Source organism: Ascaphus truei, unplaced genomic scaffold (assembly GCF_040206685.1).
Source record: "Ascaphus truei isolate aAscTru1 unplaced genomic scaffold, aAscTru1.hap1 HAP1_SCAFFOLD_714, whole genome shotgun sequence".
Classification (NCBI taxonomy): Eukaryota; Metazoa; Chordata; class Amphibia; order Anura; family Ascaphidae; genus Ascaphus; species Ascaphus truei.
In genome coordinates this window covers 122,716-192,570 of record NW_027457048.1, presented here as the reverse complement: position 1 = coordinate 192,570, position 69,855 = coordinate 122,716, and the positions used below count along the sequence as shown (strand labels likewise).

Here is a 69,855-nt window from a genome sequence, read left to right as displayed (position 1 = left end):
TGTAGGGTATGTGGCTCTGCTTATGGTGGTTTGTGTTATACATTAAATGTAATTTCATTTCTTTTGGCATTATCCTTTTCCTTTGTTCTATTATCTATAGACAGTGTGTGCTGGGCTATTGTGTTGCTTATATACTTATACTAGCTGAGAGCCCCGGCGTTGCCCGGGATGTTTGTGGTGTGGGTGTGGCATTTGGGTGGGGAGTGGTCCACACGGCCCATGTGCGGTGGTAGTGCTGCTGTGGCTGTACTGATGGTGATTGTATCGGTGTGCTGATTTGGGAGGGTTTGGTGCTGATGTGGGGGTGCGGATGTGGGTGTGCCGATGGGGGAGGTGCAAAGGTGGCGATGTGTGGGTGCTGATGGTGTTTGGGAATGGCGGGGAGCCGAGAATGCCAGTGTGCTGGGGGAGCATGGTATACCGGTGTGCTGATGTGGTGGTGCTGGGGATAGTGTGTGTGTGTATACATGTTTGTGTGTATACATTGTATGTGTGTGTGTGTGTGTATACATGTGTGTGTGTGTGTATACATGTGTGTGTGTATACATGTGTGTGTATACATGTGTGTGTGTGTGTATACATGTGTGTGTGTGTGTATACATGTGTGTGTATGTATACATTGTGTGTATACAACATGTTTGTGTGTGTATACACGTGTGTGTGTATACACGTGTGTGTGTGTGTATACACACACGTGTGTGTGTGTATACACGTGTGTGTCTATACGTGTGTGTGTATACATGTGTGTGTATACATTGTGTGTGTGTGTGTGTACGTGTGTGAGTGTATGTCTCCATGTGTGTGTGTACATGTGTGTGAGTATAGGTGTACATGTGTGTACGTGTGTACGTGTACATGTGTGTGTGTGTGTACGCCGCCTCAGGCCAATGAGAGGTGTGCGGGGGCGGGCCAAGGGACCAATGAGGTGGGAAGGGGGGGGGGAGGTGGGAAGGGGGGGGGAGGTGAGGAGGGGGGAAGGGGGGGAGGTGGTGAGGAGGGGGGAAGGGGGGGAGGGGAGGGGAAGGGGGGGAGGGGAAGGGGGGAGGGGGGGTGGAGGTGGTGGGAAGGGGGGGTGGAGGTGGTGGGAAGGTGGTGGGGGGGGGAGGTGGTGGGGAGGAGGGGAGAAGGGGGGGGAGGTGGTGGGGAGGAGGGGAGAAGGGGGGGGGAGGTGGTGGGGAGGAGGGGAGAAGGGGGGGAGGTGGTGGGGAGGAGGGGGGAAGTGGTTGGGAGGAGGTGGGGAGGAAGGGGGAAGGGGGGTAGGTGGTGGGGGGAGAGGTGGTGGGAAGGGGGGAGGAGGAGGGAGGTGGTGGGGAGGAGGGGGGAAGGGGGGGGAGGAGGGAGGGAGGTGGTGGGGAGGAGGGGGGAAGGGGGGGTTGGGGGGGAGGTGGTGGGAAGGGGGGGGAGGTGGTGGGAAGGGGGGGGGATGGTGGGAAGGGGGGGAGGTGGTGGGAAGGGGGGGCAGGTGGTGCGAAGGGGGGGAGGTGAAGGGGGGGGGGGGTGGAGGTGAAGGGGGGGGTGGAGGAGAGGTGAAGGGGAGGTGGAGGGGGGTGAAGGGGAGGTGAAGGGAGGTGAAGGCACTCACTCACCCGTCCGGCCGCTCACTCACCCGTCCGGCCGCTCACTCAGCCTCAGGTGGGGAGGCAGGGGGAAGGGGGGGAGGAGGGGGGAAGGGGAGGTGGTGGGAAGGGGGGGGGAAGAGGGGGGAGGTGGTGGGGAGGAGGGGAGAAGGGGGGGGGAGGTGGTGGGGAGGAGGGGAGAAGGGGGGGAGGTGGTGGGGAGGAGGGGGGAAGTGGTTGGGAGGAGGTGGGGAGGAAGGGGGAAGGGGGGTAGGTGGTGGGGGGAGAGGTGGTGGGAAGGGGGGAGGAGGAGGGAGGTGGTGGGGAGGAGGGGGGAAGGGGGGGGAGGAGGGAGGGAGGTGGTGGGGAGGAGGGGGGGAAGGGGGGGTTGGGGGGGAGGTGGTGGGAAGGGGGGGGAGGTGGTGGGAAGGGGGGGGGGATGGTGGGAAGGGGGGGAGGTGGTGGGAAGGGGGGGCAGGTGGTGCGAAGGGGGGGAGGTGGAGGTGAAGGGGGGGGTGGAGGAGAGGTGAAGGGGAGGTGGAGGGGGGTGAAGGGGAGGTGAAGGGAGGTGAAGGCCACTCACTCACCCGTCCGGCCGCTCACTCACCCGTCCGGCCGCTCACTCAGCCTCAGGTGGGGAGGCAGGGGGAAGGGGGGGAGGAGGGGGGAAGGGGAGGTGGTGGGAAGGGGGGGGGAAGAGGGGGGAGGTGGTGGGGAGGAGGGGAGAAGGGGGGGGGAGGTGGTGGGGAGGAGGGGAGAAGGGGGGGAGGTGGTGGGGAGGAGGGGGGAAGTGGTTGGGAGGAGGTGGGGAGGAAGGGGGAAGGGGGGTAGGTGGTGGGGGGAGAGGTGGTGGGAAGGGGGGAGGAGGAGGGAGGTGGTGGGGAGGAGGGGGGAAGGGGGGGGAGGAGGGAGGGAGGTGGTGGGGAGGAGGGGGGAAGGGGGGGTTGGGGGGGAGGTGGTGGGAAGGGGGGGAGGTGGTGGGAAGGGGGGGGGATGGTGGGAAGGGGGGGAGGTGGTGGGAAGGGGGGGCAGGTGGTGCGAAGGGGGGGAGGTGAAGGGGGGGGGGGGGGTGGAGGTGAAGGGGGGGGTGGAGGAGAGGTGAAGGGGAGGTGGAGGGGGGTGAAGGGAGGTGAAGGGAGGTGAAGGCCACTCACTCACCCGTCGGCCGCTCACTCACCCGTCCGGCCGCTCACTCAGCCTCAGGTGGGGAGGCAGGGGGAAGGGGGGGAGGAGGGGGGAAGGGGAGGTGGTGGGAAGGGGGGGGGAAGAGGGGGGAGGTGGTGGGGAGGAGGGGGGAGGTGGTGGGGAGGAGGTGGTGGGGGGGAGGGGGGAGGAGGGGGGAGGGGGGAGGTGGTGGTGGGGAGGAGGGGGGAGGTGGTGGGAAGGGGGAGGAGGGGGGAGGTGGTGGGAAGGGGGAGGTGGTGGTGGGAAGGGGGGGGAAGAGGGGGGAAGGGGGGGAAGAGGGGGGAAGGTGGTGGGAAGGGGGGGAGGTGGTGGGAAGGGGGGGCAGGTGTTGCGAAGGGGGGGAGGTGAAGGGGTGGGGGTGGAGTGGGGGGTGGAGGGGAGGGGGAGGGTGGAGGTGAGGTGGAGGGGGGGTGAAGGAGGGGGTGGAGGGGAGGTGAAGGGGGGTGAGGGGAGGTGAGGAGTGGGTGAGGGGAGGGGAGGTGAAGGCCGCTCACTCACCCGTCCGGCGCTCCCTCAGCCGTCCGGCCGCTCACTCACCCGTCCGGCAGCTCGCACGTGGATCTGAGGCGGGAGGCAGCTTGTTGTGGCCGCTCCCCCGCTGTGTCCGGGCGCTCGCTCCCCCGCTGTGTCCCGGGCGCTCGCTCCCCCGCTGACTGTAGCGGCGCCGGGGGGGGGGGGGGAGGTGAAGGTGAAGGGGGGTGAGGGGGAGGTGAAGGGGGGTGAGGGGAGGTGAAGGCCGCTCCTCAGCGTCCGGCAGCTCGCACGTGGATCTGAGGCGGGAGGCAGCTTGTTGTGGCCGCTCCCCCCGCTGTGTCCCGGGCGCTCGCTCCCCCGCTGACTGTAGCGGCGCCGGGGGGGGGAGGGGAGGTGAAGGGGAAGGTGAAGGGTGGGTGAGGGGAGGTGAAGGGGGGTGAGGGGAGGTGAAGGCCGCTCACTCACCCGTCCGGAAGCTCCCACGTGGATCTGAGGCGGGAGGCAGCTTGTTGTGGCCGCTCCCCCGCTGTGTCCCGGGCACTTGCTCCCCCGCTGACTGTAGCGGCGCGGGGGGGGGGGGGGCTGAAAGCGCGGGAGACACGGGGAGAGGAATAGGTGCTAATGTACACCCCCCCTACTGTGTGTGTGTGTCCCTGTGTGTGTGTGTCCCTGTGTGTGTGTGTCCCTGTGTGTGTGTGTGTGTCCCTGTGTGTGTGTGTGTGTGTCCCTGTGTGTGTGTGTGTGTCCCTGTGTGTGTGTGTGTCCCTGTGTGTGTGTGTGTCCCTGTGTGTGTGTGTGTGTCCCTGTGTGTGTGTGTCCCTGTGTGTGTGTGTGTCCCTGTGTGTCCTTTGGCCCGTCACTCCACCTCAGGCCAATGAGAGGTGTGCGGTGGCGGGCCAAGGGACCAATCAGATTTCCCCTAGGGACACCGGACATCCAGGCAGGCAGGCAGCCAGGCAGGCAGGCAGGCATACAGTGCTTTCACTAATATAGTATAAGATTGGAGCAATTGGGTTCTCCTTAGTCCGTTGCACCCTGCAAAAAAATTCTCTTGCTGTCCAGTGTGTGCTGTGTATCACTGTCCTGATCTCTAAAAGCATTGTCCTTCATACAGATCGGAGGCAGAGAGCGGATAAGACCGCAGCCGGAATTCAGCCAGGAGGAGCAAACAATGGCTGAAAAGGAGGAGCCGGCGGTATTCAGCCAGGAGCCGGCTCGGGGGAAGATGGTGAGTGTACAAATTGCTGTCACTGTGCAACTCTTCCAATGACCTGCAAAATAATGCAGAGAAATAGTGACACTTGTTTCTAACACGTTAAGCGCCAAAGGGGAACTCAACAGCTGTTGGAGAAGTTAAGGGAGTTACTAACACAAACTCAGTATAAATTCTAGTTATTTATTTATTCCTTTTTTTATTTTAAACACGTACAACCAACATATTTAACAGTATTCACATTAAAGGGCAGGGTGGGCGGGAATCTCATGCCCGGGTGCAGACTGACCCGTGCCCCTGCCTCTGTCTATTTCTAACCTCCCTAGCCCTTCCCCCTGCCACGTCAGCCCTGCTGCCAGAGGGGGAGAGAGGCCAGGGGGGACGCAGTACACACTCACAGGTAGGGGGAGCCTAATCCCTCTGGGCATAGCGCCCTGTCACCGAGTGCTCAAGGCTACTTTTCTGGGTTATTTTGAAGCGAGCGACACAGGGGAACATTTAGGGGTCTTCCCAGACACAAAGAGAACATTTAGGGGTCACACAAAAGAACATTTAGGAGTCTCCCCAGACACAGCAAACCCCACACACACAGATCCCAAAACCTCTGCCTTTCCCAAACTGCAGGTGGAGGGTCAAGATTCCAGGTGTTTAAATAAAACGTTGTTACCCGTGTGTGTCTGGCTTTGTGTCTGGCTTTTATTGTAACTTCTCCTGAAGTCTGTCACCGATACAGGTTATCTATATGATCACTTCTCTGTGTGTATCCGACTGTCTCTTTTCTTATTAACCCTGCGTATGTCTATCACTTGTTATACTAGATCTGTCACTTTTCATATTCCTTTTGTGTGTGTAAATAAACCCACTTTGCTGGCTATGCATCTTAACCCTGACTGTGACCATGCAGCAAGCTTAAGCCTATAGGGAACCATGTTTAAAGTGGTTTTGAAGCAAAAAGTGGCACTGTGTGCTCATTTGCATATCATTTCCCAGAATCCCTTGCTGCAGTGGAAGTACTGGGTGATAATGGTGAAAGGCGGGGTTGCAGACCTGTCTAAGACATGCAAATGAGCATACAGTAATATATCCATTTGCTATTTGCTTTTCTGTGGAGGGTTTTTGTCACCTTTTTTTATTCACCATAACTTAACATATATATATATATATATATATATATATATATATATATATATATATATATATATATCAGTGTAGCCCTCTTTCCTGCTGATATAGAGCGACTACTAGTGCTGTATGTACCTGCTTGCTCAGCGAGATCTGGGCCTCCGCTAATGGGGAGCCTGGGGTAACAATATGGTCTTGGCAGCGCCTCCACTTACCCAGGATCCCCAATAAGTAAGATTCCCCAAGGTAAGAATAATGATAACAAGCCTCAACGTTGTAACCTTTTACTAATAAGTAATCGCAAAACCTTAGCATCCACTTAGCAGGAATAACACACATAATACAGTACATGTATAGCTGATATTCAGTAATTACACACCAGTGGCCTGGCCACTCTACTCATTGAGTAATGTCGCTTCCCACCACCGCGTGCACCCCACACCGTGTCCAATGTGTAATTCAGTCCCTTGGTCACTCAACCTAGTGTCCCCAAAGAACGCTCCCCCAAGGCGGGATCAGCGCCTGAAGGTACCGTGTTGGTGCACTTATTAAATACCTTCCGGCTACTCCAGCAGCCCGTAACAGACTTCAAAAACGATCCGCCGATCCAGCGTAGTCTCTCACGAGTTGGGGATGTCCAGCAGCTTGAGCCCAAACCACTGTTCACACACCGCAGCTCCAGAAGAACACTGTGTCCCTATCTGTTGCTACAGTAAGGGAATGAATGTATCTTTCTCTATGGCTTTCCCTGACAGCACCACAAGCTAAGGGTGACTCAGGGTCTGCACAGGGCCTGAGGGGAAATCTGGCCTACGCAGGTGGGTCACTGACCCCCTGCACACACACACGACCTCTCCCCTAGCTCCTCCGGTGCCCTCTGCTAGCGTGGTCTCTCCCCCACGCTTCCCTTTCCTGCCTGCCAGCAAACCCTGCACTCCTATTCGTTCCCTGGTGTCAGGTGGCTCTGCTGAGGCTCATGGGGATTGTAGTTTAACTGCAGAGCCTCCTGGTGATTGGCCAGCCGTTCGCGCGCTTTACACTGCGCATGCGCGAACTCTCTTCGTGCCTCCGGCCGCGCAGGGGTATTGCGCAATGCTCTACCAACATGGCGGCGCCCTGTGCTATCGGGCCACCGCGGAACCTCCGGACACTCTCACAGCACACCCCTACATTAGTTTCAAAAGTATATTTGAAAAATAGCACACAATGACCAATGTTACGCATATTGTACAAGGATACTGAATGCCGTGTGAACACACACACACACACCGTGGTTTTCAACCTTTTTATGGTTAGGGAACCCCAGAATTTGATTTTGAATTTCTGGGGAACCCAACCCTCACCCCCTGTCTGTCACCCTGTCTCTCTCATCCCTCACTCCCCCTTTTATGCTCCCTCTCCCACTCACAATCTCCCCCTTACACTCCCTCTCCCACTCACAATCTCCCCCTTACACTCCTTCTCTCCCTCACACTCTCCCCCGTACGCTCCTTTTCCCCTTCACACTCTCCCCCTTACGCTCCTTCTCCCCCTCCCCTTCTCCCCCTCACACTCTCCTCCTCACTCTCCCCCTTATGCTCCTTCTCGCCCTCACACTTTCCCCCTTACGTTCCTTCTCCCCCTCACACTACACCCCTTACATTCTCCCCCTTACGCTCCTCCCCATCACACTCTCCCCTTTACGCTCCTTCTCCCCCTTACGCTCCTTGTCCCCCTCACACTCTCCCCCTTACGCTCCTTCTCCCCTTACGCTCCTTGTCCCCCTCACACTCTCCCCTTACTCTCCTTCTCCCCCCTCACACTCTCTCCCTTACGCTTCTTGTCCCCCTCAGACTCCCCCCCTTACGCTCCTTCTCCCCCTTACGCTCCTTGTCCCCCTCACACTCTCCCCTTACTCTCCTTCTCCCCCCTCACACTCTCCCCCTTACGCTCCTTCTCCCTCTGAAACTCTCCCCCTTACGGTCCTTCTCCCCCTTTCACTCCTTCTCCCCCTCACACTCTCCCCCTCACTCTCCTTCTCCCCCTCACCCTCTCCCCCTTACGCTCCTCCCCCTCCCACTCTCCCCCTTACGGTCCTTCTCCCCCACACACTCTCCCCCTTACGCTCCTCCCCCTCACGCTCTCCCCCTTACGCTCCTTCTCCCCCCTCACGCTCTCCCCCTTATGGTCCTTCTCCCCCCTCACACTCTCTCCCTTACGCTCCTTTTCCCCCTCACATTCTCACCCTTACGCTCCTTGTCCCCCTCACACACTCACCCTTACGCTCCTTTTCCCCCTCTCCCCCTTACGCTCCTTCTCCCCCTTACGCTCCTTGTCCCCTCACACTCTCCCCCTTACGGTCCTTCTCCCTCTCAAACTCTCCCCCTTATGTCCTTCTCCCCCTCACTCTCCTTCTCCCTCTCACTCTCCTTCTTCCCCTCACTCTCCTCCCCCTCACTCTCCTTCTCCCCCTCACTCTCCTTCTCCCCCTCACTCTCCTTCTCCCCCTCACTCTCCTTCTCCCCCTCACTCTCCTTCTCCCCCTCACTCTCCTTCTCCCCCTCACTCTACTTCTCCCCTCACTCTCCTTCTCCCCCTCACCCTCTCCCCCTTACGCTCCTTCTCTCCCTCACACTCTCCCCCTTACGCTCCTTTTCCCCTTCACACTCTCCCCCTTACGCTCCTTCTCCCCCTCCCCTTCTCCCCCTCACACTCTCCTCCTCACTCTCCCCCTTATGCTCCTTCTCCCCCTCACACTTTCCCCCTTGTGCTCTCGCCCCATCACGCTCCTTCTCCCCCTCACACTCTCCCCTTTACGCTCCTTCTCCCCTTACGCTCCTTGTCCCCCTCACACTCTCCCCCTTACGCTCCTTCTCCCCCCTCACACTCTCTCTCTTACGCTCCTTGTCCCCCTCAGACTCTCCCCCTTACGCTCCTTGTCCCCCTCACACTCTCCCCCTTACGGTCCTTCTCCCCCTCACACTCTCCCCCTCACTCTCCTTCTCCTCCTCACTTTCCTTCTCCCCCTCACCCTCTCCCCCTTACGCTCCTTCTCCCCCTCACACTCTCCCCCTTACGGTCCTTCTCCCCCACACACTCTCCCCCTCACACTCTCCCCCTTACGCTCCTTCTCCCCCCTCACGCTCTCCCCCTTACGGTCCTTGTCCCCCTCACACTCTCCCCCTTACGGTCCTTCTCCCTCTCACGGTCCTTCTCCTCCTTACTTTCCTTCTCCCCCTCACACTCTCCCCCTCACTCTCCTTCTCCTCCTCACTTTCCTTCTCCCCCTCACCCTCTCCCCCTTACGCTCCTTCTCCCCCTCACACTCTCCCCCTTACGGTCCTTCTCCCCCACACACTCTCCCCCTTACGGTCCTTCTCCCCCACACACTCTCCCCCTCACACTCTCCCCCTTACGCTCCTTCTCCCCCCTCACGCTCTCCCCCTAACGGTCCTTCTCCCCCCTCACGCTCTCCCCCTTATGGTCCTTCTCCCCCTCACAATCTCCCCCTTACGCTCCTTGTCCCCCTCACCCTCTCCCCCTTACTCTCCTTCTCCCCCTTACGCTCCTTGTCCCCTCACACTCTCCCCCTTACGGTCCTTCTCCCTCTCAAACTCTCCCCCTTATGTCCTTCTCCCCCTTACTCTCCTTCTCCCCCTCACTCTCCTTCTCCTCCTCACTCTCCATCTCCCCCTTACCCTCTCCCCCTTACGCTCCTTCTCCCCCTCACACTCTCCCCCTTACGCTCCTTCTCCCCCTCACGCTCCTTCTCCCCCCTCACGCTCTCCCCCTTATGGTCCTTCTCCCCCCTCACACTCTCTCCCTTACGCTCCTTCTTCCCCTCACATTCTCACCCTTACGCTCCTTGTCCCCCTCACACTCTGCCCCTTAAGCTCCTTCTCCCACCTAACACTCTCCCCTTATGGTCCTTGTCCCCCCCTCACACTCTCTCCCTTACACTCCTTCCCCTCACATTCTCACCCTTACGCTCCTTGTCCCCCTCACACTTTGCCCCTTATTCTCCTTCTCCCCCTCACACTCTCCCCCTCACACTCTCCCCCTCACTCTCCTTCTCCCCCTCACACTCTCCCCCTCCCCTTCACACTTTCCCCTTTACGCTCCTTCTCCCCCTCATGCTCTTTCTCCCCCACACTCTCCCACCTACGCTCCTTCTCCCCCCCACCCCTTATGGTCCTTCTCCCCCCCCTTATGCTCCTTCTCCCCCTCACTCTCCAAAGATGAGAATCGGTGCCAGTGTACATGAGGAATCCCTAATTCCTCCAGCAATATATACAATTAAACCAATTGTTCACAGCACTCAAACAGTAACAATATCACTGAGGCAACTAAGACCCCCGAAATAAAGTAATACTTGTATTCTAAATGAATAGAGTTTAATAAACAACACATCTAGAATAAAGCTGTACAATGATAACAGGAGGAACGTACAACACACAATCTGTGCTATCAACCTTAATGCATAATCAAGTGCCTAAAATGCATACCGATAGCCATCAGTACACAATCTATAGTACACCACTCACAGCATAGTTATAAGTGTAAGTTATACACAGAAGAACTAGCTATAATGAGCCTAACTGCTGCAAATGTAACTACCCAGATCATACTGATGAGACGGTGTAAAGGAACACTAAAATAAATCGCAGTATACTATAAGGCAGGGGTGCGAAAACTATTTGAGCTTCGCCTCCCCTGCTAGCTACCCCCGGTGCTAGCACCAACCCCCTCCCCTTATCTCGTTTTCCAGTGTCAAATGACGCCGCCAGGTCATGTGACGTCCCGTCGTGACCCCGCAGCGGTATTTGAGACCGCGTTGCCATGGCGACGGGTCATGTGACGTTACGCTGCCATGGCGACGCGTCAGACCATGCATCTGAATCCCGATAAGTGAGTTACCTTGGCCTCACGCGATCCTCGGTATTTCATTTAAATGCTTTGGGGGAGAGCGCAGGGACTCTGCAACCGCCCGCGCCCCCCAGGAAAATGTAGCGCCCCCCAGTTTGCGCACCCCTGCTATAAGGTATCTGAAAGCCATAAGATATACCAACAGAATTGCAGTGCACATCCGCCACCTAAATGCCAGAACATGAAGAGAAAGGTGCAAAGAAAAGATGTATTATACAGCAAATCACCAATAAATGGTACAGAAAAATAATGAGGAGTACAGGACTAATACAGGGAGAAAACACTATACAACTATGGAAACACAAACAGCAACCAGTGATTATAATAGGGGGCAACGCTTCGGAGTAAGAGACTCCTTCAAGGCCCGTTCCCATGTGACCTCCAGAAGGTGTGCTGTTACTGACTATAGGAGATTATGGGGCCTATGCTAGTAGCCTTCATAACCCACTTATCAAGGCTTTTTAGCTGTTATCGGCCCAAAATGCCTACAGCAATTCAGTAAGTGTCGATAAGTGGGTTGAATCGCCAATTTTTTCAGCCGTCAAAAACAAATCGCCAAGTGAGCAGCGATAAGCCACTTATCGCCAGTTTTCTAACTGGTGCAATTCTAGTAGCCCGAGGCTCATCGAGGATCTAGAATGGCGATTTACTCCCAAAATCTCCTCGCCTTTAAAAGTTGGCATGGAACTGCCAAGAAGTTTCTGAGGCGGCGGCGAGAGAGGGAGAATTTTTCTGAGGCGGTGGCGAGAGAGGGAGACCCCCGGCATCAGATTACACATTAATATCAGCACCGGAGGAGGCCCCCGGCATGAATCAGATTCATGAAAAATGCACTTTCAGGCAACTTCATTACCTTAGCGGCTAACCGATACCACCCGGTAGACCTAAACATCCATCCTTGGGGCTACTACCCCCTTCACCCAATCCCTCTACCCACAATAAAGAAAAATAAACACAAAAACCCTACTACCCCCAACAACCCCCCCCCCCCAACACATACAGTACAGTAATGGGCAAAATAACTATTATCCAGATATGGATACTGGCCAGGGTTGCCACCTTTCCTGGTTTGACCCGGAGACTCCGGGTTATGGGCACTTACCTCAGGATAAGGGTTGCCGTTGTCAATCTCCGGGTGGTGGTGTTGTGCGGTGGTGGCGACTCCGACATTCTCTGTTATTTTTCTGCAATTCCCCCTCCACATGCAGTGAAAATGGCTGCGCGGCATCATAACACCGGGTTGCCATGGCAATCGGATGCTACGTGACTTCATGACGCTAATTTTTGGTTTTAGAATGGGCAAATGCACTATTATCAATTTTCGATAATAGTAACTTTGCCCATTACTGTACTGTATGTGTTGGGGGGCGGGGGGGTGTTGTTGGGGGTAGAGGAGGTGGGTAGTAGGGTTGTTGTGTGTTTTTCTTTATTGTGAGTAGAGGGATTGGGTGAAGGGGGTAGTTGCCCCAAGGATGGATGTTTAGGCCTACCGTGTGCTAGCGGCACTGGTTAACCCCTTCATTACCATAGCGGTTCCGCAGGTTAACTCCTCCCGCAACCTTCCAGGCAGGCCTAATTACCCTCCCTGGGGCTACTACCCCCTTCATCCACCCCCTCTGCCTTCAATAAACAGGCTATTGAGGTTGAATCCCTTCATTGCCTTAGCGGCTAAACACTAAGGAAATGAAGCTGTTTTAATAAAAAATGTAATACTAGTGCGTGTGAGCAGGAGGTCTCCGGAGCAGAACCGCATTGGCTTGAGGTCCGGGAACCCATGCTTCCTGAGATACAGGCCCCGTTATGGGTTGCCAGTATCTCCTATGCATTTAAATCCCACGGTCATGTGACACAAGACATTTAAATGCATAGGAGATACATGCACCCTATAACAGGGCCGGTATCTCAGGAAGCAGGGTGTCCCGGGCCTCAAATGAACGCAGTTCTGCTCCGGCGTAATAGAACCAGCGTTATAGAACCTTTATGAAGGCTACTAGCATAGGCCCCTATATGTGACTGCAAGGGAGAGTCAAATGGACCATTCAGGTTCCTTAGATAGGATTAATTAAAAGGAAGTACCACTATCCCTTAGTGTGACGTGAAAACGGGCCTTGAAGGGGTCTATTACTCCGAAAAGTTGCTAAGATTGCGAAGCAACGTTGCGTAGATTGTTACTGTTTAATTGCTGTGGACAATTGGTTTAACCATCAAACCTCCCATACAGCACCAGGACATGCTTATCAGTGAGGAATACACGTGCTCACATTACTATCCTCTGTATCACAGGCATGGGCGGAGAATACCCCTCAACAAGAAGGTGGAAGTAGCGCTTTACAGGTAAATGGGAATCGCTGAGCTGTGAATCAGCCGCACATACATTACTTTTAGCTGTTGTACAGGACACTATTTATAGAATAGTACGTTACGGTATAACAGGGTACTTGGCCTGGGGAGGGGGTATAACGGGGTACTGGACCAGTTGAGGGGGTATTACGGGGTGCTGGGCCTGGGAAAGGGGGTATAACGGGTTACTGGGCCTGGCGAAGGGGGGTATAATGGGGTACTGGGCCTCATTTATAATAGGGTGCTTGGCCTGGGAAGGGTGGTAGCATGGGGTACTGGACCTGGGGAGGGGGTATAACGGGGTTCAGGGCCTGGGTATAATGGGGTACCGAACCAGGGGAGGGGTGTATCATGGGGTACTGGGCCAATATAGGGGGTGTAACAGGTACTGGGTCTGGGGAGGTGGGTATAACTGGGTACTGGACCTGGGGGTATTAAAGGTTATGGGTCTTGGGAGGGGGGAATAACGGGGTACTGGGCCTGGGGGAGAGGGGTATCATGGGTACTGGGGCAAGGTGTATAAGGGGGTACTGGGCTTTGGGATAGGGGTATAATGGGGAACTGGGCTTGGGGGTATGACTTGGGACTGGGTCTGGGGAGGTGGGTATAATGGGGTACTGGGTCTGGGGGTATGAAAAGGAAAGAGTGACAGTGGGAGTTTAAGAGGGGGTGAGAGCGAGGTGATGTGTGAGAAGGGGGCAGTGTAAGAGAAAACGGAGAGAGGGGGTTCTCGCAAGGTTGCCGACACGTGGGTGGGGGGCCCCGGTGGAAGCTCTAGTCCTGGGTCTCAAGAAAGCTGTCTGCAGCCCTGGTCATTCAAGCTGTGTAACATATAGAAAGGACACATGTATGTTCAGAATGAGTTACCATGGTACGTTGAGAGGCATGATAGCAGGTAATTCTGTGCGCTGCAAGGTCAGGGAGAGGAAGGGTCCGATGGAGGAGTTGGAAGGGCCCAGAATATCTCTAAAAGCATTGTCCTTCATACAGATCGGAGGCAGAGAGGGGATAAGCCCGCAGCCGCAATTCAGCCAGGAGGAGCAAACAATGGCTGAAAAGGAGGAGCCGGCGGTATTCAGCCAGGAGCCGGCTCGGGGGAAGATGGTGAGTGTACAAATTGCTGTCACTGTGCAACTCTTCCAATGACCTGCAAATGAATGCAGAGAAATAGTGACACTTGTTTCTAACACGTTAAGCGCCAAAGGGGAACTTAGCAGCTGTTGGAGAAGTTAAGGGAGTTACTAACACAAACTCAGTATAAATTCTAGTTATTTATTTATTCCTTTTTTTTATTTTAAACACGTACAACCAACATATTTAACAGTATTCACATTAAAGGGCAGGGTGGGCGGGAATCTCATGCCCGGGTGCAGACTGACCCCGTGCCCCTGCCTCTGTCTATTTCTAACCTCCCTGACCCTTCCCCCTGCCACGTCAGCCCTGCTGCCAGAGGGGGAGAGAGGCCAGGGGGGACGCAGTCCACACTCACAGGTAGGGGGAGCCTAATCCCTCTGGGTATAGCGCCCTGTCACCGAGTGCTCAAGGCTACTTTTCTGGGTTATTTTGAAGCGAGCGACACAGGGGAACATTTAGGGGTCTTCCCAGACACAAAGAGAACATTTAGGGGTCACACAAAAGAACATTTAGGAGTCTCCCCAGACTCAGCAAACCCCGCACACACAGATCCAAAAACCTCAGCCTTTCCCAAACTGCAGGTGGAGGGTCAAGATTCCAGGTGTTTAAATAAAACGTTGTTACCCGTGTGTGTCTGGCTTTTATTGTAACTTCTCCTGAAGTCTGTCACCGATACAGGTTATCTATATGATCACTTCTCTGTGTGTATCCGACTGTCTCTTTTCTTATTAACCCTGCGTATGTCTGTCACTTGTTATACTAGATCTGTCACTTTTCATATTCCTTTTGAGTGTATCTTGTGTGTTTCTTTTCATGTGTCACTGTATCTCTGTGTCTGCTCCGTCTCTCACTGCTACAGTCCTAAAAATGTAGGTGTGTATGTGTATCTGTGTGCATCACTGTGTATGTCTGTGTGTGTGTGTGTGTGTATATATTTCTGTACAGTATGTGTGTGTATGTATATCTGTGTGCATGACTGTATGTCTGTGTGTGTCTGTGTGTATTTGATTGTGCGCGTATCTGTGCATCTGTGTGCATCCGCGTGCTTCTGTATGTATGTGTGTGTAACCCTGTTTCCCCCCCCCCAGTCTCTACGGGAGTGTGAGGGGTGCATGGGGGCTGGTTACATGCGGTGTGGTGCGTACCTGTGAGGAACAGGAGGGTTGAGCTTCCCGCGATGTTGTGGGGGAGCCATGACCGGGCTTCTGGGGTAGTAGCCTCCATATTATCTTAGTGGTGCAGAGCCTCCATCTTCTATACTCCCAGGGTAATGGGATAGGACCGGTATAGAAGAACCCCTCGGGTCCCAGGGTTATACTCTCCAAATCACACACAGTCTTTACGGGTGCAGAACAGTCTCTTTATTTGACAATGCAACGATATCCCAACGATAAGGCTTCCAGAAGCCACACATCAATCGCCAGGGCCAAGTACAACCTGCTCAACTCCCACGACCTCCTCCTCTCCTTCCCTCCAAGTCACTCGGCCGACAGGATGGTCTGAGCTAGGGCAGCAATACCCCGTGGCCCATCCCAGAGGTTAGCCTCGAGGTGGGTCTTGAATTCTCTTCCCATCACCCCTGGCAGCGGGGTGAGGGCATTGGTCCACCAGTCTATGGTTCTATCAGCTCTACTTATAGACGCTGATCGGTTTGATTCCTCTCGCTCTCAACCGGCATGCTGCGCCGGGGAGCCCGTAGCCTCCTGATACTCCTCGGACCGTTCCGCAGGACTCGTGGCTTACGGCCTAATACTCAGCAGCTCTAGACTCTTGGTCTTACTGCTCACTCGAACTCTTCTCACGCTACTACTGTATCTCTATTGAAGAACCATCAATCAGAGAGGAACATGGCTCACAGCAAGGAGGAAGAACCAATTACTCGCCGGAGTGGGCTGCTAAATATAGAGCTAGCCCCTCCCATCTTGGTGTCAGCAGAACCTCCCTCTTGCTCACGCCTGCAGCAGAGTCCAGGCCAGCATCTACCATTCAGGTTAGAGCTATGAAGGGGGAAAACCCATAATGATTACTGGCACCTGATCTTAACAGGACTTACCACAGTAGAAGGAAGATAGGTATAGCCTGAGCTGTTTACAGGGGGCTACACTCTCCCTATGGTGGAATCCAATGGTCCCCACTTGGACCTATCTTTTAGCAGTACCATCCTGCGGCGAACCACCTAGGAAACAGCACACATAACAATAGAATACATGCATAATGAGGTAGTAATTGTAAGTACAATCCGGGTACTCCCAACATGGGAAACCCTAAAGATAGTGCCTCGGATCAGGCTTCCTAAGCCGTCGTCCATTGTGGTCAGTGACAGTCACTGCGAACGACTGAACCGCACCATGCTCAGGCTTGTATGTGACACCATGCATATAAATACACGTCCCGATGCTCCATATACGCACTAGCTCACTAATCTTATCTTCATTGTGATACCCCGCCCGACCGTACTTGGTCCGCAGGTACTCCTGAACTGCCTCCCTAAGCCAACTGTCCCGGTTATCCTCAACCTCTCTCATGATGGGCTCCGGCACATAGGGATATTCATAACCGTGTGACTGCCGGTACCTAGCGACTATGGCCCTGTCAGCTCGACTTAGCTTGGTAAGCGTACGCTGCCCTGCCCTGCTTGGCAGTACCCAAAACAATGGTTCCTCGGGGGCTACTTCGTCATACAGTATACTGGGGCCTTGAGGTACAATACGTTTCTGTTCTATCTCCCTCAAACAGTGATCCAACTCATCCCCCATCTCCTGCGGAGTGAAAGAACCCGCCGCCCACCAGTGGTCTACCACATCGTTCTTAATCAATAAGAATCGCGTACGATCCATACCCTCGTGGTAACCGGTGAACAAAGGCGCCCACCATTTATCGCGGTGCTCGTACTTAGCGGCCTGACTAGTGCGCTCAGCATCAGAATCTACCTGTGAGGATACCCCGGATGTACCCGCATCAGTAGATCGCGAGCAGTCTCTCCGTCCCTTGGCATTATAATACCTTGTGGGATTCATCTTGGACAATACTGGACTAGTAGACCCAGCCTCTGCAAGTGTAGGTGATCCACGGGCTTTCCCTCTAGCTGTAGGACAAAACGGTACAGGGTTAGGCACAGGTATTACGCTCGAATACGGTATCTCTCCTTCAGAGGCCCCATCACTCAACTCCCAATCCCACAAGTCATTAGCGTATTTGGGGGATTTACATAATTTATCCCTGGTAGGTCCCGGTGGCACCACTCGTGACGGGGCAGGGGCCGGGGCAGGGGGGCTAAGGGCCGGGGTAGGGGAAACGTCCAGAACATTGTCCAGCAACCGGGTAACTCCCCGCCCAATGAACTTCTTCTTAGCGGCACTCCCCCTCAGGCTTTGGGTTTCTCGAGAGGGACCTCGACTCTGTAGAATAGCCAGGGCAATGGCGCCGTCTATGCGCTGGGAGAAGAACACTCCGCCCGGGCTTTTCTTTCCCTTAGTGAAACGGGAACAGCGGTTATCCGACTTGCTTGCAGAGCTCCCATCCGCCCCGGGGTCACGCACCGGCCGTGCGTCGAGGACCGGTGGGGGCGGGGGTGACACCTCCGGTACACGATCGAACAAGTAGGCCTCAAGCCTCTCTCGTTCACCGTGAGTGCGGTCTGTGCCTGGTGGGAGTAAGGGGGTGGTGGGGTCTCCTTACCACTCTGCTGCTTTTTGATGACATCTGGTTCCGCGAGGATCGTCTCGGCCTCCGTCTTCGTTGCACTGGGAGTCACCACGGCGGTGGGACTCGTACGGGCCTCCGGCCGCACCAGTGTTCGCCGTCGGATGGTCCCTGGGCTTGTCTGCTCTCTTTTGATGTCTTTGGGGTGGTTCGCCGGTAGGCGCATCGCCACCAATGTCACACCCATCTCCTCCTCCTCTGAAGAAATCACGATCGGTTCCTCCACTGGGGAGTCACCTGGCTCTTCAGTGATACAACCAGTGGATATAGGTACAAAATGTCCTCGCTTGTGTACCTCCACTGCGGTCGTGCTTGTCTGGGTGGCCAGCTTGCTGAGTTCGATAACTAGCTGAGCCTTGGTGCCTCCCGATATTGTATACCGGGGACCCAAAGCAGTCTTTTCTTTGTCGTCCGCCACCTCCGTCAAAGTTCCTGGAGAGGCACCCCGGGGCGTGCCGAACAAATCCCGCGGCTCGGTTGGTCACAAGTAAAACGTGCCACACTTGGCGCATCGGGCCTTGGTACTCGGTACTGCGCCGGGCAATCCGCAGTGCACACACAAGCACCGGACATATTCCTGCTCCGCTACGGCCACGACCAGTAGGCCTCCCGGTACTTTGTGAATAGAGGTGTTTATTTCTGACATAGTTCGTTCGGAGGGAAGACAACACAAGTTTCTAGCTCCTTGCTCCTTGAACGCCAGACATAAGTCACGCTCCTCACTCAGGTCTCCGGTCCCTCCCTTCGCTGGGGCGGGGGTGGACCTTCCTGATTGGTTCTGGGTGGCCCCACTCCCTCTGGTGGAATCCAGAGGCGGGGTCGTTTCCTTGTCAGCATGACGTGGCCGGTCAGCTTTCGTGCCACTCAGCTCCTTCTGCAAGGAATCTGGGTTTGGCGCCAGACTCCTGCACATGTCCCGCCACAACTGTCTCACAGTCCTTTTGCAAACCTCACGTGCTTGCTCCAGGCTCGGCGGGAACCGCCATTTTAGCTCGCTTCTCTGCGAAGCACATGTAGGGGTGGCAGCCATCTTGGATATTCTCTCCAAATGTACCTGTGCCCTACTCTCCATGTCTGACGGGTATCTCGTACCTAGTCCATGCTTTCCCTTCAAATGTGAACGCTGCTTCTTCATACTGTATGTGACCCACTGAATTGAGGTGGCTGGTACCCCAGGCTCAACGGAACTCCTCTCCTACACTGTACTCCCCATATCTACTTGCAAGTGCTCGGTGGTGTGTGTGATAGTTCAGATACCTCTTGTCTAGGTACGGGCGTCTCCTGCTTTTGGCCGCTATAGCGGACCCCGGGCTATGGTCCCTAGTCTGGTTACCAGGCTGACCCCCCCAGTGACTCACGCTACCCGCCTCAAGGGACTTGATCAGCTCCAACTATCCACCCCACCGTAACGCGGCCCTGGGCCATGGTCCCCGGATTGGTTACCGCTATGACCCCCCCAGTTGCCTCACGCTACCTGCTTAATATACTTGCTGTTTCCCCCCCCCCAGTCTCTACGGGAGTGTGAGGGGTGCATGGGGGCTGGTTACATGCGGTGTGGTGCGTACCTGTGAGGAACAGGAGGGCCTGAGCTTCCCGCGATGTTGTGGGGGAGCCAGGACCGGGCTTCTGGGGTAGTAGCCTCCATATTATCTTAGTGGTGCAGCGCCTCCATCTTCTATACTCCCAGGGTAATGGGATAGGACCGGTATAGAAGAACCCCTCGGGTCCCAGGGTTATACTCTCCAAATCACACACAGTCTTTACGGGTGCAGAACAGTCTCTTTATTTGACAATGCAACGATATCCCAACGATAAGGCTTCCAGAAGCCACACATAAATCGCCAGGGCCAAGTACAACCTGCTCAACTCCCACGACCTCCTCCTCTCCTTCCCTCCAAGTCACTCGGCCGACAGGATGGTCTGAGCTAGGGCAGCAATACCCCATGGCCCACCCCCGAGGTTAGCCTCGAGGTGGGTCTTGAATTCTCTTCCCATCACCCCTGGCAGCGGGGTGAGGGCATTGGTCCACCAGTCTATGGTTCTATCAGCTCTAATTATAGACGCTGATCGGTTTGATTCCTCTCGCTCTCAACCGGCATGCTGCGCCGGGGAGCCCGTAGCCTCCTGATACTCCTCGGACCGTTCCGCAGGACTCGTGGCTTACGGCCTTATACTCCGCGCTCTAGACTCTTGGTCTCACTGCTCATTCGAACTCTTCTCACGCTACTATCTCTATTGAAGAACCATCAATCAGAGAGGAACATGGCACACAGCAAGGACGAAGAACCAACTACTCGCCGGAGTGGGCTGCTAAATATAGAGCTAGCCCCTCCCATCTTGGTGTCAGCAGAACCTCCCTCTTGCTCACGCCTGCAGCAGAGTCCAGGCCGGCATCTACCATTCAGGTTAGAGCTATGAAGGGGGAAAACCCATAATGATTACTGGCGCCTGATCTTAACAGGACTTACCACAGTAGAAGGAAGATAGGTATAACCTGAGCTGTTTACAGGGGGCTACATATATATATATATATATATATATATATATATATATATATATATATATATATATATATATATATAAATAAAAAACAAAAAGATGAAGTAGCGCCTCTAATATACCCTAATCAAAGCTGTAAATCAATTAGCCCAACTGTAAGTGCATCCAGTGGGGTGATAAGAAGATAACAAAAATAAAATTGTGGACCAGTATTTCAAAGAAATTTAAAAAAATGTATTAAAAATAAATATAAAAAAAAAATGATTTATGTGTGATGTTATTAAAACACCAACCTAATAGTTTAATAATATAACAAGGATAAAAATCAATAATAATAATAATAAAACATATTACACAAAAAAACCTTTGTAAATAACCTCTGAAAAACCCAAGTCCCGTTCCAAAAATAATGACATCCAGGTATTTGGCAACCCGTTTCAAAAGGGTTCACAACTCCCTGATTGTACCTATGAAAAAAGAAAACAAAACAGGCGCACACCTAGTGCATTAACGTAATAACAAGTGTTTATAAAACATTAAAATCGATCAAATGCCCACTCTTAAAAGCAGATATGAGATAGGCTCTCATGTGCCAGCAACACCGTCTGAAATAGGCAATGGCGTCCTCTCGTGTCTTTCCTCTGTGTTGCCGGATGGCCGGAAGTGACGTCCCTCCATCTCGGCACCCAGCCCAAGAAATCCCTCCGGAAACCAGCAACTCCAAATTCTCCGTGCTGGCAACAATGTTCCAAGGGAATAGGAACCAGCGTCTCTCTCACAGCTTACAGAGTCTCTCATACAGCAGCAGTAGAGTTCGTGGACAAGTGACAGCTTCTATCTAACCACGCCCTACGCGTTTCGTCATCTATGATGACTTCATCAGGGGGGCCTATCTCATACCTACTGCACCGACACACTTTATTCGAGCAAATACCCAGTATGTACCTGGCAGATACCTGGAATGCGCCGCTCCTCACCTCTGACAAGCCCCGTTGCGTTTGCCTTCCCAGCCTGGGTTCATGCCTGGCTGACGGGCGGCTGATCTGTTAAATGATAATGATTAGGATTTAATAGGCTGCAATGCTTCGCGTGTCTACCAGATGGCATAAATTCATGAATTGTAATGCAGTATATATATATACTGTACAGTATTGCAGCCAGCGGGAATAAAATGCTTCAATCCCTGCCTGGAAAATAACCCAATGCACTCGGGCAGAAAACAGTCACAAACCTCAATACACCCGGGTATACCCGAATTCGTGGGACTAGCCGAGCTCGAATAAAGTGTGTCGCCAGTGTATGCCAAACTAGGGGTACTTTACAGGAACAAATCCTCCCTAAGTCTCCTGGTCAGAAAGCGTATTGCACAGCAGATGCTAATGCCAATTATTGACTATGGAGACATACAGCACCGACATTGTTTATTGCACTAAATCACGACGGCACGCCGAGATCTACCCCAGCTGCCGCCAGTAACAACCGCGCGCCGCCGCGTTTCCCCCACGCACCCCCCCTCCACTTCGCGCGCAATTTACCTCCCTTCCCGACACCGTACCCGGCTCCTGCTCTGCCCCTCTGCTTCCCCGCACCCCCGCTTACCTTCATTTGATCTCCAGGGGTGTCGGGGAAGCCTGGGGAAGACGGGGAAGACGGGGAAGCCGGGCGCGCATGTTACTGTGACGTCACAGTGCGCCGCCACGCGCCGCGGCTACCCGCTTCCCAGCCGCATGGAGCCGGCGGCTTTTGCTTCAATAAGCAATGTCGCTACTGTAGTATATGGCTCGGCTCCTCAAACCCACCTTAGCAAACTTGACACCCTCTACAATTCAATTTGTCGTTTTGTTCTCCAATGCAACTACAACACACATCACTGCGAAATGCTCAAAGAACTAGATTGGTCATCACTAGAGTCTAGGCCAAAGTTCACCTTTCCTGTCTCACCCTCAAATACTTTCTGGGCAAGCTACCCAGCTACCTGAACAAGCTCCTCACCCCTACCACATGCAGTACCTATCACCTGAGATCAGACTCCAAAAGACTATTCATGGTCCCAAGACTCAACAAAGTATCCGGACGTTCCTCCTTCTCCTTCCGTGCACCCCAAAACTGGAACAACCTACCAGAGACTCTCATATCCACCACCAGCTTAAGTTCTTTCAAATCTAAGGCTGTCTCACACTTTAATCTGGTCTGTAACTGTTTCATACGCTCATAATATATATTTTCTTTAACTGTGCATGCAATGTCTTGTATATAATGTATACCTTGTTCATTTATGTAACTGTATTTGTAACCATGTATTATTTTGTTTTACTCTGTGCCCAGGACATACTTGAAAACGAGAGGTAACTCTCAATGTATTACTTCCTGGTAAAATATTGTATAAATAAATAAATAAATAAATAAATATCTGCTTTTAATTCTAGTACCTTTGTGAGTGGGCATTTGATCGATTTTAATGTTCTATAAACACTTGTTATTACGTTAATGCACTAGGTGTGCACCTGTTTTCTTTTCTTTTTTCATATATATATATATAGAGAGAGAGAGAGTGGGTCTGAGAGAGAGAGAGAGAGTCTGAGAGAGAGTGGGCCTGAGAGTCTCAGAGAGAGAGTGGGCCTGAGAGTCAGAGAGAGAGAGAGTGGGCCTGAGAGTCTGAGAGAGAGAGTGGGCCTGAGAGTCTGAGAGAGAGAGAGTGGGCCTGAAAGTCTGAGAGAGAGAGAGTGGGTCTGAGAGTCTGAGAGAGAGAGAGAGTGGGTCTGAGAGTCTGAGAGAGAGAGAGAGAGAGAGAGAGAGAGTGGGTCTGAGAGTCTGAGAGAGAGAGTGGGTCTGAGAGTCAGAGAGAGAGTGAGTCTGAGAGAGAGAATGGGTCTGAGAGTCTGAGAGAGAGAGTGGGTCTGAGAGAGAGTGGGTCTGAGAGTCTGAGAGAGAGTGGGTCTGAGAGTCTGAGGGAGAGTGGGTCTGAGAGAGAGAGTGGGTCTGAGAGTCTGAGAGAGAGAGAGTGGGTCTGAGAGTCCTATTTCCCTCCCCCCTGCCCGATTTCTGTGTGTCTGTGTGTCTGTGTGTGTGCGTGTGTGCGCGCGCACAGACACCAACTTGCAGTCAGTCATAGTCACCCACCACCCAAGAGTCAGTCAGTCACCCAAAGAGAAGCAGTTCCAGCCATTTCATTAGTGGTGAGTTCATTAAATGTTTGACCAAATATAGCAGGCTAATTTTTAAGTTGATAATTTTGTATGGCCCTCGAATGATTTTATAAATATCAAAATGGCCCTTGGCAGAAAAAAGGTTTCCCACCACTGCTTTAGACATACCCTAGAGACTTATGGGGATAAGAGTGTGTTGTTACAATGTGATTTGACCACTTAGCCATAGCCACCCCAGTTTGGCCTGTTGCCTGCTTTATTCTGTTAACCTTGTCAGGTACTTTAGAGTGCAATTGTTGTCAATTTTGATATTGGTTTTGTTCCCATTGGGATTTAACTGCTGGAGGATTTGTCAAGTTTTGCTACGTACAGGGGATCCATGCCCAATTTTATACTTTCTGTGCTTTTTTTAACTTTTGTTCTGTGACAACCTTCTAATAAAGATTATGTGAATTTGTACTTTACAGGCATACTAGAGTGCTTTTGTTTGGGGCCCTTTCCTTCTCTCACCGTATTTACTTGCCCTTATAGCACCACCGACTTATCACTGTATATTGATGAAATTTTAGTGTCGGTATTTAGTTGCATTTATTTATCTTGTGGATGCGGGGTCCTCCTTTTCTCCCACAAAAATAAATAAATATATATATATATATATATATATATATATATATATATATATACTTAGTTAAGTTATGGTGGGTAAAAAAAGTGACAAAAACCCTCCACAGCAAAGCATATAGCAAATGGATATATATATATATATATATATATATATATATATATATATATATATATATATATATATATATATATTGTTCGACAAACTTATACATTTGCACGCACCGGGCGAGTGGATTTAACATCGTGGCGAGCTCCTGTTGGCCCAAGCAACACACGTTTGGTACTAGGTGGTGAGTAGATTTTTTTATTCGGCGAGTAGATTTTTTTTGGTGATTTGTTGACCACTCTATATATATATATATATACAAGTAAACCCCGTTATAACGTGACCCGTTATAACGCGATTTTCACGTGGCTCCCGGTTTTTTTTTGCACACTGCACACACTGCTCACTGCACACACTGCACACTAATCACTGCACACACTGCACACTAATCACTGCACACACTGCACACTAATCACTGCACACACTGCACACCTCTCACTGCACACACTGCACACTAATCACTGCACACACTGCTCACTGCACACACTGTTCACTGCACACACTGCACACTAATCACTGCACACACTCACTGCACACACACTCACTGCACACACTCACTGCACACACTCTCACTGCACACACTCTCACTGCACACACTCTCACTGCACACACTCTCACTGCACACACTCTCACTGCACACACACTCTCACTGCACACACACTCTCACTGCACACACACTCTCACTGCACACTGCTCACAGCACACTGCACACACTCTACACTGCACGCACACACTCTACACTGCAGGCACACACTCTACACTGCATGCACACAGTCCCACTGCACGCACACAGTCCCACTGCACGCACACAGTCCCACTGCACGCACACAGTCGCACTGCACGCACACAGTCGCACTGCACACACTCCCACTGCACACACTCCCACTGCACACACTCCCACTGCACACACTCCCACTGCACACACTCCCACTGCACACACTCCCACTGCACACACTCCCACTGCACACACTCCCACTGCACACACTCCCACTGCACACTGCACACACCAAACACTCCCAGCACTCACTGCACACACACTCACTGCACACTGCTCACAGCACACTCTCACAGCACACACCTCTCACAATACACTCACATGTCAGCAGCCCACCCCTCCCCTCACATGTCAGCAGCCCACCCCCCCCTCACATGTCAGCAGCCCACCCCCCCTCACATGTCAGCAGCCAACTCCCCCTCACATGTCAGCAGCCCACCCCCCCCTCACATGTCAGCAGCCCACCCCCCCTCACATGTCTGCAGCCCACCCCCCCTCACATGTCAGCAGCCCACCCCCCCTCACATGTCAGCAGCCCACCCCCCCTCACATGTCAGCAGCCCACTCCCCACCAGCCTGTTTTTCACACACACACCCCCACCAGCCCGTAAGCCCCGCCCCCTCATGCTCTGACCTCTCCGGAAGAAACAAAAAACACACGGCTGCCGGGGGCTGGGAGGGAGGGGGAGGGAGGGGGAGGGAGAGGGAGGGGGCTGGGAGGGAGGGGGGAGGGATGAATCGTCGCCATTTTTTTAAACTTTTTTTTAAACTTTTTTTTTTTTAAATTATTTAATTAACTGGCGCCCGGCCTGAGTCATCGCGGGCCCCACAAAGAGGCCAGACGGGCTGCATGTTGTGCAGGCCTCTTCCTTCCTTCCCTCCTCACTCCCGATCAGGCGCGCGGCGGCCATTTTTTTTTTAAATTAGCACGACCCCGTTACTAACGCGGTGGTCTCGGGGTGGACCCCGAGGACCGCGCTATAACGGGGGTTTACCTGTATATATATATATATATATGGGTAAAGAAAACAGCAAGCACTCCAACATTGTAATCCAAATAAGCCTGGTGCTAGTCCCATAAATAATGTAAAGAGTACATTACCATCCAGCAGGGCAGCGGAACAGCAGGGAGAGGCGCACCCCAGGAAGAAAATTCTCTGTGGGATCGAAACATTGGATTTTTGTATCTGTAATACAATACAATTCTTTGTACACTTACCTCTGAGTGCTGCCTCTCTTTGCTGTTCCACTGCCCTGCTGCATGGTAATATATGTATGTATGTATGTATGTATGTATGTATGTATGTATGTATGTACTGTATGTATGTATCTATGTATGTATATTTACCAGATTGGGGTCCAGCAAAAAAAGAGACAGCACACTGTATGTAGTCTTCAGACAAAAAACTGTATTGAATCACAGGGCACTGCAACCAACGTTTCGGTCACCCAGAAGGACCTTCATCAGGGTTGCCCCTCTGGGTGACCGAAACGCTGGTTGCAGTGCCCTGTGATTCAGTACAGTTTTTTGTCAGTGGGCTGACAGTGGGCTGTCTCTTTTTGGACCCCAATCTGGTAAATATACTTTTTGTTCTATTCATATGGGATAAGCATCTGTTTTTGCGTGGCTAGTAGTGTGCCAACTGTTTTCTCTTTTCTATATATATATGCTCATTTGCATGTCATTTCCCAGAATTCCTTGCTGCGGTGGAAGCACTGTATGCTTGGTGATAATGGTTGAAAGGCAGGGGTTGCAGACCTGTCTAAGACATGTGAATGTGCTCACAAGTGATATTCTTTATACACACACACTTTGAATTTGAAATAATGGGGGACCCCAACCCTCGCCCCCTGTCTGTCGCTGAGTCTCTCTCCCCCCTCACTTTACTCCTTACGCTCCCTCTTCCCCTCACAATCTCCCTCCTTACACTCCCTCTCCCCCACACACTCTCCCCCTTACTCTCCTTCTCCCCCTCACGCTCCTTCTCCCCCTCACACTCTCCCCATCTCCATCCTTACGCTCCCTCTCCCCCACACAGTCTTCCCCTTACTCTCCTTATCCCCCTCACACTCTCCCCCTTACACTCCTTCACCCCCTTACGCTCCTTCTCCCCCTTACGCTCCTTCTCCCCCTCACGCTCCTTCTCCCCCTCACACTCTACCCCTCTCCCTCCTTACGCTCCCTCCTTACGCTCCCTCTCCCCCACACACTCTCCCCATTACGCTCCTTATCCCCCTCACACTCTCCCCCTTTCGCTCCTTCTCCCCCTCACGCTTTGCCCCTCACCCTCTCCCACTTACGCTCCTTCTACCCTCACACTCTTCCCCCCACGCTCCATCTCCCCCTCAGACTCTCCCCCTTTCGCTCCATCTCCCCCTTATGCTCCTTCTCCCCCTCACTCTCCACCTTACGCTCCTTCTCCCCCTCCCTCTCCCCCTTACGCTCCTTCTCCCCCTCACACGCTCTCCCTCACACTCTCCCCCTTACGCTCCTTCTCCCCTTCACACTCTCCCCCTTATGCTCCTTTTCACCCTCACACACTCTCCCTTATGCTCCATCTCCCCCTCATGCTCCTTCTACCCCTCACACTCTCCTCCTTGCGCGTGCACCCACACTCGCCTACTTACACATACACACACACACACACACACACACACTCTCACACTTACACACAGACAGACCCCTGCGAGAGCGCACGCTCCCAATCCGCTCTCTCCCTCTATTCAGTGGCACCGACTGGAGCAGGCAGGAAGAGGAAGTATAGCAGTGACCGGGCGGCTGCTGCTGCTGAGCTCCGGGTCACTGCTATGTGGGGGTTTCGCTGGGTCTGGGACAGCATGGGAGAGTCCAAGCTCTCCCCCCCCTGGCGGCCGCAGAACCCCGGTTGAAAAGCACTGATATATATATATATATATATAAAAAATAGATTTTACCAGATTGGAGTCCGGAAAAAACGAGACAGCACACAGTCCAGTAGTTCCAATAAAGCTGTATTCAGAGTAACATGGCACCACCTCCAACGTTTCGATCACCCAAGCGTGACCTTCCTCAGGGACGTGCAATAAGTGAATGCTATAGATCCCCCTTATATACCCATACTAATTAAACAATAAAGTGAAATCACCCGTGTAGAAACAAACTTACCCGCGAAACCGCACTGCTGTGACCCGCAGGGATGTGCTGGAACGCATCGCCATCTTGGATATGCTAAACAGACCATCTGAAATCAAGTACGGTGGCTGGTATAGCACATGTGTAACTCACAGCCAACCTAGACGCTCCGCGCATGCGCAAGCTCACCATGTCCTGCCCAAGCTGTATTTGCCTGTATCCTATAGAGCACTGTGTCCCTCTACTGGCGGTTCGCGCATGCGCGAGTCCCACAGTGTTCCCTGTTGTAATACTGCATGATGCCTATGTTTCACTATGTGTCTGATTACGTTTATGTCACAATCAATAATTGTGCACATCTGTGGCCTAAACTTACTATGGTCAGCATGACATTGGCACAATAAGTAGGGCTGGTGTAATATGGTACATCCACAAAGTGGGCTACATACCAAAGCTGCACATAAGCTATAAAACCTGTTATGTGGTGTAATGAGATTACATCACATCCAGAAGGGGCATGCTCCAACACATACCTGCATGGCACACAAGCAAAAATACAAAAATACAAAACCAACATATTCAACAAAAATATATAAATATGTAAAAATCTGTGCATCATATTATAGTGTTATGTTCTAACTGTACCACTATAATAAATACTATAATTACATTGACCAATCCAGTCTAAAATCGAAAAAAATGATACCGTGTGGTCAAACCAATCTATAACTAAATAGAGGGACCATTAAGCATACGACGTGCAAGTCCAACATACCATAATGATAAGGATAAGCCTATATCCAACTGGAGCAACGCTAAACGTCGCACTCCTTTATCTATCTTTGTCCTAAAACAGTATATCACTAACATGCTGAATCAACATATTTGACATTATGCAATATCAACTGCTTCTTGACGTACCAAAATTCTCGAAGTGGAACATAATAAACACACTTGATGCACACACCATAACCCGGGAGTGACTATGTGAGGATAACATAACAAGGGCACATAAAGCTATAACACATAAAGGAGAAAGACAAAAGGAAAAAAACTCAAGACAAATATACAGAAAACATTTTTTCATCAAACTCAAAAAATGTCCAAATCAGGATTCTATTATAGGAAACATCCCAACGAAAAATCTTCGTTTAGGCCAAAAGGTGCCACTGTCTTTAGCTCAAAGATATGCCTCGCTTCACTTTGCAGTAGGAGTCTGTTTCTATCGCCCCCTCTCGCGGGTGCTGGAATCTGCATAATGGGCATGCACCTAAATGTTGCCAAAGAGTGTTTGAAGTCCCTGAAATGTTTGGCAACAGGGAGACATTTAAACTCCAAATCCTTGGCGTCTACAGACAAGGCCTTTTGAATTGTGGATCGATGAATGGCTATACGCTCTTTAAGCATCCGCACTGTTTTCCCAATATAGAATAAACCACATGGGCATTTGATCAAATATATGACAAATTTTGATTCACAATTCAGATGTTGGTGAATCTTGATTTTAGTCCCACTATGTGGATGGCAATAGGTAGGCCCCACCTGCATGTATTGGCAGTTTGTGCACCCCTTGCACCTGTACGACCCAGGTTTTTGAATGAGCCATGTTTTGTCCTTGCTATATTTGTCAGTTGGATCTGCTTGCGTGATCATGTCTCCAATGGACGGACCACGGCGAAAACAAAACAAGGGGGGTTCACGAAAGTGTTTGCCTATCTTGTCATCGTTAGTTAACACATGCCAATTATCTCTAATACTGCGTTGTATGCATGGGGATGCAGTGCTGAATGTGCTGATAACATTAAATCTTGTTTGATTAGTTCGCTCTTCCAAATTGGTGTTTATACGATCTACATTGTCTGTTAGGATCACACGGTCAAGGGCATCTTTGACATCGACAGGGCTGTATCCTCGCTCAAGGAACCTGTTTGCCATATTGATGAGAGCTTGTTCCATCTCGTCAGGATCACTGGTGATTCGCTTCACTCTTAATAATTGTGAATACGGAAGACCCTTTTTCAACGGGGCCGGGTGGTGGCTTGTGGCATAAAGCAGTGTATTTTTGTCAGTGATTTTTTGATATAACCTCGTGGCCAATTTATCACCTGCTTTGTACACCATCGTATCCAAAAATGGTATCTCAAGTTCACTATAACACAACGTGAAACGTATTTTTGATGGGATATTGTTCAGATGGTTCACAAAATTCTGTAGTTCCATAATGGACCCACTCCAAACAATGAAAATATCGTCAATATAGCGTAAAAAACTTTCTGATGTAGTGTGCATTGGGCGCATCGCATAGAATGTGGGTTTGCTCATACATGTCCATGTATAAGTTGGCATATGATGGAGCCATGTTTGAGCCCATGGCTGTCCCACTGAGTTGTAGATAGTATGATTTTTCAAACCTGAAGAAGTTTTTGTTCAAAATAACTTCTATCAGGAGTAGTAAGAATTCCGACGGTGGGCCGGTCCGTGAAGTACTTGTTATCAACTTACTCCTGATAGCCTCCAGGCCCTCTTTATGCGGGATATTCGTATAAAGGCTTGCTACATCCAGGGTAGCCAATATGCACCCAGATGGATCAAATGCTAGATTGTTGATATGCTCCATGAAATTAGTAGTGTCCTTGACATATGTAGCCATACCAGCCACCAACGGTTGTAGGTAGAAATCAACGTATTGAGAAATCGGGTGACACAGTGACGTCCGTGCCGAGATGATTGGTCGACCTGGCGGGTGCGTAGTAGATTTATGAATCTTGGGAATCGTATACATGACAGGCATTTTCGGATGCTGCTGGGTGAGGAATCCACCGGTGTCCTCCGAGATCCATCCATTTGATATGCCCATTCGTATTATAGTGTCGATTTCCACTTTGTAAGCTACAGTGGGATATTTGGCCAGCTGTTTGTACGTCTCTGTGTCCCCCAGTTGACGCAACACCTCCTCTTTGTAGTATAGGTAATCCAAAATGACGATTCCACCGCCTTTGTCGGCGGCTCGTATGATGATGCTTTTGTTGTTTCTCAAGGACTTGACAGCCAGTCTTTCCTCATTCGTCAAATTGAAGAAGCTGTTTTTTTGCGTCTTTATCTTGCTTCTTGTGGCTTTACCTAGAAGGTTCATAAAGGTTGCAATACTGGGATTAGACACTTGTGGATCGAACGTACTTTTAGGCCTAAAGCAGGATCTTACTTGTTCAGGTGCTGGGGTTGCTTCTGGTTTTGAAAAAAAGTCTTTAAGCTTCAGGTGTCTGTTCAACTTAAAGAGGTCCACTTCCCACTTGAATGGATCTTGTTTATAAGTTGGCACGAAGCCAAGACCTTTATGTAAAACACTCGCTTCAGCCAACGAGAGGGCATGTTTGGAAAGATTAAAAATTACCGTTTCCTGGGTAGCTGTTTTAGACCTCTCCCCCTGTTTGGGTACCGTCTTTCGGCCTCCTCGCCTGGTTTTCCTCCTGCATCTCCGGCTCCTATTGGTGGTTTGGCTCTCCCATCTGGGCCTTGGCCTAAAAAAGAAGGTTCTGCAGACACATTGTCGCTAGTTGTGTCTGCGGCGTCCGAGAAGTCTGTATCACTGGTGTTGTACCCAGACTTTCTATACCCCCCACGTCTCCGGCGGGACTGGCCCCTCAGCTGACCCTGTGCACCTGTGGGTAGATCACTCAACCCCAGCAGCCATCTGTATACTCTACGATCTTTGTAATCTGATTCTACAGTTTTAAGTTTCTCTCTCTTGTATTTGATGAGGTTGTTTCTGTATGTGTCTATGGAGGACTGTATTTTGTCCGTCCAATTGGTAGAAGTGTCAGTCTCTAGTGTTGTACCATGTTTGGAGTAGATTGCATCTATCTCTTTTTTGATCTTGATAATTTCCTTACTTGATTGATCGATTACGAGAATGACCAAATCAAATGCACATTTATTTAGTATAGCAATCCATCTTTTGCAGAACTCTGGATCTATAGTGGGCTGATTTTTTATTCTGAACCCACGGGGTAGCATTTTTTCTTTATGATAGTGTGACAGCGTTACACCGTGTAGATAATAATCAACTTCCCTTTTCTTTAATTTGATCAGGTCATTGTACACGTCACTCGCTTTTTCAGGTCCCAAAACAGATTCAAAGGACTCCGTGTAACGGATTTTGGAAATTTCAGCCTCGCTAAAGCTAGCTGACTCCGAAATAGCGGAAAATACACCAAAGGTGTCTGCAAACTCCTCCATGTTATTGCTTTACGTGAATAAAAACAACATTAATTTATGTTATGGCTAATATAGAAAAAACATCCACGGAATAGGCCAAAAGCCGTGGACCGACCACTTTAACCCCTCGCAGGGAACTTGATAACAAGTACTTCACGGACCGGCCCACCGTCGGAATTCTTACTACTCCTGATAGAAGTTATTTTGAACAAAAACTTCTTCAGGTTTGAAAAATCATACTATCTACAACTCAGTGGGACAGCCATGGGCTCAAACATGGCTCCATCATATGCCAACTTATACATGGACATGAACATATGGGTATTAACCCTTGGAGTACCGAGTCTCCAAACCACAGAAAAGTACAGAATCTGCAATCTTCCAATATATAGGTAATCATAATTCAGGATTAAAAAGAAAATCAATATTCTGCCCCAATTATAATCGGGGACCCTACATTACCACTTTCGAAGGTCTAGTTGAAAGGGATTTGAGGCTATTAGCCCAAGGGTTCTCACAGTCTTCCATCCAGACAAAAAACTTAACATATGTAGAATGTCAACAATTAGAACATCTTAAGTCCAGGAAAGACATCATGTTTCGTAAGGCAGATAAAGGCGGGGCATTAGTGGTCCTGTCTACCACACAATATAGACAGGAAGCTCTTAGGCAGTTGAGTGATGTTACTCATTACGAACCCCTTACAGGGGACCCTACAGCTAAATTTTCTTTATTGCTTGATGAGTTGATTACTTTTGGCAAAATTCTGTATGTTATAGACAAAAAGGAAGTTGATTATTTGAGCTGTCCACATCCCGTGATTCCGGTATTCCACCATCTTCCAAAGATCCATAAGTCACTGACGGACCCGCCGGGTCGCCCGATAGTGGCTAGTATTGGATCTTTGGGAGATGGGTTATCGCGGTATGTGGACAGCTACCTTCAACCATTGGTATTCAAACTACCTTCATTTGTTAAGGATTCAGCAGATGTCATGATCGATCTAGGAGACGTGGTCTGGAAGTCACATTATAGATGGGTTACATTGGATGTTGTTTCTTTATATTCTATTATACAGCACCAACACGGTTTATCAGCGGTTAATCACTTTCTTAATACTTCACAGTTATCTACTTCACTTTGCACTTTCTTAATAGAATCTATCACTTTTTTACTCACTCATAATTATTTTTTATTTGACTCACGTTTTTATTTACAATTATTAGGCACTGCAATGGGCACGAGTTTTGCACCTTCATACGCTAATTTGTTTATGGGTTTTTGGGAAGCACAGTTTATTTATCACAGTAATAACACTTATCGTTCTAATATTGTATTCTTTAAACGGTACATCGACGATCTCATAATGATATGGGACGGCGATGAATCATCATTAAAATCCTTTGTTAATACACTCAATACTAACGACTTAAACATTAGATTTACTTATGAACACAATATAAATTGTATAAGTTTTCTAGATCTCCTCCTCTACATCGATCATGACATGACAATCCAATCACAAATATTTCGTAAACCAAATTCCAGAAACACACTACTCTCTGCTAAGAGCTGCCACCCATGGTCATTAGTTAAGAGTATCCCCAAGGCACAATTTGTAAGATTACGCAGATTGTGCACAAATGATGATAGCTTTATTGCACAGTCAAAAGAATTAACAAATAGATTCCTGGCAAGAGGGTATACACAAAAAAATATCCAAGATGCGTTCGAATCAGCTGAGTCTATGGACAGATCAGTATTCTCTGTGAAGAAAAAGAAAAAAAGAAATAATGTATCTTTAACATATGGCGACGAATGCCCATTATTCATTAGCACATATAGCCGCCAGGCGCAAAATATACGCAATATAATTAACAAACATTGGGCTACATTAGCCTTGGATAAGGATTTAACACAATTTGTAAAGAATGGCCCTAAGTTTACATATCGGAAGGCTCAGACATTAGGGTCACATCTGTCTCCCAGTTTATTTCACACAACACCTGAGTATAAAAATATACGGGGATACCCAAAGGTTTTTACTCATGTGGAAATTGCTCGATGTGCAAGTATGCATGCAATACTAAGGTTATAAAATATGAGAATGACAAAAAGAGTCATGTTATAAAAGCATTTTTGAATTGCAATACTACCTTTACTGTTTACTTGTTACAGTGCGGGTGCTCTATGCGGTATGTGGGCCGCACAAAAAGAACCTTGAAGACCCGTATCGCTGAACACGTCCGCTTTATAAAAAAGAAAGATGATACACATCCTGTACCCCGACACTTCACGAGATGTAGTAGGGGTGGTATTGCAAATTTTTCATTCATGGCCCTTGAACACATCTCCCAAGGCGTACGGGGAGGAGATAGGGAAGGCACGCTTAATCGGCGTGAAATGTATTGGATATACACCTTACGCACTCTTCACCCGCTCGGTATCAACCAGGAGTGGGAACTCAAACACTTCCTGGCTGTCTGAGCGGATGGGGAGTGTCGGGGTGTATTTTGCCATTATAGTCATAATTATGTATTACCATCTGACTACTAATGTTTGCATGGACTTCTATTTGCATATATTGTATCCGCTATATTGCATTTGGTATGATACTACACTATAGACTTTATAATCTTGGCACATATGTGCAATAATATGTGGTGCATATGGTATAATTATATGATACAAATAATTGGTAATCAGAGACAGTGGTTCCACATCATTCTCTTTTTCTGTAAGTAATAATAAGTCTGTTTCCATGTTGTTCATGTATTATTTGATTATACATATCAGTGAGCATTACTAATTCTTTGTTTTTAATCCTAGTTTATGCAATCCGTGTAATTTATGCATTTTTTTAATAGTATATGTGGGGTTTAAATACCTGGTTCCTTTAAGGGAATGACGTTTGACTTTAATATTATCAGTTTAAAGGGAGGTCCTTGCCAATTAGGGAGGTACCTATGACATGCGTCACTTCCTATATAAGTTCCGGTATTTGTGGGGATATTCACTCTTTGAAAAAGTCTTTCTACAGACGAAACGCGTCAGAGTGGTGCTTGTATGCTCACTGTAGCATTTAAATAAAGTTTTTTACTTTTTCAAGCGTTGGTTGTGTGGAGTGCTGTGACCACGGTTACCAATCCCCTCCCTACTTATACATGGACATGTATGAGCAAACCCACATTCTATGCGATGCGCCCAATGCACACTACATCAGAAAGTTTTTACGCTATATTGACGATATTTTCATTGTTTGGAGTGGGTCCATTATGGAACTATAGAATTTTGTGAACCATCTGAACAATATCCCATCAAAAATACGTTTCACGTTGTGTTATAGTGAACTTGAGATACCATTTTTGGATACGATGGTGTACAAAGCAGGTGATAAATTGGCCACGAGGTTATATCAAAAAATCACTGACAAAAATACACTGCTTTATGCCACAAGCCACCACCCGGCCCCGTTGAAAAAGGGTCTTCCGTATTCACAATTATTAAGAGTGAAGCGAATCACCAGTGATCCTGACGAGATGGAACCAGCTCTCATCAATATGGCAAACAGGTTCCTTGAGCGAGGATACAGCCCTGTCGATGTCAAAGATGCCCTTGACCGTGTGATCCTAACAGACAATGTAGATCGTATAAACACCAATTTGGAAGAGCGAACTAATCAAACAAGATTTAATGTTATCAGCACATTCAGCACTGCATCCCCATGCATACAACGCAGTATTAGAGATAATTGGCATGTGTTAACTAACGATGACAAGATAGGCAAACACTTTCGTGAACCCCCCTTGTTTTGTTTTCGCCGTGGTCCGTCCATTGGAGACATGATCACGCAAGCAGATCCAACTGACAAATATAGCAAGGACAAAACATGGCTCATTCAAAAACCTGGGTCGTACAGGTGCAAGGGGTGCACAAACTGCCAATACATGCAGGTGGGGCCTTCCTATTGCCATCCACATAGTGGGACTAAAATCAAGATTCACCAACATCTGAATTGTGAATCAAAATTTGTCATATATTTGATCAAATGCCCATGTGGTCTACTCTATATTGGGAAAACAGTGCGGATGATTAAAGAGCGTATAACCATTCATCGATCCACAATTCGAAAGGCCTTGTCTGTAGACGCCAAGGATTTGGAGTTTAAATGTCTCCCTGTTACCAAACATTTCAGGGACTTCAAACACTCTTTGGCAACATTTAGGTGCATGCCCATTATGCAGATTCCAGCACCCGCGAGAGGGGGCGATAGAAACAGACTCCTACTGCAAAGTGAAGCGAGGCATATCTTTGAGCTAAAGACAGTGGCACCTTTTGGCCTAAACGAAGATTTTTCGTTGGGATGTTTCCTATAATAGAATCCTGATTTGGACATTTTTTGAGTTTGATGAAAAAATGTTTTCTGTATATTTGTTTTGAGTTTTTTTCCTTTTGTCTTTCTCCTTTATGTGTTATAGCTTTATGTGCCCTTGTTATGTTATCCTCACATAGTCACTCCCGGGTTATGGTGTGTGCATCAAGTGTGTTTATTATGTTCCACTTCGAGAATTTTGGTACGTCAAGAAGCAGTTGATATTGCATAATGTCAAATATGTTGATTCAGCATGTTAGTGATATACTGTTTTAGGACAAAGATAGATAAAGGAGTGCGACGTTTAGCGTTGCTCCAGTTGGATATAGGCTTATCCTTATCATTATGGTATGTTGGACTTGCACGTCGTATGCTTAATGGTCCCTCTATTTAGTTATAGATTGGTTTGACCACACGGTATCATTTTTTTCGATTTTAGACTGGATTGGTCAATGTAATTATAGTATTTATTATAGTGGTACAGTTAGAACATAACACTATAATATGATGCACAGATTTTTACATATTTATATATTTTTGTTGAATATGTTGGTTTTGTATTTTTGTATTTTTGCTTGTGTGCCATGCAGGTATGTGTTGGAGCATGCCCCTTCTGGATGTGATGTAATGTCATTACACCACATAACAGGTTTTATAGCTTATGTGCAGCTTTGGTATGTAGCCCACTTTGTGGATGTACCATATTACACCAGCCCTACTTATTGTGCCAATGTCATGCTGACCATAGTAAGTTTCGGCCACAGATGTGCACAATTATTGATTGTGACATAAACGTAATCAGACACATAGTGAAACATAGGCATCATGCAGTATTACAACAGGGGACACTGTGGGACTCGCGCATGCGCGAACCGCCAGTAGAGGGACACAGTGCTCTATAGGATACAGGCAAATACAGCTTGGGCAGGACATGGTGAGCTCGCGCATGCGCGGAGCGTCTAGGTTGGCTGTGAGTTACACATGTGCTATACCAGCCACCGTACTTGATTTCAGATGGTCTGTTTAGCATATCCAAGATGGCGATGCGTTCCAGCACATCCCTGCGGGTCACAGCAGTGCGGTTTCGCGGGTAAGTTTGTTTCTACACGGGTGATTTCACTTTATTGTTTAATTAGTATGGGTATATAAGGGGGATCTATAGCATTCACTTATTGCACGACCCTGAGGAAGGTCACGCTTGGGTGATCGAAACGTTGGAGGTGGTGCCATGTTACTCTGAATACAGCTTTATTGGAACTACTGGACTGTGTGCTGTCTCGTTTTTTCCGGACTCCAATCTGGTAAAATCTATTTTTTACATGTGCATATGGGACAAGCATCAGCATTTTTTCATTTGTTTACAGTGTGCCAACTGAGTGTGATTTTTTCATATATATATATACATACACACAGAGAGAATATATTGGCACAGCATGAGAGACAATATCAGCACTGAGTTTCGGTCCTGTATACGTACACACACACACACACACACACACACACACACGCTCACGCACACTCTCTCCCACTTACACACGCACACTCTCCCACTTACACACACACTATCATGGAACAAGGATCACATTTCTGCCCGACCCCCCTTCTGCTTGTCAGCTCCTTAAGTTCAGCTGCAGGCATTTGTTCCACATACACACACCGTGCCTGTGTGATGTATCAATACTGTATGTTGCCCTTTCTGCCTGTGAGCAGGCAGCCAGTGAGTTGCTACAGCAACCTCTGAGATTCTCCCCTCTTGTTTGTCTCCAGATAGTCTGTCCCAAGACTATTCCTGCTACCCACATTCCCCCTCACTTCCTTTTCCACCTAAGATCACTGTGAGTACAGATCTGTCTGCATCCACCCCTGGTAAGGCCTTTCTGTCTTACCGTAGTCTAACCTCATAGAAGCATTCCACATAGAGAAGCACTCTCTGCCTACACTACACCTACAAGTTCCTGTTGTTTTCTACGTCTGCAATAAAGTTAAGAAAGACATTAAGGACTTGTCATGCTTTGGAAGAGGGAAGACATGAGTTAAAGCTAACTGAAGCTATTCGTACCTCAATACGTGACCCTAGTTTCAGGATACACACAGACACCTGCTCCTAAAATAACTGCAGGAACGGAGAATTAACAGGTTCCTGCTCCAAAAATACAAACGCACAATCAGTTATATTCACACACAATCACACTAAAATGCCACAGATTGAAACTCTTGTAGAAGCCCAAACACACCACAAGAAATATATATAAATACACAATCACACTTCTCGTTATGCTTTACAAAAACAGTAACTATTAGACAGTAGCACACACTCCCTCAGATACACACACTTATGGTTATATACAGACACATGCTCCCTCATTCTCACTACACACGTACCCCTTCTGTGTAGCACATGTGACGCTACAGTTTGTAGTGAGTATGTTTCCATCATAATGGTTTATCTGTGTAGGCCCACGAATTTTGAGATTAACACCCTCAAACCTAACATATATATATATATATATATATACAAACAAAAACAGCCCTACCCTATTGGCAAGTGTGGACGGACGTTCACAGAGGTACACAATTAGAAGGCTTTATAATGTGAAATTATAATAGGCTTTATTGTGCCTGTTCCTTTTCATCAGGAAATTATCCAAACACAGGGGGGGGGGGGGGGGGACAAAGCTTCCATTCTCTTGGGAGTATTTCTAGTGAAATCCTATGCAATTAGTTCACATCTCCCTTAGTCAAGCAGTTCTCGCAGCCCAAAAACATATAGCATGAAAATAAGCAGATATAAGCAGTCTTTTAAGAATAAAAGTCTTATCTGTTTCTTGGAGGGAAAATCTCACTTCCTGGTTCAGCTTCAGGTGCAGTAGTTTTCCCTGTGTCTTGAATTCAGCTCTGCTGTTCAGAGCTCAAGACTGCTCAGCTGCAGAGATCTGGGTTTCTTTTGGTTAGTCTCTCCTGGGACTCAAGAACCTCTGCTCTGTCTCTCCAAAGGTCAGCTCTCAGTCAGAGCTAGGGAGGAGTTACTTCCTGTCTCAAAGGCAGGCTTTTTCTACTACCTGTAATCAGGCAGGTGGTGCTAGTTAATTCGCTACCAGCAGTTAACCACCACACTGCTGGATTATAGGCACCTTTGTGAACAGGGATAAGTCTCCTGTTACATACCTCCCCTGTTTGTGGGAAGCTCGGGCTTCCCACGGCCAAAGCCCATCCTTCCACTCTCATTCGAGATCTTTCTGTGACTTGAATGAGAGTGGATGGAGGAAGAGAACACTCTGTCCCGCTGGGATTGGAGCCCTTTCTCCAGTTTATTTTTGTCTCCTCCCGAAGGATCAGCACTCCTCAGTCGCTCGAGGAGGACTTTTTCCACGTAAAGTCTTTTTATCGCGTGCGTGGTCATGAGATTTCTGTTGCGTCGGGCACTCCTCTTTTTATAGACAAAGTGTATGGCAACAGTTGTAGAGCAGTTAGGACTAGCCCTTAGAGTTTTCTGCTCTTCTCCACACCACGGAGTCGCCAGTTCACCTTCTTTGGGACTGAGTTGCACCTCCACCTCCTTTTCCAGAGAACGTCCTATTTTTTCAGCTTCCTCAGCTAAGGATTCTTCTGGCTTTGATTCCGCACTCCTACCTCTGTTTGTTGCCTGTTGGGCAGCTGTAGGTTTGGCTAGTGCTTTCTTAGGTGGCTGTATTAGAGTCTCCTTCATATTCTGGAGCTCCGTAATTTTTGTTGTCAAGGTTGCCGGTGCGTCTGTTTCCTCCTTGGTGTACTGACTCAAGGGAATGGAACAGTCTCTCTGTCTCTCCAGCTCTTGCTCCAGTTTCTGAGCCTTCTCACGCTCCCTCTCATACAGTCACCTGGTATCGAAGCTCCGCCTCCAATGATGCTCTGAAGACATGCAGCGTGGCCTTTAGCTCCTCATACTGCTCTGTGGGGACGTACTGGGTATTCAGACGTTCCTGCAGCGCTTGTACCTCTTTAGCAGCCTGCAGCTTTTCTTCCTGCAGTGTTTGCTGCTTCTCCTCAGCATACTGGAGGTGTGTACGCAGACCTTGCAGTTGGTTCTGCAGTCGGTGCTCTGCTTCGAACATTTCCTCTTTCAAAAGTTTATTTATTTCTTTAAGAGCCTGCAGCTCTTCATTCTTTCCCTTGACGTATTCTGTCAACTCAGAATTTTCTTTTTTTAATCTTAAATTTTCTCTTTTTTCAGTCTCTCTACTATTTAGGGCTTCCTTGCAGTCCACCTTCCATTTTTGCACATCTGCTTGGAGGCGGGCTGTCTCCTGGCGTGAGACTTCCATCTCCAGGTTTAAGTTCTGAAGCTCCTTCTGAGAGACTTTGAGATCTAAGTTAAGATGTAGGATAGTTTTCCTTGAAATGTCCAGCTCCTCAGTGAGACTGTGTAGTTCCTTTCTGGAAACTTCCAGGTCTGTGCGGCAGCTGTTGGTCTCATGATGTGAGGCATCCAGTGCTCTGTGGAGTGTCTGAACCTCTTTCTGAGCTACACTACCGACACACTTTATTGAAGTGTGGTCGGTACCGCAAGCCGGGAAATCTCCCGGCTTGCTAGTGGCCGCCCCTCGGCGTGCCGCGCGTCATAGACGCGCGGTCACGCGTCATCGGGAGCGTGCGCCCCCTGCACGCGTGTCCAGGGGCTCCCCGAGGGAGCCCTGGTGTCCCGCGATCGCGGGACAGCGGCAGGGGGTTCCGGGGGACCCGGCGGACCCGGCAGCGGTAGGGAGAGCGCCCCGATCGGAGGGCGCTCTTCCGCTGCTTCGGCGTGCGCCCGTCACACTCGGGCGCGCGCCAGGCTACTGCTGCGGCACAGAACGGGCAAATGCTCGAATAAACTGTGCCGCAGCAGTACGTCCACCTCTATCTGGACACTGTTCACCTCCTGTTGTGAGGCATTCAGCTCTATGCGAAGAGCGTGAACCTCTTGCTGGAAGACTGTCATCTGCTTCAGTGCCTCCTCATACTTCCGCTTTAGCGTAGCCACCATTTTATCAGATTGGCTCTGCTTTTCATCCATGGCGGAAATAGCAGCATTTGCAGTATCTAGCTCAGTCTTGAGATCGTCCAATTCTGTCCTGGCTGTAGAGTACATTGCGAGCACATATTCCTGTAGCTTCATGTTATTTTTCAGTAGCTCCGCATTACCATCTTTCTTTTGATTCAATTGTTCACGGACTAAATCACAGTCACACCTGGCAATTTTCAGGGCGTCTTCAGGGCTGGTAAAGGGATCGTCACTCACTGGTTCCGGCTCCGCTTCCCTGGGATGACTGGTTGAGGCTTCCTCACTGTTGGCACCGGACAGACACTTCTTTGGGGTACACGACTTCTGCCTTGGGCCCTCTGGATATTCGGTTATACGCGGGACGAATTCTCCATTTTCTCTAGCCTGCAGGCCATCTCGGTCCCCCTTTTTCTCCACAGGATCTGCGGACGTGTCTGTTACTTCCACGGTAAGTGAAGAACCGCTTTTCTTTTTCTTCCTTTTTGATTTGGATGACACCGTCCCTTCAGGGATACTGGGGTCTCCATCTTCATTTGAAGTTTTAGCAGCGTCACTGGATCCACCCGGCTTTTCTTGCAACTGTAATAGCTGACGGAAATATTCGGTGATCCACTGCTCCCGCTCTGTCTCCTGCTGATCATATTCGTCATCAAAGGGAGCGGTCTTTTCTGTTCGTGCCGAGTTCAGGCACCCCCACCATTCTTGGGGTGTTTTGTGGGTGTGACTCGGTTCGGGTTCCCCGTAAGAGATGTCTTCCTCTTTATTGGACTGGAAGGGCCACTCTTCCGTGGGGTAGGGTTCATTACAGGAACGCTGCATCTTGTCCTCCATTTTTAGGCTATCAGGTGTAATTTTCTTCCTGACCTCAGGAGGCACTATTGCAGCTGTTGCCACTGTATTTGCTAGAACCCCCAATTGTGATAGTCCTACAGGTGGGCATATTTTGCTTGTAGAGGTCGTGGCTCTCACAGGCATCTCTGTAGATTTTTCTTTCTTGGGTAATTTTTTTTTTTTTTCAATATCAGCAGTGCTGTGCATGCATTTTCTTTTATCAGGTATACAAGATTGTGCAGTTGCTAGGTAAAAAAAAGTCTATTTGCTATACACCATTTATTTGCTAGGTGCAATCCCTCCGCTTCAGCAACAGAATTTGGTTTTCTGCCTGAGTTCAGTAATTTTCTGTCTCATCTTTGGGTATTATGGCATTCACACTTCACACTTTGGGTGTCTGTTTTGCTCCCAAGATAATAGGCATACTTTTTTACTTGCAGAAAAAAAAACATTCTTTGCAGTGGACTCAACACTCAGCAATTGGCTTTGAAAACCCTTTTTCTTTATAGGGCAATTTTACACTCAGCATTTGTTTGCTAAAAATTCCCTTGCTTCAGCACAGTCTTGTATCAATTTTCACACTTTTCTGCATATACTCCATTCACAGCTGGTAGCCCTATGCGGTGTGGCAACCTTTTTTTTCAAAATCAGTACCACTCGTGGGTCACACCATCTGTATTCACTGCTTCAGCGAAACTTTTGAAAACAACAAACACCTATCCCTTACCAAGGGCTGACTCACTTCTTGAACCCTGACTATGGCTGAAAGGCAAAGACCCCTATTTCAATGACCATATTACGCTTTGTGATAGGCAAATAAGATTTTAGCTGCTTCAGCAGTCTCTCTCCTCTTGGGATTGGGGTAAAGAGTCCATCTGTGTTTTTGTAAGTTTCAATGCAGTGTAAGTTTCAGTACAGTGGTGTGTCCCTTTAATTCTGATCTCTGCTGCATGAGGTTTTTTTTTTTTTTCTAAGTTTCTCAGACTTGTTTGTAGGCAAAAAAGCATAACAAAAAATTTCACATAAAACTCTCCGGTCCTTTTTAACTACAAAGACATCTCTTGTCCCACCTCGGACACCATATGTGGATGGACGTTCACAGAGGTACACAATTAGGAGGCTTTATAATGTGAAATTATAATAGGCTTTATTGTGCCTGTTCCTTTTCATCAGGAAATTATCCAAACACAGGGGGGGGGAACAAAGTTTCCATTCACTTGGGAGTATTTCTAGTGAAATCCTATGCCATTAGTTCACATCTCCCTTAGTCAAGCAGTTCTCGCAGCCCAAAAACATATAGCATGAAAATAAGCAGATATAAGCAGTCTCTTAAGAATAAAAGTCTTATCTGTTTCTTGGAGGGAAAATCTCACTTCCTGGTTCAGCTTCAGGTGCAGTAGTTTTCCCTGTGTCTTGAATTCAGCTCTGCTGTGCAGAGCTCAAGACCGCTCATCTCCAGAGATCTGGGTTTCTTTTGGTCAGTCTCTCCTGGGACTCAAGAAACTCTGCTCTGTCTCTCCAACGGTCAGCTCTCAGTCAGAGCTAGGGAGGAGTTACTTCCTGTCTCAAAGGCAGGCTTTTTCTACTACCTGTAATCAGGCAGGTGGTGCTAGTTGATTTGCTACCAGCAGTTAACCACCACACTGCTGGATTAGAGGCACCTTTGTGAACAGGGATAAGTCCCCTGTTACAGCAAGTAACAAAGAATCTTAAAGATGAGAATCGGTACCAGTGTACATGAGGAATCCCTAATTCCTCCAGCAATATATAGAATTAAACCAATTGTCCACAGCACTCATGCTGTAACAATCTCACTGGGGTAACTAAGACCCCCGAAATAAAAAAATACTAGTATTCTAAATGAAAAGAGTTTAATAAACAACACATCTATAATAAAGCTGTACAATGATAACAGGTGGAAAGTACAACACACCCAGTATACAATCTGTGCTATCAACCTTAATGCATAATCAAGTGCCTAAAATGCACACAAATAGCCATCAGTACACCATCTATAGTACACCACTCACAGCATAGTTATAAGTGTAAGTTATACACAGAAGAACTAGCTACAATGAGCCTAACTGCTGCAAGTGTAATTACCCAGAGCATACAGGAGCATACTGATGAGACTGGGTAAAGGAACACTAAAATAAATCACAGTATACTATAAGGCAGGGGTGCGAAAACTATTGGAGCTGCGCCCCCCTGCTTGCTGCCCCCGGTGCTCGCACCTCCTTACCTCGTTTTCCAGTGTCAAATGACGCCACCAGGTCATGTGACATTCCGTTGTGACCCCGCAGCGGTATTTGACGCCGCGTTGCCATGGCGACGGGTCATGTGACGTTACGTTGCCATGGCGACTTGTCACACCATGCATCTGAATCCCGGTAAGTGAGTTACCTTGGCCTCACGCGATCCTCGGTATTTCATTTAAATGCTTTGGCGGAGAGCGCAGGGCCTCTGCAACCGCACGCGCCCCCTGGAAAATGTAGCGCCCCCCCAGTTTGCGCACCCCTGCTATAAGGTATCTGAAAGCCATAAGATATACCAACAGAATTGCAGTGCACATCCGCCACCTAAATGCCAGAACATGAAGAGAAAGGTGCAAAGAAAAGATGTATTATACAGCAAATCACCAATAAATGGTAAAGAAACATAATGAGGAGTACAGGACTAACACAGGGAGAAAACACTATACAACTATGGAAACACAAACAGAAACCAGTGATTATAATAGGGGGCAACGCTTCGGAGTAAGAGACTCTTTCAAGGCCCGTTCCCATGTGACCTCCAGGAGGTGTGCTGTTACTGACTATAGGAGATTATGGGGCCTATTAGCCTTCATAACCCACTTATCAAGGCTTTTTAGCTGTTATCGGCCAAAAAAGCCTACAGCAATTCAGTAAGTGTCGATAAGTGGGTTGAATCGCCAATTTTTTTAGCCGTCAAAAACAAATCGCCAAGTGAGCGATGATAAGCCACTTATCGCCAGTTTTCAAACTGGTGCATTTCTAGTAGCCCGAGGCTCTAGAATGGCGGTTTACTCCCAAAATCTTCTCGCCAAAGAAAGTTGGCGTGAAGCTGCCAAGAAGTTTCTGAGGCGGCGGCGAGAGAGGGACTTAGAAAAAAAATGATATTTTCCTCATCGGATTGATGCCGGGGTCATTAATATCACATTAATATCAGCACCGCAGGCTCCCGGCATTAATCAGATTCATGAAAAATGCATTTACAGGCAACTTCATTACCTTAGCGGCTAACCGCTAAGGCAATGAAGGGATTAACTACCAGTTCCAGGTTTATTGTGTTTAGCGGGGGTGGGTGAAGGTGGTATTTGGCCCTTGGTGGGTGTTTAGGCTTTTGGGGGCTTGCAGGTGGAGTCAGCCGCTTCATTACCTTAGCGGTTAATATCGCTAAGGTAATGAAGGGGTTAACCACTCCCGATACCACCCGATAGACCTAAACATCCATCCTTGGGGCTACTGCCCCCTTCACCCAAACCCTCTACCCACAATAAAGAAAAATAAACACAACAACCATCCTACCCTCCTCCTCTACCCCCAACAACACCCCCCCGCCCCCCAACACATACAGTACAGTAATGGGCAAAGTTACTATTATCGAAAATTGATAATAGTGCATTTGCCCATTCTAAAACCAAAAATTAGCGTCATGAAGTCACGTAGCATCCGATTGCCATGGCAACCCCAACACACCCCCCCCCCCAACACATACAGTACAGTAATGGGCAAAATAACTATTATCCAGATATGGATAATAGCCAGGGTTGCCACCTCTCCGGGTTTGACCCGGAGACTCCGGGTTTTGGGCACTTACCTCCGGGCTACGGGTTGCCGTTGTCAATCTCCGGGTGACGGTGTGGTGTGGTGGAGGCAACTCCGGCATTCTCCGTTATTCTTCTGCAATTTCCCCTCCAATTGCAGTGAACATGACTGCGCAGCGTCAAATGACACTGTGTTGCCATGGCAACCGGATGCTATGTGACATCATGACGCTAATTTTTGGTTTTAGAATGGGCAAATGCACTATTATCCATATCTCGATAATAGTAATTGTGCCCATTACTGTGCGGTATGTGTTGGGGGGGGGGGGGTGAGTTGTTGGAGGTAGAGGAGTGGGTAGTAGGGTTGTTGTGTGTTTTTGTTTATTGTGGGTATAGGGATTGGATGAAGGGGGTAGTTGCCCCAAGGATGGATGTTTAGGCCTACCGTGTGCTAGCGGCACTGGTTAACCCCTTCATTACCATAGCGGTTCCGCAGGTTAACTCCTCCCGCAACCTTCCAGGCAAGCCTAATTACCGTCCCTGGGGCTACTACCCCCTTCATCCACCCCCTCTGCCCCCAATAAACAGGCTATTGAGGTTGAATCCCTTCCTTTCTTAGCGGCTACCCACTAAGGAAATGAAGCTGTTTTAATAAAAAATGTAATACTAGTGCGTGTGAGCAGGAGATCTCCGGAGCAGAACCACGTTGACTTGAGGTCCGGGAACCCATGCTTCCTGAGATACAGGCCCTGTTATGCCGTGCCGGTATCTCCTATGCATTTAAATCCCACGGTCATGTGACACAAGACATTTAAATGCATAGGAGATACATGCACCCCATAACGGGGCCAGTATCTCAGGAAGCAGTGGGTCCCGGACCTCAAATGAACACGGTTCTGCTCCGGCGTAATAGAACCTTTATGAAGGCTACTAGCATAGGCCCCTATATGTGACTGCAAGGGAGAGTCAAATGGACCATTCAGGTTCCTTAGATAGGATTAATTAAAGGAAGTACCACAATCCATTAGTGTGATGTGTAAATGGGCCTTGAAGGGGTCTATTACTCCGAATAGTTGCAAACATTGCAAAGCAACGTTGCGTTGCGAAGATTGTTACTGTTTGAGTGCTGTGGACAATTGGTTTAACCATCAAACCTCCCATACAGCACCAGGACATGCTTATGAGTGAGGAATACATGTGCTCACATTACTATCCTCTGTATCACAGGCATGGGCGGAGAATACCCCTCAACAGGATGTTGGAAGTAGCACTTTACAGGTAAATGGGAATCACTGAGCTGTGAATCAGCCGCACATATAGTACTTTTAGCTGTTGTACAGGACACTATTTATAGAATAGTACGTTACGGTATAACTGGGTACTTGGCCTGGCGAGGGAGTATAATGGGGTACTGGGCCTGGGGAGGGGGGTATAACGGGGTACTGGGTTTGTTGAGGGGGTTTAAAGGGGTACTGGGCCTGGGGTGGTGGGTATAACGGGGTACTGGGCCTGGGGAAGGGGGGGTATAATGGGGTACTGGGCCTCATTTATAACGGGGCACTGGACCTGGGGAGGGTGGTAGCATTGGGTACTGTGCCTGGGGAGGGGGGATAACAGGCTACTGGGTCTGGGGAGGTGGGTATAATGGGGAACTTGGCCTTGGGGTTTAACGGGGTATTGGTCCAGGGCTTGGGGGTATAACAGGGTACTGGGCCTGGGGATGGGTGTATAAAGGGGTACTGGGCCGGGGAGGTGGGTATAATGTGGTACTGGGCCTGGGGAAGGGGGGGTATAATGGGTTACTGGGCCTCATTTATAATGGGGTACTGGGCCTGGGGAGGGTGGTAGCATGGGGTACTGGCCTGGGGAAGGGGGATAACTGGGGTCTGGAGAGGTGGGTATAATGGGGAACTTGGCCTGGGGGTATAAAGGGGTATTGGTCCAGGGCTTGGGGGTATACCACCATACTGGGCCTGGGTATGGGGGTATAAAGGGGTACTTGGCTTGGGAAGAGGGTATAACGGGGTACTGGGCCCGAGGAGTGGGATATAAGTGTCACAGGAGCTCTTGCGATACAGGGTATCACTGTCCTGGTTACACAGACTTTGTGTCTCCTGCAGGTCGTGGAGCATACGGAGGTGGAGCTGTTCAGCCTGTCAGTGTGGTACCCTGTGAGCTCCAGTTCCAGCTCTTCAGGGCACTATATGCCATCAATAGTGTGGGAGGATAAAGACGATGAAGAGTGTGAGGAGGAGGCCGACGAAGAGGAGGTATAACGGGGTACTGGGACTGGGTATAACGGGGTACTGAACCAGGAAAGGGGTGTATCATGGGGTACTGGGCCAGTATATGGGGTATAACAGGTACTGGGTCTGGGGAGGTGGGTATAACTGGGTACTGGACCTGGGGTAGAAGCAGAAATTTACCAGGCGCTCCCACAGGTGTCTTGGCTGAATGAATAAACAGCAATAAACTACAATAATGAAAACAAAGAGATAATACAGACGGTAACACGATGCAGCTCAACCTTCACTGGATCTTCCTAGTTGATCCTTGGAGTGTACTTGTGGAGCGGAGTCAGGGAGCGCAGTTCACCGATATGGAATATGCAAAACAGAAAACACACACATAGTGCAACCCTGTCTGAATATACTAAAATGGTCCTAAAATAAAGGTACTCTCGTGTAGATAAAACAGACAACTAAAATAATAATAGAACCCAGTCACCTGGTGGGATTAAAACTAATAGAACATATAAATCAACCTAGAGGAAAGAGAGGAGGAGGGAGGCAAAAGGCTAAAGAAGATAAACCATTAAGTAGCATTTTTAACCTAAGTTCTGTCATTTTAACTCCGCACAAAATTCTTTTTTAAGTAAAGGTCTCAACTTTGCTCCCACAATAGGACCTAGCAATTTTGAGCTTTTTATTGATGCGAATAAATATTTGAGAAAATTAGCAATTAAAAGATTATTTTTATTGAAAGGGAATATCGATCAGTCCTTGACGGGTACCATTGTTTTACAGAGTACTGTTTCCTCCGCAATATAACAAATATACGCCCTTTCCTCTGTTGCTCGACTGCTAAAACTCGGACTCAGGCCCTCATTCTCTCCCGTCTTGATTACTGTAACCTCCTGCTGTCCGGCCTTCCTGCCTCTCACATGTCTCCCCTACAATCTATCCTAAACGCTGCTGCCAGAATTACTCTACTCTTTCCTAGATCTGTCTCAGCATCTCCCCTCATGAAATCCCACTCCTGTCTTCCGATCAAATCCCGCATCTCACACTTCATTCTTCGCCTCACTTTTAAAGCTTTACACTCTACTGCCCCTCCTTACATCTCAGCCCTAATTTCTCGTTATGCACCATCCAGACTCTTGCATTCTTCTCAAGGATGTCTTCTTTCTACCTCCTTTGTATCTAAACCCTCTCCCGTCTTAAACCTTTTTCACTGACTACCCCACACCTCTGGAATGGCCTTCCCCTCAGTACCCGACTAGCACCCTCTCTATCTACCTTTAAGACCCACCTTAAGACACACTTGCTTAAAGAAGCATATGAATAGCACTGTGGATATTCTGAACATATGATACATAAAGTTTGGCCCCCTGCACATGCACTTACTAGAACTCCCTCCTACTGTCTCTGTACGTTCTCCCTATCTACCAATTAGACTGTAAGCTCCTCGGGGCAGGGACTCCTCTTCCTTAATGTTATTATTTTTTTTTTTTTCAACTTTAATTTTTTTTTTATTAGTAAGTCACATGTTCTACAGACATTTCAAACATTTCCATATAAAGCCAACATTTTGTAGTGTCCATTGTTCATGTGTCCAAACTTTCAACCGACTGAAAGGACAGACTGGGGGGGACAGACCGACATATAACCTAGACAAACCTGAGGGATAGAGGGGGGGAGGGTAGGAGGGGGAGGGGGGGAAACCTTCCGCTGTGGTTCCGCTGGGAGTTCCGTGTCTTCCGGCTCATTGCTTCTTGGGGGGTCGGATGTATCCCTGGCCGCTCCAACTACCCGGGCCACGGGGCCCCATCTGATACTATCCCCTCACTTCGAACTTGTGCTATGTGTATGGTGCTGTGCCTAGGCACCAAGGGAGAACGCATTTCATCCTATCATTGCCAAATCGTGGACCCATCCATCCCTGGTATGTCTGTCTGGGCCAGCCAAGGTAACCAGACTTTTAGGTAATTTTCACCGGTATCATTGACCAGGCTCGTCAGTTTCTCCATCTGACATACTGTCCAAATTCTGTTCCGAATGGAAGCAATCCGTGGAATCTCATTTTGTTTCCATCTTGCTGCGATCTCTCCACGCACCGCCGTCGCGAAGTGCGTTATCAATTTATTTGTTGCTTTGGAGAAGCCCTGGAACGGTCTATTTAGTAGGAAAACCCACGGGTCCCACGGGATTTGTATGCCTATAATTCTTGTTAGCCAATCTTTGATTAAGTCCCATGTCCCGGTCAGTTTGGGGCAAGACCACAGCATATGCAACAGGTCTGCTTGTTGTCCACATTGTCTAGGATACAATGGGGAGTAACTGGGCAGAAATTTAGCCAATTTTGAGGGAGTATGGTACCATCTCATCATAACTTTATATGCGTCTCCCTTAGGGTCGTGCACATGCAGCTCTTGGACACTGCTTGCATAATTTTTGTCCACTCTTCCGGGTCTTGTGTCTCCCCTAGGTCCACCTCCCATTTGGTCATGTAGCTAAGTTTCTCTGTCACAGTCGAGCCAGAATCCGTTATGTCTTTGTATAACTGCGATGTGAGTCCCTTAGTGGTCGTTCCTGAGCAACAGACCTTTTCGAAATTCGATAGTTGACTTATAGGTTGCTTGGCTTGATAGAATGCCCTGACCTGGAGATATCTAAAGAATTCGGCATTTGGGATATTGTTGCTACTTTTTAGGATTTCGAAAGTTTGTATGCCTCTTCTGCCCTCCAGGTCTACCAATCTGTAAATGTGATTGGTTTTCCAGATTGTGAAATCCATACTGGTCAGCCCTGGAGCAAATAATGGATTCCCCCAGAGTGGGGTCATTCCCGATGATTTATGGGTCAGGTTGCATTTGAGCCTGGTGTTGTCCCACCCCGTGAGTGAGTTGGTCATTGAGGAAAGCGGCTGTTTGGTGCTTAATTGCATCTTTTTGGGGAGCCAAATTAAGTGTTCCAGCTAAACTGGGGAAAAGAGTTCTTTATCTAGAGCCACCCATCTTTTTGAGTCCGGGTTGGTGTGCCATTGCACAATTTGGCATAATTGTGCCGCCTTGTAATAGGATAACAAGCAAGGTACCGCTAGCCCTCCCGCCCCTGATTGTTTGCGCATTATTTGCTTACTCACTCGCGCTCTTTTCCCTCCCCAGATAAATTTATCTATCTCGGATTGAAGCGAGAGGATATCCCTCAATCCTAGCGGCACTGGGAGGGTCTGGAAAAGGTATAGTAGGCGAGGCAGCAGGTTAATTTTAATGCAGTGAATCTTCCCTATCCATGAGATTGTATATTTGGCCCAGCGCCTAACATCCTCTCTCAAGGTTTGTATAAGCTTTGGGTAATTTGCCTGGTACAACTGTTTAGTAGTCTTGGTGACATTGACTCCCAGGTATTTAATTTGTTTCTGTTGCCAATTGAAGTTAAAATTGAGGGTGGTCAGTTTCTCCATGTGTTTTGGTAAATTTATATTCATGGCTTCAGATTTAGCCTGGTTTATTTTGAAACCGGAGATCCTGTTAAACCTCCCCTAGAGGTCAAACAAGTTTGGCAGAGAGGTGAGGGGCCTCGATATTGTCAGGAATACATCATCCGCATATAGTGCCACCTTATGCGTCTGGTTTCCAATGCCAATACCCGAGATAGCGTTACTATCTCTAATCTGAGCGGCCAAGGGCTCCATGCATAATGCAAAGAGTAGGGGCGACGGGTCAGCCCTGCCGCGTTCCGCTTTTAATCATGAAGGGGTCGGAAGCGAATCCCTGGTGGGTCACCCTGGCTGACGGTGCAGAGTATAATGAGAGGATGGCTTTTGTCAATTTCGTGCCCATCCCAAATGCTCCAAGCGTGGCCTCTAAGTATGGCCAGTCTATCCTGTCGAACGCTTTTTCAGCATCCAGACTAAGCGCCATAACCGGTATTGATCGTGTATTGGCTATTTCTAACAGATCAATAATTAGTCGGGTATTATCTGCCACTTGTCGACCCGCGATATACCCAACTTGATATGGATGCACTAGTCTGGGCAGGATGAGACTAAAACGGTTGGCCATCAGTTTAGCGTAAATTTTAATGTCCGAATTTATCAGGGATATTGGCCTGTAGCTTCTACAGTCCAGCGGGTCCTTACCCTGTTTGTGAATCACTGAGATTGACGCTTGGAGCATGTGCTGGGGGAAGGGGGTGCCCTCTAGTACTTGATTGTACATTCGGAGAAGATAAGGGGTCAATTGTTTCATGAATTTTTTGTAGTATAAGTTTGAGAATCCGTCAGGGCCTGGGGCTTTAGAGGGTTTCAAGTTTGTGATAACCTCGGAGACCTCCTCTGCTGTAAAGTCTGTGCCCATCACCTCTCTATCATCCTCGCTCATACTAGGTAGGTTCGAGCCCCCTAGGAAGTCCCTCAGGGCTTTCTCTGTACCTGTGGAGCGGGTCACCTTTCCACCATCATATAGATCTTCATAGAAGTGCTTAAATTCTCCTACTATGTGTTTAGGATTGGCGGTGGTTATGCCGGATTTGGTTCGTATGGCCTGGCTATGATAGGACTTGTCTTTGGGATTAAGCATCTTGGCCAATAAGGTATCTGGCTTGTTTGCCTTTTCCAAAAATTTCCTCTTTGACCAAGTCAGCGACCTCTCGGCTTGGGTTGTCAGCAACAGATTCAGCTTTGTCTAAGTGTCTCTAATCTTTTGGAGGATAACTGGGTCTGGAGACCTCTTATGTTGATCCCATAAATTTTTCAATTCCTCCTGAACTGTCTTAATTTTTGCGTTTCTCTCTTTCTCTTGGCCACTAGACTAATGAGAGCCCCTCTTGGTGTTGCTTTATACGCCTCCTAGAGGGTGATATGAGAGCGGACACTACCTTCATTTTCTCTGAACAATGGACAAATTGACTACCAGCAGTTAACCACCACACTGCTAGATTAAAGGCACATTACTTGAACAGGGATTACTCCCCTGTTCCATACCTCCCCTGTTTGTGGGAAGCTCGGGCTTGCCACGGCCAAAGCCAATCCTTCCACTCTCATTCTAGATATCTCTGTGACTTGAATGAGAGTGGATGGAGGAAGAGAACCCTCAGTCCTGCTGGGATTGGAGCCCTTTCTCCAGTTTATTCGTGTCTCCTCCTGAAGGTGCTTGAGATCAGCACCCCTCAGTCGCTCGAGGAGGACTTTTTCCAAGTATAGTCTTTTTTCTATGTGCGCGGTCATGAGATTTCCCTCGCGTCGGGTGCTCGTCTTATTGTAGGCATACTGTATGGCAGCAGTTGCAGAGCGTTTAAAAACAGCCCTTTGAGTTTTCCGCTCTTGAAGCTATCTCTCTGCCCTTTTCCCACTCAATGGGGTTGCTAGTTCAGCCTCTTTGAGAATAAGTTGCAATTCCACACCCACTTCCAGCGAATGTCCCATCTTTTCAGCTTCATCAGCTAAGGATTCTTCTGGTTTTAATTCAGCACGTGTACCTTCTTTTGTTGCCTTCTGAGTGGCTGAAGGTTTTGCTAGTGCTTGTTTAGGTGGTTCAAATTTTGCAACCCTGTCTTTCAGATGAGCGGTATTCCCAGCTCTCACTGTACCCTTGTCTTCATGGGTTTTTGAGGCTGTGGGATACTGACGCTTAGTCAGGGTCAATACTTGTCCTTGTAGGACTGTAATCTCATCCGCGAGAGATCCCTGTTTTTTGAGTGCGTCTTTCAAGTCTCTTCTCAGGGAATTTATCTGCATGCTTTGCTTTTTTGAGCTTGCTTCCACATTTTTATTGCATTTTGAAGCACTATGAACTTCTTTGCTTGGGCCACAGTTACTTGTTTCAGTTTCTGGACCTTCTTGTGCTCCCTTTTGTGCCGCGTCACCTGGGTTCTAAGCTTGGCTTTTAGCGTTGCTTTGGTGATGCTCAGGGTAGCCTTCAGTTTCTCATGCTGCTTTGCGGGGACATACTGGGTCATCAGACGTTCCTGCAGCACTTGAATTTCTTTAACAGCCTGCAGATTGTCATCCTGCATAGTTCGCTGCTTCTCCTCTGCCTTCTTGAGGTGCGTACGCAGACCTTGCAGTTGGTTCTGCAGTCGGTGCTCTGCTTCAAACTTCTCACCTTCCAAAAGTCTATTTATTTCTTTAAGCTTGTGCAGCTTTTCATTTTTTTCCTTGACGTCGTTTGTCAAATTAAAATGTTCTTCTTTGAGTTTTACGTTTTTTCTTTGTAATCTTAAATGTTCTCCTTTTTCAGTCTCTGTATTATTCAGGGCCTCTTTGCAGTCCTCCTTCCATTTACGCACATCTGCTTTGAGACTGACAGTCTCCTGGCGTGAGACATTCTTCTCTAGATTGAGGGTCTGAAGCTCCTTCTGGGAGACTTGGAGATTTGTATTAAGATTGGCAATAGTTTCTTTAGCAATGTCCAGCTCCTCAGTGAAACTGTGTAGTTCCTTTCTGGAAAGTTCCAGGTCTGTGCGGCAGCTGTTGGTCTCATGATGTGAGGCATCCAGTGCTCTGCATAGTGTCTGAACCTCTTTCTGAGATACGTCCCCCTCTATCCGGACACTGTTGACCTCCTGTCGTGAGGCATTCAGCTCTATGCGAAGAGTGTGAACCTCTTGCTGGAAGACTGTCATCTGCTTCAGTGCCACCTCATACTTCCGCTTTAGCGTAGCCACCATTTTATCAGATTGGCTCTGCTTTTCATTCATGGCGGAAATAGTAGCATTTGCAGTATCTAGCTCAGTCTTGAGATCATCCAATTCTGTCCTGGCTAAAGAGTACATTGCAAGCACATATTCCTGTAGCTTCACGTTATTTTTCTGTAGCTCTGTGTAACCATCTTCCTTTTGTTTTAATTGTTCACGGAGCATATCACAGTCATGCCTGGCATTTTTCAGGGCATCTTCAGGGCTGGTCAAGGGATTGTCACTCACTGGTTCCGGCTCCACTTCCCTGGGATGGTTGGTTGAGGGTTCCTCACTGTTGGCACCGGACAGACACTTCTTTGGGGTACACGATTTCTGCTTTGGGCCCTCTGGATATTCGGTTAACCGCGGGACGAATTCTCCATTTTCTCTAGGCTGCAGGGCAACTCGGTCCCCCTTTTCCTCCACACGATCTGCGGACGTGTCTGTTCCTTCCACAGTAAGTGAAGAACCGCTTTTCTTTTTCTGCTTTTTTGTTTTGGATGACTCCGTCCCATCAGGAATACTGGGGTCTCCTTTATTTATAATTTTAGCAGCGTCACTGGATCCACCCGGCTTTTCTTGCAACTGTAATAGCTGACGGAAATATTCGGTGATCCACTGCTCCCGCTCTTTCTCCTGCTGATCATATTCATCATCATAAGGAGCGGTCTTTTCTGTTCGTGCCGAGTTCAGGCACCCCCACCATTCTTGGGGTGTTTTGTGGGTGTGACTCGGTTCAGGTTCCCCGTAAGAGATGTCTTCCTCTTTATTGGACTGGAAGGGCCACTCTTCCGTGGGGTAGGGTTCATTACAGGAACGCTGCATCTTGTCCTCCATTTTTAGGCTATCAGGTGTAATTTTCTTCCTGACCTCAGGAGGCGCTATTGCAGCTGTTGCCACTGTATTTGCTAGAACCCCCAATTGTGATAGTCCTACAGGTGGGCATATTTTGCTTGTAGCGGTCGTAGCTCTCACAGGCATCTCTGTAGACTTTTCTTTCTTGGGTAAAAATTTTTTTTTTCAATATCAGCAGTACTGTGCATGCATTTTCTCTTATCAGGTATACAAGATGTGCAGTTGCTAGGTAAAAACGTCTACAGGCATACCCCACTTTAAGTACACTCGCGAGTAAGTACATATCGCCCAATAGGCAAACGGCAGCTCACGCATGCACATGTCATCACGTCCTGAACAGCAATACCGGATCCCTACCTGTACCGAAGCTGTGCGCAAGCAGGGAGACTATAGAGCCTGTTACAAATGCGTTATTTACATCAGTTATGCACGTATATAACGATTGCAGTACAGTACATGCATCGATAAGTGGGAAAAGGTAGTGCTTCACTTTAAGTACATTTTCGCTTTACATACATGCTCCGGTCCCATTGCGTACGTTAATGCGGGGTATGCCTGTATTTGCTTTACACCATTTACTTGCTAGGTGTAATCTCTCATTAGGTATGCTGAATGTGTGGTTGCTAGGTAAAAACTTCTGTTTGCTTTTCACCATTTACTTGCTAGGTGCAATCCCTCCGCTTCAGCAACAGAATTTGGTTTTCTGCCTGAGTTCAGTAATTTTCAGTCTCATCTTTGGGTATTATGGCATTCACACTTCACACTTTGGGTGTCTGTTTTTCTCCCAAGATATATATAGGCAGACTTTTTTACTTGCAGAAAAAAAAACATTCTTTGCAGTGGACTATTTCTTTCATTCCCGGCAGGGTGACTCAACACTCAGCAATTGGCTTTGAAATACCTTTTACACAGTTCAACAATCCCTTTTTCCCCTATAGGGCAATTTTACGGTCAGCATTTGTTTGCTAAAAATTCCCCTGCTTCAGCACAGTCTTGTATCAATTTTCACACTTTTCTGCATATACTCCATTCACAGCTGGTAGCCCTATGCGGTGTGGCAACCTTTATTTGCAAAATCAGTACCACTCGTGGGTCACCATCTGTATTCACTGCTTCAGCGAAACTTTTGAAAACAACAAACACCTATCCCTTTTTAAGGGCTGACTCACTTCTTGAACCCTGACTATGGCTGGAAGGCAAAACCCCTATTTCAATGACCATATTACACTCTGTGATAGGCAAATAAGGTTTAGCTGCTTCAGCAGTCTCTCTCCTCTTGGGATTGGGGAAAAGAGTCCATCTGTGGTTTTGTAAGTTTCAGTGGTGTGTATCCCTTTAACTCTAGTCTCTGCTGCATGAGAGGTTTTTTTTTTTTTTTTTTTTTAAGTTGTTCAGACTGTTTGTAGGCAAAAAGCATAAAAAAATTCACAAAAAAATCTCCGGTCCTTTCTAACTTCAAAGACGACCTCTCGTCGCACTTCGGACACCATATGTAGACGGACGCTCACAGAGGTACACAATTGTAGACTTTTGTAAGGTGAAATTATAACAAGGCTTTATTGTGCCTTTTCCTTAATATCAGGAAATCATCCAAACACAGGGGGGGAGGGGGAACAAAGCTTCTATTCACTTGGGAGTATTTCTAGTGAATACTATGCAATTAATTCACAACTCCCTTAGATAAGCATGTCTCCCAGCCCCAAACACATAGCATGAAATGAACAGATATAAAAAGTCTTGTTAATAAAAGTCTTATCTGTTAGCTGCTGTAGAGTAAGCTTCTCTGCTCTCCTGGAACCGCACCCGTGTGTGCACAGAAAATGTCAGCATCCAGGTTTAGAAGTCTTATTTGTGAGCTCCAGAGATCTGTGTTCTCTTGGTCCGTCTCTCCTGGGAGACTCAAGAACCTCTGCTCTGTCTCCAAAGTTCAGCTCACGTGAGCTAAGGAGTCACTTCCTGTCTCAACAGACAGGCTTTTGTAAGCAATCTAAATCAGGCAGGTGGTGTTTATTAATTGACTACCAGCAGTTAACCACCACACTGCTAGATTAAAGGCACGTTACTTGAACAGGGATTACTCCCGTTACAGACTCGTTTAATTTTCAATTTGCTCCCGGCCTGTCCAGCCCTATTTATGCGCACCTAAGCTCTATTGGTGCATGATCAGACCACGAAATATCGTGGATCCCAGTATGGGAGATCTGTGGGACCAGTCTACTAGTGACAAAGAAATAATCGATTCTGCTGAAGGAGTTATGGGGGTGTGAGTAAAAAGTGTAATTTCTGTCTAAGGGGTGACATTCCCTCAAGATATCCACCAGCCCCAAGTCCCTCAGCCCCTGTTCTAGGGCCTTGGACCTTGTGGCGTGCCCAATCTGGGGGGGCATGATCTTTCGAGGACCGGATTTAGTACAGTGTTGAAGTCGCCTCCCATTATCAAGGCACCTTTTGTATGTTTTTGGATAGAGGAGAATGTAGCGGTATAAAAAGCGGAGTCGTGTCTGTTCGGGGCATAGATTGTCGCTATCGTAATAGGTTGCTGGTTTATAGTCCCTACCAGTAAAAGGAACCTTCATTCCTTATCTTTTCTTACTGTATCCACCACCAGCCCCACCTTGTTATGTTTTAATATTGCAACTCCACGTTTCTTCTCCTTTGCAGAGGATAGAAACACCTGTCTGAAGTGCTTGTCCAAATATTTCGGGAAGCTGGAGGTGCTGAAATGTGTCTCCTGGATTAGGACTATGTCTGCCCTTTTTCTTTTATAATCAATGAGGGCCACCTTCCTTTTACGGGGGCAGTTTAACCCTTTGGCGTTATGGGATATAACTGTCAGTGTCATGGTTTGGTTCTGTTCTCACCTATCCTTCGATGAGTACCCAATGCACGTGCTGGGGAGCCACCAGGGGGCTTCCTCCCCCTGCGACATCCCGCAGCTCATCAGACTCCAGCGTTGCACCACCTAAGTAGAAAGTAGGGTGGGGGGAGGGGGACACAGAAGGTACATAAGATACATAAGGGAAAAAACATGTAGTTGGCAGGGACTCAATGATCCAGGACCATTGCCCCTCCCATGCCTTCGATCCTTGTGGGGCTCTCGCGAGATCTGACCCAACCTCATCTGACGTCACCCGGCTCCACCCCGCTGTCAGTGAGGGTTGAGAGTCGATCCAAGATGGCCGCCATTCACGGAGGATCGCTGCAGGAGCTGGGGAGCGGTGAGTTCACTGACCTTAGCGGGTCTCAACCTGGGCTCAGGACGGAAGGGCTTCAACTGGGGGAACTACAACTGGAACAGGTAGGTGGAGGTTGTCCGTTCGACAGCTTACTTTGGGCTGCGGGGCTGCTTCTTTTTGTCGCCCTTCCTGGCTTCCTTCCATTAGGGATCCGGTGCTGCTTCGCCTGCCCTCGCTTCTTCAGGGATCTTGTCCTGGAGCCCCAGCCTGCTTAGGAAGTTTCCGCCATCTTCCAGGCCCTGCAGCGTGTTGGCTGCTCCATTTTGAATAACCAGCAGGCCAAAGGGGTATAACCAGCAGTACCGGGTCCCTGCTTCTCTTAGGACTTTGGTGATCGGAGCAAGTTGTTTCCTTTTGAGCAGGGTAGTAGGAGAAATATCTTGGTAAACTTGTATTTTATATCCCTCAAAGTCCCCTTGGCTCCTTGTGATTTGACAGAATGTCTCTTTTACTTTGAAGAAGTGGAATCTTGCTATGATGTCTCTGTGGGAGTCTCCTTGTTGCGGCTTTGACCTCAGGGCTCTGTGGCAGCGGTCTAGGTGAAGGTCCTGCTCCGAGCGGTCTGGCATTAGGTTTTGGAGCCATCGGCCCATGAACTCCTCTGGGTCTGTCTCAGTCTCTGGGACCCCCCGGACCCTCACGTTGTTCCTGCTGTCCCTGTTATCCACGTCCTCCTGCCTGTCCAGCAGATCACGAACCGTGTCCCTCACCTGTGCCACCTGTTTATCAGTCTTGTGGAGGGCTTTGATGGTGGAGTCCATTTTTTTTTCCAGGGAGTCAGTGCGTTCCCCTATCCCGCGGATGTCTGCCCTTAAGGCTGCCACTTCAGACTGGAAGTATTTCTTAATGTCTGAGCAGAACTCCCGCATGTCCCTTCTTCGCATGATCTGGTTGTCCCTGCTTGTGTCCTCTCTGTCGGCTTCTTCCTCCGATTCAGAGTCGCTTCGCACCATTTCTTCCTGGCTTTTGTTCTTGGCTGAAACTCCTTTGGCAAAATAGTCAGTCAGAACCGTGGAGGTTCGCTTTGATCGGGTCGATCGGGACATCCTGGGTAGTTGGGGCAGATCTAGGGGAGGTTTTGGATGTTTTTTTTTTTCACTTTAGGGTTATTTTTATTAAGTATGCCGCAGGCTGTGAGCGGAGCTAACGGCTCAAACTTCCATGCAGCTCGGCTTCGCACATGCGCCTCCCTTAATGTTACTTTTATGTCTAAAGCACTTATTCCCATGATCTGTTATTTATATTATCTGTTATTTATTTGATAACCACATGTATTACTACTGTGAAGCGCTATGTACATTAATGGCGCTATATAAATAAAACATACAATACAATACTAACACTACAGTAGATATTAATGAAGGCCCACATTTAATCCATACAAAACTTAAGAACAGATCAACCTTTTATCCTAGCTTTAATAAGGGTACCTATCTAGATACTTTTTATAATCTAGTAGTGAAAGGCTTTGAAAAATTACAAAGTGATAAGAAACCTTTTTATAATAATCTAAGTCCCGCTGAAAGGACGGCTCTCAAACAACTGATGGACGATGATAGTATTGTTATTAAACAAGTGGATAAAGGAGGGGGAGTGGTTATCATGAACAAGAGCTATTATGATAAAGAAGCAGCTAGAATTTTAAATGATATGGTGACCCCTACCTGCTCCTCACTAACAGCAACCAAGCTACCTACCTGCTTCTCACTAACAGCGCCACCATCTGCACAACTAGTTGAAGCAAGGGCCTGCTCAGTGAGCTCTAAACTCCTTTCAAGATTGCCAATGTCCCTCAATATTGCAAGTTGCCTCTTCAGATCAGCAATCTCTGACTCTAAAGAGACCACACGCTCACACCTCTCACAGCGGTATGCTCCTTGGAACAGCTGCTCCAAGTGCACATACATGTGGCAAGATGTGCATTGAGTGGCATTTTCAATTCTGCTCATTCTAGCAACTATGAAGTTTAAAAGTATTAACAGTAAACTGTACTTCAATAAACTATACCTTGTTTAACCGCTTCCTTGTTAAAACTGCTTCTGGTTCTAACTGCACACTCTTTCAAGAAACAGCACTTACTGCTTCTGGTTCTAACTGCACACACTTTCAACAACCAGCACTTACTGCTTCTGGGCCTGGGGAGGGGGGTATAACAGGGTACTGGGCCTGGGGAGGGGGGTATAACAGGGTACTGGGCCTGGGGAGGGGGGTACAAAAAGAAGAATCAGGGGAGCGTCAATACCTGGAACAAAATAAATAAAACTACCATAGTGCATAACGTATTAAATAAACACATAAAATGGCAGAGCTCCTAAAGGAACATATATGCTAGATGATGAAAAAATGCCCATCCATAGATAGCAATCAGGATCAAAAGTAGGAGGTTTAGTAGACCCAGAAGAGAGACACAGAGCCAAAAAATAAAAAATGCCAAAACATTTATCCGACAATGATAAAATTGGAGGCTTACAAGATACCAGATGGTTTACAGCATTGGTGTAGGGTAACGATGTTAAACCGAGTCGCGTTCTCGGGAACTCTGCACACCGCCGCTTCCTCCACCGGTCTCCGTCCTGTACTGCTGTTTGGAGCCGATACTTCACTTCCGTTTTTTCACACGTGTAGCAGACGCCACCGGAACTCCAGCCGCAGACTCTCTCCCTCTGGATCTCACACTGAGGGTTACGCTCTACGCGTTTCGCCGTGCGGGATGACTGCTTCGTCAGGAGTAACGTTAACCCATAAAAGGATACCTTATATACCTTCTATACTTACAATGACCTTTCCTCCTATAGGTCAATGTACAATTGGATCTAATTAATTGGGTGATTGGCTCTATTAGCCCTCTCCCACATAAAAATATCACAACAATGTTATACAATTTATATTAAAACACAGCTTTTATACATAGTTTTCAATTATGGTATTAAAATACCTACTCGGTATTAAATTAACACATACAATACAAATTATAATATTTAACACATATCACTAATAAAATATCCCCATTATCTCTCAAATAAAGAAAAAACGACGATCGATGAATCTCAAAAACAAGAGAAAAAGACAGAGTCAGTACAAAATATCCAAGTACAAAACAAAGGGGAGATGGAGCGCAGAGAAAAAAAATGCCAAGGTAAGATAGGGTCAATTTATTTGAACAACAATGCACAGTATTACTTACAATTGGTTTAAAACAGCATACTGTACATGTAGAAGTTCCCACAGAGGTCTGTATAAGCGTCTGTTTGGCACCCCCTGTCCCGACTGCAACACACTGCTACCGAGTCTCACAGGGTCCCTGACCCGGAACCGGAAGGAGGTGATGAAGCGCTGTACTGCGTGAAACGCGTTGAGGGTTGCTCAATACTTTTATGTTGCACTCCTGGGTAGGAGTGCATTTCTAGCACGGTAGATTTTTCCCAATTCCAGTATTGCTGATATCCCCCTGTCATCCCACAAGTGGCTGTTGCTATTGCCATAGCCTTTGCCATAGCTCGAGAGCCCGCCTACCTCCTTTGGGTTGTTACACTTCCGGTTCCGGGTCAGGGACCCTGTGAGACTCGGTAGCAGTGTGTTGCAGTCGGGACAGGGGGTGCCAAACAGACGCTTATACAGACCTCTGTGGGAACTTCTACATGTATGCTGTTTTAAACCAATTGTAAGTAATACTGTGCATTGTTGTTCAAATAAATTGACCCTATCTTACCTTGGCATTTTTTTTCTCTGCGCTCCATCTCCCCTTTGTTTTGTACTTGGACTGTCTGTGGCCGGCTGATCACCGGAGGGAGAAGGAGCAGCGGGAAGAGAGGCATCTCAGAGGAATCCCCTTGAAGGTTTCAGACGAGCGCGGTCTCCATTTTCTGGAACCGTCAGTACAAAATATAACAATAATACACATTAGCACGACCCTATCTCATACATATTATTTATTGCATACACATCCATAGAAGAAGTATACAGATAAAAAATGCCTTAAATCTAAAGGAAAGCGCTTAACTCAAAATCCACATTTAAACCTAATGGTACAAGTGATTTCAGAGTGAAAATCTTGAAACTTTCTCTCTTTTTCAGAGCAGTAATTCTGTCTCCACCTCTCCAGTGTGGTAACACTTGTTCCAATACTGTGAATTTGAGACCTGATGTATCTCCATTATGTTTTTGAATAAAATTGTTTGACAAATAATGTGTGGTAACACCTCGTCTCACATTACCAATGTGTTCGAGTATGCGGGTTTTAACTGTTCTTGAAGTTTGATCTACATACTGTTAGATACAAAACTGAATTTGTCATCAGACCTATGTTTATGACAAATTCAGTTTTGTATCTAACATAACAGAACAACGGTTTCATATTAAACAACTTTTAACATGCAAATCACAGTATGTCATATACCTTGTTTACTGCCCATGTGGGCTACAGTATGTAGGTCAAACTTCAAGAACAGTTAAAACCTGCATACTCGAACACATTGGTAATGTGAGACGAGGTGTTACCACACATTATTTGTCAAACCATTTTATTCAAAAACATAATGGAGATACATCAGGTCTCAAATTCACAGTATTGGAACAAGTGTTACCACACTGGAGAGGTGGAGACAGAATTACTGCTCTGAGAAAGAGAGAAAGTTTCTGGAGTTTCACTCTGAAATCACTTGTACCATTAGGTTTAAATGTGGATTTTGAGTTAAGCGCTTTCCTTTAGATTTAAGGCATTTTTTATCTGTATACTTCTTGTATGGATGTGTATGCAATAAATAATATGTATGAGATAGGGTCGTGCTAATGTGTTTTATTGTTATATTTTGTACTGACTTTGTTTTTTTCTCTTGTTTTTGAGATTCATCGATCGTCGTTTTTTCTTTATTTGAGAGATAATGGGGATATTTTATTAGTGATATGTGTTAAATTTTATAATACGTATTGTATGTGTTAATTTAATACCGAGTAGGTATTTTAATACCATAATTGAAAACTATGTATAAAAGCTACATTAAAGTATAAAGGCTGTATTTTAATATAAATTGTATAACATTGTTGTGATATTTTTATGTGGGAGAGGGCTAATAGAGCCAATCACCCAATTAATTAGATCCAATTGTACATTGACCTATAGGAGGAAAGGTCATTGTAAGTATAGAAGGTATATAAGGTATCCTTTTATGGGTTAACGTTACTCCTGACGAAGCCGTCATCCCGCACGGCGAAACGCGTAGAGCGTAACCCTCAGTGTGAGATCCAGAGGGAGAGAGTCTGCGGCTGGAGTTCCGGTGGCGTCTGCTACACGTGTGAAAAACTGGAAGTGACGTATCGGCTCCAAACAGCAGTACAGGACGGAGACCGGTGGAGGAAGCGTCGGTGTGCAGAGTTCCCGAGAACGCGACTCGGTTTAACAACGTTACCCTACACCAATGCTGTAAACCATCTGGTATCTTGTAAGCTTCCAATTTTATCATTGTCGGATAAATGTTTTGGCATTTTTAATTTTTTGGCTCTGTGTCTCTCTTCTGGGTCTACTAAACCTCCTACTTTTGATCCTGATTGCTATCTATGGATGGACATTTTTTCATCATCTAGCATATATGTTCCTTTAGGAGCTCTGCCATTTTATGTGTTTATTTAATACGTTATGCACTATGGTAGTTTTATTTATTTTCTTCCAGGTATTGACGCTCCCCTGATTCTTATTTTTGTGCTTTGATTGTGGACCTTGAAACAGTCCTCTAAGGGTTTGAATGTTTATATTTTTTATTTTTTACTGTTTAATATAATTTTTGTTTTTTTATCACTGTTTCACTTCATGGGTAAATTTACTGCACGGTTTAATTTAGATATAGTGTTTGAGCGCCATCTAGTGTCTTTTTGATATAGTCTTGGGAGTGGGGTATTAGTCGCACAGGAGTTCTTGTGATACAAAATATTTCTGTCCTGGTTACACACACGTTATGTCTCCTGCAGGTCGGGGAGCACACGGTGGTAGAGACATTCAGCCTATCAACGTGGGACTGCGGCAGCTCCGGCTCCAGCTCCATAGTGCACGATATACCATCTGTGGATTATGGGGATGAAGAGGAATGTGAGTACAACGAAGCTGCAGGAGTGGAAGAAGCGGAGGAAGAGGAGCAAGAAGCTGTGGAGGAGGATGAGGAGGAGGAAGCTGAAGAGGAAGCCGAGGAGGAAGAATCAGAGGAAGAAGCGGTGGAAGAGGAGCAAGAAGCGGAGGAGGAGGGAGCCAAGGAAGAGGAACAAGCCGAGGAAGAGGAAGAGCCTGTGAGATTTGGACTCAAGTGCTGCTTCCCTTTCCCCAGGCTGGGGAGAAGAGCCCATGTGAATGCATCTGAGGGGCCAAGGCAGAGAGGGGGGAATGTTCTTGGAGCCCTGTGGCGATGGATAGGGTGCAGGAGAGGCCGATAGGAGAGGCCCCCACCAAGAATTCCTGATAAACCGTTGTTTTCATATTGTCCTGGCTTATAATCAGGCACCTCTCAGCGGTGACGGTCCGCTTGTGCCTTTTGTCTGTGAATCGCCTCTGCCAGTGCTTTTTGGCTCTTCCTCCAAGATTCCGGTAGGATTTTAATACGGTCGTCTGCTGCCGGGATCCCGGATGGGATTGAAGACATCGGACGTCATACTGGATGGAAGCCGTAATTTACAAAAAACAGAGATTCCTGTGTGGAACTGTTCTTTAAAGAGTTGTGGGCAAACTCTGCCCAAGGGAGGAGGTCCACTCAATTATCCTGACTATTGGAGACAAAGCAGCGCAGGTTTTGCTCCAGTGTTTGGTTTGTTCTCTTGGTCTGCCCGTTTGTTTGAGGGTGGTACCCTGAAGAAAAGTGAAGGGTGATGTCCATCCTTTGGGCGAAAGCTCGCCAGAACTTAGAGATAAACTGTGAGCCGCGGTCGGAAACAATGTTCAGTGGGACCCCGTGGAGGCGGAAAATCTCTTTGACGAAGACGTCTGCCAAGATGGCAGAATTGGGTAATCCTTTGAGGGGAATAAAATGGGCCTGCTTGGAAAACCTATCCAGGCCCACCAGGATAGTGTTCATCACTCTAGAAGTGGGAAGTTCTCCAATAAAATCCTTTGACAGATAGCTCCATGGGCGTTCCGGAATGGGTAATGGCTGTAAAAGACCTGGCGGTTTGCTGCGGTCTTTTGTGCTGGGCACAAGTTGGGAAGAATTTGACAAACTCTTCCGTATCTCTCAGCATGCTGGGCCATCAAAAGGTTCGATTGATGAGGTCGGAAGTCTTCTTGGTACCAGGATGACCAGCAGACTTGGATGAGTCACCCCACTCTAGTATCTTCCTTTGGAAGCGTGGAGCAGCGTACAAACAACCCTCCGGCACCTTGAGATCTCTGGGAAGATTAGCCTGTGCTGCCAGAACCTTATCCAAGACATTGAAAGAGTTGGCCGAAATGACGTATTTGGAGGGTAGAATCGTCTCAGGAACCTCCTTGGATTTGTCTTCGACCATGAATTGCCATGAGAGCGCATCCGCTTTTTGATTCTTCGACCCGGGGATGAAAGAGATCAAATAATTGAACCTAGAAAAGAAAAGAGACCACCGGGCCTGACGGGCTCCTAGACGGTGTGCGTTCTCTATATACAACAGGTTTTTATGGTTGGTAAGGATTGAAATGGGGTTTTCAGTACCTTCCAAGAGATGTCTCCATTCATGTAGGGTGAGTTTGATGGCAGGAGTTCTCTATTGCCGACATCATAATTTTGTTCTGCTGGAGAATTTTTTTTTTGAGAAAAACCCACAGGGATGGAGCTTATCCTGTGGGGATTGCCTTTGAGAAAGGATGACGCCAGCACCGATATCTGAAGCGTCAACCTCTAGGGTAAAGGGAAGTCTGAGATCTGGGTGGCGTAGGGTGTGGGCGGAGGAGAATGTCCTTTTATGGGTCTCAAAGGCTAGAAGTGCTTTAGGTGGCCAGACTGCCGTGTTCACTCCTTTCTTTGTCAGAAGTGTGATGGGAGCCACAGTAGAAAAGAAGTTCTTGATGAATTTCCGATAATAGTTTGCGAATCCTAGGAATCGCTGGATGGCTTTCAAGGATGTGGGTTGTGGCCATTCTAATACGGCCTTGAGTTTGGCCGGGTCCATGGAGAATCCTTTATCCGATATGATATAGCCTAGGAAGGCAACAGAGGATTGGTGGAATAAGTATTTCTCCAACTTGGCATACAGGAAATTTTCTCAAAGACGTGTCAAAACCAGCTTGGTGTGTTGGATATGGTCTGCAAGAGATTTGGAAAAAATAAGAATATCATCAAGATCAATAATGACAAAGGTGTTGAGGAGGTCCCGAATGATCTCATTAACGAATTCCTGGAAGACAGCGGGGCATTACAGAGACCGAAAGGCATAACAAGATATTCGTAATGCCCATCCCGGGTGTTAAAAGCAGTCTTCCATTCATCGCCTTGGCGAATACGAATAAGGTTATACAATAGGCTCCACTGAGATCGAGTTTAGAAAAAATGGTAGCCCCTTGTAATCGGTCAAAGAGTTCAGAAATAAGTGGCAGGGGGTATCGGTTCTTTACTGTGATCTTATTAAGACCCCGATAGTCTATACAGGGGCGAAGGGTGCCGCCTTTCTTTTTTACAAAGAAAAATTCCTGCGCCGGCTAGAGAAGAGGAATTCCTGATAAACCCTTTTTTTCAGATTCTCCTGAATATACTCAGACATGGCTTTGGTCTCGGGAATGGAAAGGGGGTATGATCAGCCCTTGGTAAGGACTGCACCTGGTAGAAGGTCGATGGGACAATCAAAGGGTCTGTGGGGAGGAAGAATCTCAGAGCGTACCTTGTCAAATACATCTGTGAATTCTGCGTAAACGACTGGGAGGAAGGCTCTCTTCCCCTTGGGTATCTTCACCCCGCCGATCAGTTGTTTGGAAAGAATACAGGATTTGGCGCTCTGGGAGCTCCACTGTATGGATTTCTTGTTGGTCCAGTCCAGCTGAGGGTTGTGTAGTTGCAACCATGGGAGCCCCAGTATCACCTCAACCGATGGGGTATGTATCACATCTAGGGTGATATTTTCCTGATGGCCATCCTTAGTACTGAGGGAAAGAGCACAAGTCTCCAAAGAGATGTAAGCAGGTTGAAGGTGACATCCGTCAATGGCTTCCAACCCGACGGGAACTGCTTTGGAGAGAAGGGGAATCTTATTTTTTGTGGTGAATTCCTGATCAATAAAATTGTCACCGGAACCAGAATCGATAAATGCAGAAGTAGAGATTTGGAATTTGTCTCCAGAGAGCAGAATGGGCAGCATGATTCGGGTTGGAAATTTTCCCTGGGGAGAAGGGGAAGGAGAGATGGTACCCAATGTGACCCCCTTATACCTCATTGGGTTCTGGCGTTTTCCGGCCGGAGAGGGCAGTTTGCCAACAGATGTCCAGGATGACCACAGTAGGGGCATAAGCTGCCGTCCCGCCGGCGCTGTCTCTCTGTCGCGGACAAGCGGTGACTTCCCAGTTCCATAGGTTCCGGATCGTCGGCAGATGGAGGGACATAGGGAACCAGGCTGCGACTAGTGGAACTAGTAGTAACAGAGCGAGGAAGCGAGCGTTCGACCTTCCTTTCTTGGAGGCGCTGATCCAACCGGACACACACAGAGATGAGGTCCTCCAATCTGGTGGGTCTTTCTTGGGCCGCCAGCTGATCTTTGATAGGCTTGGCAATCCCCTGCCAGAAGGCTGCGGATAAAGCCTCATCATTCCAGGTGGTTTCGGATGCGATGGTCCGTAACTCCAGATCATACTTAGCAACAGATCGGGATCCCTGGGAGAGAAGGAAGAGAGAAGAGGCCACCATGATCTTGCGGCCGGGAGTATCGAATACCTGTTTGAATTCCCAGAGGAAGCAAAGGTAGTAGTGCGTGATTCCGGGTCTCTGCTCCCAAATTGGAGATTCCGAAGCCAGAGCGTCACCAGTCAGCAGGGCAATGATATAAGCGACTCTGGACCTTGGCGAATGGAATCGGGAGGGAGTCAGCTCGAACTGGATCTCACACTTGTTGATGAATCCTCTGCATTTATGGGGATCTTCTGCATAGCGGTTTGGGGTAGGTTAGCCGTGGCTCCAAGGATGGAGGAGAGTCCGGAGGAGGTGGAGCTGCCGCACCCACAGCAGCGGGAGAAGGTGGGTGCTGTGAAAGAACCAACTTGGAGATTTCAGAGGTAAGAGAAGAGACTAGCATTTCCAACCGGTAGAGTCGGTCTAGGGGGCTTGGCTGTTCTGCCTCAGCGGGGTCCATGTTCGTTGGGCTGAGCATAATGTGAGGCGGCGCTCACCACTAACTAGACCGGATCCCAGTACTGAGGTGGGGATATAGACACCATGCACCCACGGCAACGGGAGCAGGTCTGGTAGGTGGATGGTTTGAGTTTGCCGGGTGCGGGTGGGAAAAGGTAATGGTATGGTACTTGCTGAATCCTGGGGCGCAGCCGAGAGAGAGGTCGTAGTCCAAGATCCAAGGTCGTGGGTAGGAGCCAGGGGGAAGGTAGTAGGCTGAGAACCGAGATCGAGGATTGGAGAGTAGCGGATGGTCAAGGGCAAGCCGGGGTCGAAATCCAAAGAGGGGTCCTAAAGCCAAGCCGTGTCGATACACAAGAGCGGTGATAACAAGGTTAACGCACAAGGTGAGGCAGAGGAGACGAAACACAGAGGGACCATGAAACTATGCTCAGCCAAAGAAGGGAAGGCTGAGCAGCATAATATA

At 48.2% G+C, this 69,855-nt stretch overlaps 1 protein-coding gene across 1 annotated transcript; it reads left to right on the top strand.

Moving 5' to 3' along the window:
* Positions 1-12,687: 12,687 nt before the first annotated feature.
* On the top strand, positions 12,688-65,760 carry LOC142486031 (uncharacterized). Its single transcript, XM_075584689.1, has 6 exons — positions 12,688-12,789; positions 13,786-13,899; positions 47,346-47,396; positions 48,239-48,388; positions 65,071-65,399; positions 65,649-65,760. The coding sequence occupies exons 2-6, from the start codon at positions 13,843-13,845 to the stop codon at positions 65,758-65,760; spliced, it is 699 nt and encodes a 232-aa protein (XP_075440804.1). The 5' UTR covers positions 12,688-12,789; positions 13,786-13,842.
* The last annotated feature ends 4,095 nt before the right edge of the window (positions 65,761-69,855 follow it).

Excerpts from the sequence above, each read along its gene's own strand:
- LOC142486031 (XM_075584689.1), top strand. The coding sequence starts at position 13,843 with ATGGCTGAAAAGGAGGAGCCGGCGGTATTCAGCCAGGAGCCGGCTCGG. Across the intron at positions 13,900-47,345 it reads AGCCGGCTCGGGGGAAGATG|GCATGGGCGGAGAATACCCC; the intron begins GTGAGTGTACAA and ends TCTGTATCACAG. Across the intron at positions 48,389-65,070 it reads AGGAGGCCGACGAAGAGGAG|GTCGGGGAGCACACGGTGGT; the intron begins GTATAACGGGGT and ends TGTCTCCTGCAG.